This window comes from Myodes glareolus, chromosome 22 (assembly GCF_982192425.1).
Source record: "Myodes glareolus chromosome 22, mMyoGla1.1, whole genome shotgun sequence".
Taxonomy (NCBI): Eukaryota; Metazoa; Chordata; class Mammalia; order Rodentia; family Cricetidae; genus Myodes; species Myodes glareolus.
In genome coordinates this window covers 53,669,376-53,740,140 of record NC_142047.1, presented here as the reverse complement: position 1 = coordinate 53,740,140, position 70,765 = coordinate 53,669,376, and the positions used below count along the sequence as shown (strand labels likewise).

Here is a 70,765-nt window from a genome sequence, read left to right as displayed (position 1 = left end):
GCCATGAGTCACCCGTCCTTTTCTGGGCTTTGAAACAGGAGCCTAAGCCTGAGCAAGCTCTGGCCACGCCGGGAGGGGGAGCACGGGAGGGGGGGGGACACACAGGGAGAAAGTAGCCACCTGGCCACATCTGAAGCCCACAATGGCTTAGTAACTAGGCTCTGGAGCACTGCTCCCCATACCTCTGAGATTCTGGCTGAGGAGCTTGAAAGGAGAAGCAGAACTAGCCCCCTGTGCAGTGTGGACCAGAGACCTCTGAGATGTGCTGTCGCCTGCGGTGATGCAGCGGAGTACACGCTCAAGCACACACCCAAGGCCAGGTTATCACGTCTTTGCCGGGCCTGAAGTGGGAACTCCGCACAGAGTGTTCAGGACAGGACAGACACAGACAGCCAGGACTGTGGATTCCTTCTAGTTGTGCCTTGTTTCCCCCTCGTTTTAGTGTGAAGATTTTTTCCAAGTAGACCATGCGTCAGAATGAGAAGAATTTCTGGCTCCTGGTGGAGAAGGCAACGGAACATCTCTCCTTCATCAACACTATGTGCTCCTAGGCCAGCTACATTCCTCACAGCCCCCTACTCATCTCTGTTCTATGTGCACAGGAGCCCATGAGCCAAGGTTACACGCCTACTATGGTCCCTGACAGGGAAACACAAAGGGAGCAGAAGGGAATTCTGGGTATGTTTGTGACAAGTGGAGCCATGCTGGAGTTCTGGTTCATTTAAAAACCAGGGCTACCCATGTTCATGCCCAGTGACCTGGGTAACCTGTGTATCCATTTCCTTTCCTGACCACCGGAAGAACGTGCTCCTTTGACATGGAGGTGTCATGTCAAATCCCTCAACATGTGGGCTGCAGATCAGGTGTGGGGAGGGAGGGTAGAACACCTCTGATGACTCTGCTGCCGTCAAAACAAGCACTTGTCTGTCCTGCCGGCATCGGGGAAAACAGTCTTTGAAGCTGGCTTGCTACAAACCATTATAAGAACCCTGCTGGTTACTTAGTGGCCTGTTCAGTTATTCTTCAAGCTGGGAAGCACGACCCTCTCCCTGAAAGCCAGCAGAGCCTAGGAGACTAATTTCCAAACAAGAGCACAATGCTAATTCCTTTTCTCCTGATTATCAATTCCTTGGTGAAAATATTTCTAAGATGACTCTTATGCTTCCTTGACATTTTACAAGTTACTTTTTCATATATGCATACTGTCTTTACTTCATTCCTCCTCCCTCCAGACCCACCGCATCCCCCAACTCCACCCACTGTCTCTCTCAAATTCATGGCCTTTTTCTTTATTATATATACATATATACAAATAAATATGTAAATGCAACCTGAGTTCATTTGATATATTTTCTTTTAAACAGGATTTCATTGTATAGTGAGGCCCAGGCCAGCCTTGAACTCACAGTTCAAGGGCTACACAGATCTAAAACTCGTGATTCTCTTGCCTCTGTGTCCCAGATACTGGGAGTACAGGACTGAACCAATACTCTCAGTTTACTCCCTGATGTTTAGGATATGATATGAAGGATACATTTAATTCCTTCTTAGAAATACTGAGTTGATTTTCCAACATATCCATCTTCTCTCAAAATCCCACAGGCCAAGGTTTCGCCCTGCACTGTGCTGTTTTCCTTGAGAGCTCCTGAGAACTGGTCTACGACTACAGGTCTACAGCAGGCACGCCCAGCTCTGTGGGCACTTTTGTCTTGCTCTTTCTGGTTCATGCACTAAACCACATGGAGCCCTAAAGTGTTCCAGATGCCAACTCAGGACTCATCTTCCAAGGAAATCCCACCTCCTTCAGAAGCTAAGAGGGCAGGTAGAGACATCTGAGGGGTAGCACAGTGATTCCTGAGCCAATATCCTGGCAGCTCCTCACTAGCAGCTCTTCAATGGGGTCCATGATGTCTGTACCTTGGGGTTCAGGTCTACTGCCTCCTGTCTGGTCCTCAGGGTGCCTACAGCCACTACACACTTCTACCCATGGTCTACAGATGGAAAAACCCAACCTTCTCACTTTGTGTAAAACAACTCAGGGGGCATCATGCAAAAAATATGAAAGACCCAAGAAGATCGTCTCTTTGGTACTTTTTCCTTGGTTTGCATGTTTTCGAAAGGCGGCGTCTCACACAGGCTAGACTGGCCCTAAATGCCCTACGTAGCCAATGACTTTGAACTTCTAAATCTCCTGTCTTCACCTCCCAAGTGGTGAGATTTCAGGTGTGTGACCACCAGGCCTGGCATTTTTGTTTTTGAGATAGTGTCTTATGCCCAGACTGGCCTTGAACTCACTACATAGTCCAGGTTAGCTTTGAACTTGCGGCTCTCCTTCTGCTGCAGCTTCTTGAGGGCCGAGCATCACAAGCATGCACAACTCTGCCTGGATTTTGATGCTTCTTTCCCACACAGTGAACACACTGATGGGATTTGGCTTCTCCCACTCCTGAACAGCTTTCCTGGCTGGACTTCCACTCCACTGCCGCAGTTGTCACTTTGATGATGATCCGTTAAGACAGCCTAGTCTTCTGTCTCCTTGAGGTCTAAGGACTAAGCCAGAGCCAAGTCTCAAGTCGGCTAGCTTAGAGCAGTGAGTAACCTGAAGGCCCTGGCTTGGGAGGAAAACTGGGGGACACAGGCAGGCGATCTTCAGAAGCAGGGATAGTCAGAAAAGGGGTACGTCTACCCCCTGCACTTTGTCAGTTCTAGCATCATGGGGAGACAAGCTCACTGTCACTTGGGCATCCGAGCACTCACAAGCACCACGTGACCTTGGTGACTAGAATAGCTTCTACCAGATTAGAACCAACCAGATTCAATAGATTCAACCAGGCCCCAAAACTCTTCTGGAGGGCAGTGAGAGGACCCTATACCCATGACCCCTGCATCACTGCCTGGCTTTCTCTTCTGGTGCTCTGCCCTCAAAACAAGAAAGTAAAGAGAGAGTAAGTAGCCTTTCCTCCTCTGCTCCAACTTAGTATGTCTCTGACCACCATCCCTCTGAGGTAGAATCGGGGAAGACAGATGCTAATATTCACTAACATAAGCTACAATTTCTCCCTGAACAAACTTTTAAGTATCTGGCTTATTAGCCTTGAATCAAGAAATTATAAAAGAGGAGGGGTTTACTCTGAGAAGTGATTACAAACCATTACTGTGGGGTTTTTTTCTCTTTAGCAAAGGCCAGAAAAGTGAGAGGCATCAGAAAACCCTGTTCTGAGAAGGGCGGTTTCTGCCACTGCCTTCTCGTCTCTTGCCCAGAACAGGCAGGCCCTGTTTCACTGGCCCAGAGGGGTCCTTCTTCGCCTGCTCAGCTTCTCCCACTGCCTGCAGAGGGGCTGAAGCAGGGGTGGGCCCGCTTCCCCAGGTTTCACAATGACCCAGTTACTAGTAGGTTGTTTGCAAACCTTTAAAAGGCTGTTTCCTTTCCCAGTGCTGAGCTGTGTAACTTGATACTGACCTGTCCTGCCGTGTCACAGAGCTGGAGTCTCACAGGCCGCCCATCCACTGACACCACAGCTGGAGGGGGAAAGAAAGAGCAAGATGATTATCTGGACATCTTTCAGCCCCTCTGAAGATTGGCAGCTCCTCTTCTGGTCCCTCTTAGTGAACTAGGAGCTTGGCTAAACCCAGAAGCCAGGGGAGGTGTTTTTATGTACAAATGTTTCAAGGTGGGGGCTCCCTCCACCACAGAACATGAGGCAGTAAAGCCCTGACCCCTAGAAGGTGCCCCGGGAGGTTAGTGTTTTCCTCTCAAGTCGGGAAGATTAATTTTCCTGTCACCCGTGTTTCAAAGGACCTGGAAATAACACAAGGTGGGGAGGGGGAGGTTAGGTGGGAACAAACTCTGTAGTTTTAAATCCGTGGAAGCTCTCATAGATAATTCTGTTTTCCCTTGGGAAAAAGTCTCCGGGCTTCAGGGTTTTATCATAAAACTCCAGCAGTTTTGAGAACTTGTACAAACACAGAAGGCCTATCACCCTATGTGTGGAAAAGGGCACTCCTCTCTGTCAGTTCAAAGAGGATTAAAAAGAAAAGCTGGCAGAGGGAAGCCACCCAGGTTCTCACCAGGCTCGAGATGGGGTGAGAGCGAGAACTCCCATCCAGGAAACTCACGGAGGTTTCAGTTTAAATTAGACAATTTGTATCTTTCTGATAGCCTTTCTGGTTGTTTATAAATGTTTATGCTAGTGGGGAGTGGAGTGTGTGTGTGGTGATGGGGTGGAAGGGAGGTTACTCCTGCACTTCTGTGCTACCCATGAGGTTTCTGAAAGAGAGACAGTCAGGGTCTGGCTATGGAGATTAGAGGTCAGAGGTAAAATTTCTAGGGGCAAGATTTTCACACCAGTTCCTGTGAATTTTTTTTTTTGAACTTTTTCTTAAATTCCAAAAAGACTTCTAAAAAAAATCAAGATAAAGGATTGCTTTACTTTTGTATCTTTGTATGATACATGAGCCCACTCGTGAGAACTTGCTCAGCTAGGGACTGGCTGGAAGGACTGGGCCAACCGTCAGAAACCTAGACGGCGCAGGCGGGGCTCGGGCCAGGCAGGCGCCGGGCTCAGAAGAAAGGAACGTTCTCGCAAGCCCAAGCCCTCCCCGGTGCGCCTGGCCGGCTCACCCTCGGGGCAATCTCGGTTGCTCCAGGCGGAGACCCCCTGGAACTGAGTAGCCACGGATGAGGGCGCAGGTGAAAAGAGCACCTGTGCAACAGCTCGCTCCTGAGTCCCCGAGCCGGGTCGATCGGACACCCCGCCGCCGCCCCACTGTGCCGGTGCCCGGGGACCCGCGCCACCCCGAGCTCCCGGGCCGGGCTCCCGCGCCTCCCAGTCCGAGGCCGCGCCCCGCTCCGCGCTCACCCGAGAAGTTGTCGAAGGCCGTGGGTATGTACTCGGTGGGGTAACCGTTGGTGGTATAGCTGACCACCAGGCTGGTCTTGCCCACCGCGCCGTCGCCCACCAGTACGCACTTGACGCCGCGCCCCTCGGCGCCGCCCGCGCGCCCCCGGCCCCCGGGCACCCCGGGCCCGCGCGCCCCGCGCCCCCCGCGCTCTCGGCGAGGCGGTACGGGCGGTGCCGCTGGCGGCTCGCAACGGGCGGGCAACGCGGGCCGGCCTTGCTGCGGGGCCATCGCGGGCGGCGGTCGTGAGACCAGCTGCCACCGGCGGACAAAGGCGGCGCGAGGTCCGCACTCTGCTGGGCGACTGTGCCCGCGCGGCCGCGATGTGGCCGAGCCTGCTCCGCCGGGCTTCCCTGCGACACGGGCGGGCGGGGAAAGAGGCGGGTCCGGTGACACCTTCTGCAATCCGAGACCACAGCGCCCCCGTCTGCGCGCCGCGCCTGTGTACTACGCCGGCGTCTCGAAACAGTACCGCTGGTCGATCTGCCTCCTCCCACCAAACCACGCGGACCCTAAGCTATCCCTGCCCCTGCTTCGGGTCCTCACCTTTCCCACCTCTCCTGCCTCCTTCCCAAGCTCTCTCAGCCTCTCTTCTTCCCCTTGTTCCTCCAGTTCCCCCAGCCCTGCCCACCCATCCTTACTGTGTTCCCCCATCTCTCCCGGTCTTTTCTCTTCCCTCGGCTCCTTCTCTCCAGTCGCTCCCTATTCTTTTTCTTCTCCACACCTTCTCCACACCTCCTTCTTGCCCAGATCCCTGTTCTTCCTCTCCCTGTTCCCGCAGCTGCCCTTGCTCCCCCACGTAAATGTCTTGGTTTGGAAGGGTACAGTGCTGTAGGCCCCCGCTGGTTCAGCAGTCCCCCAGGAGGAGAGATAAATGTCCTGGCAGCTTGTCCTCTTGATGAGCAGGAGTTAAGCCTGATTACGGACAACTGTATGATTTTTCTTTTAAAATCGTTCGTTCTCATTTGGGTGCAGGACCCCCCCCCCCCTTTGTTAGTGTTCCCTGTCTTTGGCATGCTGTGACCTTGTATGTACTTATGGTTCAGCAAATTTCCTTACAGTCTTTAGTTAAGTGCAATTTTGGCTGCATTGGTGTCATCTAAAAACAAATAGTCTGTTTATCTTCCACTCTCTTTTCTCTGTCCTTTCTGTGCCTATCCAGGGCTCCAGACTTAACATGAATATTATTTTGCCAATAGTAAAGAGAACTAGTAAAGACAAGAGCTAATAAGTAGGGCTGGAGAGATGGCTCAGAGGTTAAGAACATTGCCTGTTCTTCCAAAGGTCCTGAGTTCAATTCCCAGCAACCACATGGTGGCTCACAACCATCTGTAATGGGGTCTGGTGCCCTCTTCTGGCCTGCAGGCATACACACAGACAGAATATTGTATATATAATAAATAAATAAATATTTTTTTAAAAAAAGAGCTAATAAGTATTGAGCTTTGTTATGTACCCGATATTGTGCAACCACTCTGCCAAAACTAATTCCTTCCATTTTACAGTCAGGACAACCTGAGGTACAGAGGCACTGGACGACTTGTTTGAGTTCCATATAGGAAATGGTGGTGGCAGGATCTTAACTAGCATCCCATATACAAATTGTGCAGCGCAGCAAGTGAGACTACCAAAGATGGTGTGGCCACAGGAATACAGAAGTGGGTTAGATGAGAGGTGAGGTTGTTTTGGTTTTGTTTTTTTGTTTTTCGAGACAGGGTTTCTCTGTAGCTTTGGAGCCTGTCCTGGAGCTCACTCTGTAGACCGGGCTAGCCTTGAACTCACAGACATCTGCCTCTCTCTGCCCCCCCCACCACGGAGTGCTGGGATTAAAGCCATGTACCACCACCCCCTTCTTTAATACGGGATCCGGCTAGCAGAGAGCAGGACTTCAGTATTGTCAGGTCCTATAACTGCAATGCAAGCTACTTTCAGGTCTAAGGTATGGAAACCTAGGACCTGACCTAAAACGACCTTAGGAGCCTGGGGAATCAAAATTCCGCGCCCCCCCCCCCCACACACACACAAGCTGAAGAACAAGAAGAGGGTGTCTTGAAACTTGATTAGAAGCTTAGGACGCTGTCTCCTGCAGCAGGACGGACCAAGGCAGCAAAGAGACTGGAAACTCCGTGTTTCAGACTATCAGCCCTCTTCGGCCCTGTACCCTTGGGCCACCTGAATTCCTCTGCTCTGGGATTCAAGTAGACAGATTTGAGTGTGCTTTCTGGCTCCTTGATAGTTGACACTACATTAATGCTTTCTTAAAACAAAAACAAAAACAAAAACAAAAAAAGTATTGCTGTAGTACTGGCTTCTAGGCATGTCTAGCTGTAAGCTCTTGCTTGGTGTTACTGTGAGATCTGACAGTGTGGGTCCATGATACTATGTTTCTGTAAATGTTGCAAAAAATGTTTCTACTTTAACCATTGTGGGTTAAGCCCATTATTCATTTTAAGTCTAAGTCTCAGTCTTATGGAGTGGCCTTGAAGTAGCTGTGAACATTTGGGGAAGCAAGCCAAGTAAAATTAGGCTGGAGAGACATTTTGTTTGTGTTTCATGAGACATAGAACCAGGAGGAGAGAGATAAAGGAGGTGGCATGGGACCACTTACTACTAGGGTCATTGGAAGTCAAGAGCTCATGCTGCTGGCATGAACCTGAGCCGTTCCTGCTGGAAGGTAGTATACTTCACGTCTCATTTGTGACTGCAGACACTAGCCACACAGGTGTGGGAAGAGTGGCCAAGGCTGAACTGCCACCCTCTGTGCGAGTCTTGCCAACTTTATCTTTCCTCCACACTAGCGGATCCAGGAGCAAAGAGCGGCGGAACTCGCGATGGATGGAACTAGGAGTCCCACCCGAGCAGTGCTTTACAACAAAACAAAACAACAAACAATAAAACCCACAGGCGGGTGGGTTCGGCAAGCTCAGCCCTGTCTGGTCAAGGTGTCAGGAACGTATCTGCAGGCAGGGGATACAATTGCTAAGTGTTGGTCTGAATCCCAGTGTTGGTAAGGTAGCAAGTCTGTAGTTGTCTCACGAAGCACAAAGTCATGTGTGTCCGTACTCTTCCTACAGGAAATGGATCTGGAACTTGAAGGAGTCAGAGAGTCGGTAGCTAAAAAATTCGAGGAAAGGAGTATGTACGATAAAGTCGTGTCTGGTCAGTAAGTCCCATAGGAATATGACATTTTCTGACAATTTTGTTGATGCTTTCATTACTCATTAGCTTTTAAAACATGTAACTTATTTTTTGTGCGTTTCTTACTTTAAATACTTAATATTATCTGATTTATTGTTCTTAATAGCCCTGGCTGGCCTTGAACTCAGAGATCCACCTGCCTCTGCCTCCTGAGTGCTGGTACGAAAGGCCTGCACCACCATGCTCAGCCCAGAATTTTAGTTATAAGTTCTGAACTCCACAGGGTCCTCTGCCAATTCTGAACATCCCTCCTGGCCCCGAAAGCCCATTATGACATTTTTTTAATGAAACTGAACTGCTCATGTGCAACCGTGCCCTCATGTCTAATTAGGTTTCTCCAAGCTGCTAGGACCCAGGTTGGTGATTGTTACCCGTGAGGAGACACTGGTACTGTCTCCTCATGTCCTAGGACACAATCAATACAGGTCCTTAGTCTCCTTGTCCATTTTGATGCCGAGGAGAAAAATGAGAAGAAACAGTCAACATCTTTTTTCTTTTCTTTTCTCTCTATTTTTTTAAAAGAAGATGGAGAAACCATTTAAATGACCCCAAGCTGCCATCAGGGCTTCCAGTGGGTCTTGTGCAAAGTCACAACTGCCAGTATCATGGAAAAGGATTCCAACACAGGGCCCAGTTTGTGAGCACTGGCTCCTTACCCTCCACCCCCTTATTTATAAGTAGGATTAATAAATCAAGAACTCTCATTAGAACCATACAATTCTAAGTGCAAACTCAATCATCAGCGTTGACTGGCAGGAAGCATTTCTGAAAGGAAAATATCTGTATCATTTTTACTAGTTGGGTAAGATGTGCTGTATTGCAGTAATAAAGCTCACTGCCTAGTTAATTTTTTGATAGTATAAAATGCACAGCAGCTCTCTAACATAGCATCTCCCCATATGATGACTTGGGGGTTCAGCCCACTCATATCTGTGAGTCTTCCTTGGTGACCAATGCATTTCTGTGCCTTTATAAATACATGTAGCAATGAAACAAACCAGCTATCCCAAGCGGTAAAATGCGTGTAGTAGCTATAAAACGTGTTACACCATTCAATCAAGAAAACAACTGATAGGGCGGGGGAGACAGCTCAGTGAATTAATGTGCCTACCATTCAAATATGAGAATCTGAGTTCAAACCCCAGGAAAGCCAGATATGCCAGTGGTCACCTGTAACCTCCATGTTATATGGGTAGAGACAGGCAGATCCCTGAAACTCATTGGCTAGTCAGTCAAGCCAAATCAATGAGCTTCAGACTCAGCAATAAACCTTGTCTCAAGAAATAAATGTGGAAAGCAATCCAGGAAAAACATGCAACATGCATTTCTAGCTTTCAAACACAGGAGCACACATGTATATATACCCACTAACAAATTCACACACACACACACACCCCACAACGAAAATGAGCAAGCAAGAACGAATCTTCCCACCCTGTTCAGAAGTGAAAGAAGCCAGGCAGAGAAAAGTATGAACTGTCTGATGAGGGTTTGTGAAGCTCAGAAATGAGAGAAACCAAGCGACGCTGGATGTTTGCGTGGTTGAGGGAAGTTGTCACATCCAGAATGGAGGTGGTCAGGAGGTTCTAATCTGAATGATGACTTCACCCCTGGTCTTCATAGTAACGCATGTGCTCTGTTTACTTCTGGAAACCACATTATATTTCAAAATTGTAGTGGTTAGAAATACTCAAACATGTAAATCATACTAAATAGGACTTTGTGGAGAGCTGTTTGCTTTAGGTCGGCACAGGGTGACTCACATACTGTCCGTTCCACGGATTAGACAACCCTCTTATCGTAAACGTTTAATGTGATTTGAGTAACCAAAGCCCTGCTGGTGCAACGCTCTTCCAGGAACACCTCTCGGAAAGTTCTGCTACACATTGTTCACATATCTAATATTTATTTTCATATGGGCATCATCTTCCACAAGTGCTATTTTAGGTGTTTGGTATTTTAAACCAACCTAACTGGTTCGGCAAGATTATTACAAAAAAAGTAAATGGCAGTTCATACACATAACTTCCGGCAGAAAAAAATGAAGGCGCTGGGGAGGGTTTGGAAGGACATCAGGTACATGGCCAGGGGAAACATGCTGGGCCTGCAAGCTGCAAAGCACGCTGAGCAAGCAAGGCTTCCAGCCACTCAGGCGGCACCTTTCCTTCCTCAGTTTTGGTTTGTTTTGCTCTTTAGAATCCCTGCTCTGGGTCCTTCCAGCTGTTGCAGCTCATCTATTCACCCCACACAAGGCTAGTTCCATAGCCTGTGTCCGTCTGCAGTGTCCCTGGGTGGTGTGGGGGGACACTCAGCTGTCTGACCCTCCCTGCCCCACAAAAGAACCCCTCTCCCGGACCTTTATAGCAATTGATAGGCTTCCAACTCCTAAGCACTCCTTGCAGAAACTCCCAGGCAAACGCCTTCCAACTGCCAAGCCCTCAAGGATGATAAGAACCCTTTAGAAACTCCTCCTAGTTATTGCAAAACCTTGACCTCCCTTCTCTTTGCAGCCACCGTGAAGATAAGAGCAGACCAGTCAGCGATTCCCAGCAACCAGGATTGTGGGCCAGAAGTTCTGAGACTCAGACTGCTCCACCTCTCCCAGGACTCTCTGTCCCCAACAAATCCTTCCTCCAGATGATGGAAATGGGGGGACACTGAAGGGTTTCTTTAGGATACCACAGCAGTTGCCAACCCTCCCTGCTGGGTCCTCAGCAACAGAGAGAATGTATAGACACCCAGATGCTGTCCGGGTCTGCCCACACCCACCTCTGAGAAGGAAGAGGAGTCTACTGTGCCCAGGGCCAGTACTCTGTTGTTCTTATCCTCAAAGAATGTCCTCCAAGGCAAATCTGCTTCACACGGACTTTACAGTAGGAGAGAATTTAGCTGGCCGGGGACACTACTGTTAGCTGCATTACTGAGTGGAGGAACCTAACTCATGAACTGGGATCACTACACGTAAACAAGACTCTTGAGCATAACCTCACTTAGAAGTGAGGCCTTGGCTTCAAGGAGTTGGTAATTACGGAAGCCCAAAGATCCTCATGAACTGAGATCAGACAAGCCATAGAGGGCTGTGGATATGTGAAAGGTGGAAGAAGTCTAGATGGGAACGCAGCTGACCTTTCAGGAGGGCAACTGTTGGGCTCAATCCTGGGTCCAAACAGACTGCCCCTTCCCAGATAATCCCAAGTGTACGCGTTACAGCCTCCGCATCTTCCAAAGCTCGCACGCACAGATTCTAAGCCGCTATTAGTCCTCCAGTTTCACACATTGAAGACAGCATCCCAGGAAGACTGTTCTCTTCTTTTTTTTATCATTTGAACCAATAACATCTTAATTATGCTGTTATAAGTTTTGTATATTAGAATATCACCACATTTCCCTTCAAAACCATAGTCTGTGTTAATTAGAAAGTTGAATGATCTTGTTTGATCGTTATTCTTTCAACCAAAGAATGAAATCCACATGCCAGGGCTGGAGAGATGGCTCAGTGATTAACAGCATTGCCTGCTCTTCTAAAGGTCCTGAGTTCAATTCCCAGCAACCACATGGTGGCTCACAACCATCTCTAATGAGGTCTGGTGTCTTCTTCTGGCCTGCAGGCATACATGCAGACAGAATATTGTATGCATAATAAATAAAAAAAAAGAAATCCACATGCCAATACCTTGAACTTAAACAATTATTGAGAAATTGACCGAACCTAAACATTCAGTTCCATCCTCTCTAGCCTTATGTAGGACACAATCCCTTCAATGTGGGGAATCACAAATTATCAATGGAGAAGACTGTTTCCCAGAAAGTGTAGCTCAGGATTGTTTAGGGTGCCCTGTCACCCCACAATCAGGCATCAGACATAAACTGGAGGGCAAGCAATGTCATTCTTTTAGTAACAATACTTTTGAAAGCCTTTAACAATTATAGCTGCAGCCTGAGTGTGCAGTACACAGATTCATGAGTGCAGCCTGAAATATACGGTACAGCCAATGGACCTGGGTGAGATTGTTTTTCTCGCCCCAACCCATAGCAGTGAATGCCTCTGTGAGCCTCTGTGAGGCTGTGCTTAATGCTGCAGAAAATGGAAGTATGACTGCACATCCAAAGTAAATAAAAACTTTGCCTCACTGTAGGAGAGCTTCAGAAGTAACTCATTGGTCATAGAGTTTCTTCTGAATTTTTTAAATAAAAAAATATGGATTTTATTTTTTAAATTATGCATACATAATTTCACGTGGATGCTGGTGCTGCTGAAGGCCAGAAGTGTAGGTTCCAGAGTCGCGGTTGTGGGACACCTGACATGGAGGCTGGAAATAAAGCTCTGGTCTTCCAGCCGGGTGCGGTGACGCACACCTTTAACCCCAGCACACGGGAGGCACAGGGAGGCGGATCTTTGAGAGTCTGAGGCCAGCCTGGTCTACAGAGCGAGTTCCAGCACAGCCAAGGCTACTCAGAGAAACTGGCTCAGAAAACCAAAGACAAATAAACTCGGGTGCTCTGCAGGAGTATCCCCTCCTAATGTGAGCCATCTTTTCAGCCCAGCTTTTAAACCCTTTAAAACTTGTATTTGTTATTGTGTGTGTGGTATGTGCATAGGTGGGGGAATATGTATGCCAGAGCATGTGTATAGAGGTCAGAGGACAACTTTGTGGAGTCATTTCTCTACCTATGCTTTTATATAGGTTCCTGGGCTCACACTGAGATTCCCAGGCGTATGTGGCAGGTCCCCTCTGTATCAAGCTTTTTTATTGACTGTCAGTTCACAAATTAATTATGAAAGCTTGGAGTAGCTTAGGCTTGTTCCTAACTGCCTCTGATAACAAATTAATCCATTCATATTAATTTACATTTTCCACGTGACTCGTGGCTGTTACCTCTCCTCCTGCCCATCTTGCTGGTCTGTATCTCCTGGTGTCTCCACTTTTCTTCTTCCCAGAGTCCTCTTCATCTCCGGAAGTTCTGCCTAACCTCTTCCTGCCTAGCTATTGGCCATTCAGCTCCAATAAAGCACCCCCTGGACTACCAGACTTTGATGGTTATGATGGGGTCAATTCAACACAGACCTGGAAGGCTTTGGAACAGATCTGAGAAGTAGCGTGGTGTGACTTGGGATGCTGATAGGGAGACTGTAGGGGACAAGGGCAAGAAGAAGCCAGGCTTGGGACCTGCCTTGAAGGTAGAGCCAGCAAGATCCCCCTGGTTCCGTGGGTCTTGGATTTGCGCACACACAGGAGTGGGAAGGAGAGCTCCAAAGACAGTGGCCTGATAAACTGAAGCAATTGGCATCTGAGACAGGAAGACATCAACAAACAACAGTTTGCTGGGGCAATTCAGAACTTGCCTTGCACATTCAAAGTCTGGTAGTCCAGGGGGTGCTTTATTGGATATGTTGACCAGACAGTCATACACAGGAGTCCGGAGATCAAAGAAAACTTGGTGACCCATGTAAATTAAGAGTTTCATCAGCTGATCAACAAACATGGAGAAGAGGAATGTATACCCAGAGAAGAGAGACTGAGACCTGGACTCCATGTTAAATAAGAGGATCAACCTTTTAAAAGCTAAGATTCACTGAGCATGGCCAGATATCAGACACTGACTAGACAGACATGAAGAAAATCCCAGCCCAGGCCTCCACTGTACAGAACTACCGGCACTAGGACCCACACCCCTTCGCAGACAGCTGAAGCAACCCCTGTCTCCTGTGCTCACACTATGGTCAGCAATAAACCTGCCACAGCACTGGCTCGGCCCGACTATAAGAGGGCAGCACCGCCCATCCTGCCGCCGACTGCTTCATAATCTGGGCGTGGCGAGGAACAGAACAATGCCCATGGGAACCCGAGGTGTGGGTGCCTGTGGGTGAGCCCTCAGCATCCAGCCCAAGCTGAGCACCTGGGTTCTTCCTGTGTCCGCGTGCCTGCTGACTGTGGACATTGCCCTCGGCTGAGCCAGTCAGCAGACCTGCTGGAGCTGGCTCCGCCCGACACAGCCCCTGCCCTCCAGGCTCAGTAGACTGGAAGCACAGCCAGTGAGGTGCATAGAAGTATCTGTCAGTTCTCAGCTTTGACTGGGAGTGAAACTCCATCCAGATAGCTTGTTTCTGCCTGAAGAAGGAAAATGCCTACCTGGATTCGGAAATTACAGATGAAGCTCTTAGACTTAGTTTTTACTCTTAGGCTGGGAAAAAAACAAAAAACAAAACAAAACAAAACAAAAACTAGTGGTGGTGGCTCACATCTTTGATCCCAACTCGGATGGGTGGATCTTGAAGTTCAAGGCTAGCCTGGTCTACAGAGCAAGTACCAGAACAGCCAGGTACACAGAGAAACCTTAGAAACCTTGTCTTGAAAAAACAAATGTGTATAAAAAAAAGGGGGGGGGCTGGAGAGATGGCTCAGAGGTTAAGAGCACTGCCTGCTCTTCCAAAGGTCCTGAGTTCAATTCCTGGCAACCACATGGTGGCTCACAGCCATCTGTAATGGAGTCTGGTGCCCTCTTCTGGCCACCAGGCATACACACAGACAGAATATTGTATACATAATAAATAAAATAAATATTAAAAAAAAGAAAAAACAAATGTGTGTGTGTGTGTGTGTGTGTGTGTGTGTGTGTGTGTGTGAGAGAGAGAGAGAGAGAGAGGTGATGACAGAGCCCTGTGCCCACCGGGTACCCTGTACTCAGCTCCTCAGATGCTTGTGCAGTCTGACTTAGTCTGAGAAAGGATCCCTGGGAAATGGTTGTGTGGGTTTTTAATCTCAATATTCAGCTTTTATGAATATGTAGCTTAAGAACAGACATGATGTTCACAAAGGAAGATAACCCTGTGTGTTTGTCCTGAGCTTGACTTTAGAACCTGGCATGCCCTGCTGGTCAAGTGCGCTGGTGAGTGGCACAGAACCAGGCTGGCCTTTCTCTTGTGTCCAGTGCCTTTCCGACCCTGAATAAAGCTTCCAGATGGCTGCCTAGATTCATGGCTGCTGGTTGATTCAAGCACAAGAGCCTGATTAAACTGAGAAGAGTCCAGACTATCACTCCTGTTGACAGAGGCGGTCATCTCAGTAAGGCACCTGCCTCTGATAAGATTCCTTTAATGAGAGATGGCACAGTGGTTAAGAACAGAGGACCTGGGTTCAAGTCTTAGCATCCACATGATGTGTAACTCCACTGTGTGTAGCTCCAGTTCCAGAAGACAGCACTCTCTTCTGTCTTTACCTACACCAGGCACACGTGTAACAAAACTTTCATACATACAAAGGAAATAAATTAATTAAATTTTTAAAAAGACCCTTTCAGAAAACTTAATGCTCAACTTTTCCCTGTGCTGATGCCAGCAAAAATGGCTCCAGTCGAAGTCTCAGAGAATGGCTCTGACACAGTGCCCCCTTGTGGGGACTTTCATAAAAATGAGAATTGCTGTAAGCAGTTGAGATTTCTCTCTGACTCGCTAGCCTCAGAGGTTGAGGTACGTCTGCGGATCTGCACGCACTAAAGTGACACCAAGAGGCCACACAGCCTCAGAGAACAGGAGAAGTCATTTTGGCTCCAAGGACAGTTACACAGAGCCTTCACCTTGTGCACAGGGTAAACACAGAGAGTCACCCTGTGCCACGACTTTCTGACTCTGTCCTCACAAAGAGTTTTGTACTACTCTGCGGTAGGAGACAGGCAGGCTGGAGGGTTGTCGCAGCAGCCAAACCACAGCACCCTTTCAAACCGGGCACATCAAGCATGTATTTCTGACAGTGTAGAGATCTGAAACCTTTGTTCTGGAATTCTCTGGGGGAAGCCATGCTCTGCGGCAGGCGCCTGCAGAGGCTGGCTCTTGGCCCCTGCCCCTCCAGCTCTGAGTGTAGTCTGATCGCAGGTCCTGGCCCAGCCCTGGAGATGGCCAGCCTGGGCCTCCTCATCCTCGGAGACGAGTGTGAAAATGAGGTCATTCTGTCAAAGGAGAGCTGGAATGTTCACAGGAGCAGAAGGTGAAGACATTGCTTTCTTCTTAACATCTTTTCCTGATAGATTTCAGACTGTGCTTGAAAGAAGAAGAAACAAAAAACTCCAGGAGGGGAAAAATGAACTTCTCAAAACTATTATAAATCTCAAAAAAGTTACTTCTATCCTGAATCACACCAACTCATTGGAAAGAGCACTCTTCCAGAGCGGTGAGGAGGTGATCTGCAAAGAGACATGGGTAAGAGTTCAGGAAATTCTGGAGGCTTCAACAAACCACACAGAACAGGACAGAGCCAGCGAGCGGGGAAAAAAAACAGCAGCATCTGGAGACCCCGCCGGGCTGAAAATACTTCTCAAGAAAATAAAAGGTAAGATGACAAAAAATGACAACGATTGTTCAGGAAATCACAAATTAAGTTATGGAGAAAATCTCAAAAGAAATATTACAGCCCAGTCTTTGCTCACCGTGTAATAAACCTGGAAATTGCTCACAACTAAAACCAAGAATCCGAGGCTGGAGAGATGGATTGCTGGCTAACAGTCCATACTGTTCTTCTGAAGAACCTGAGTTCAATTCCCAGCACCCACTTCAGGGAGCTCATAACAGTTTGTAACTGGCTCCAGAATATCCGGCGTCCCCTTCCGGTCTCCTCAGACACTACACTCCCATACATAAACACATACATACACACATACACATAATTTAAAAAATAAAATATTCAAAAAACCAGGCACACATAAATGTTGTTACAGGTAGAAATGTGAAGGCTGGTGCCAAGGACTCATGGACAAAAGAGAAAAAATAGGCTATAAAGTTAGAAAACCTCTGTAACACAGTGGTGGGGAGACCATAGCATCAGGTAGACCGGGCACAACCGATGACAGGGATCATCTTGAATACTCTTCAAAGTGGGATACAGGAATGTCACTGGGAGTGGACTTTGAGGTTTCAAAAGCCCATGCCAGGCCTGGAGTGTCTCTCTTCAAGATAGGGTTTCTCTGTATAACAGCCCTGGCTGCTCTGGAACTCACACTGTAGACCAGTCTGGTCTCAAACTCATAGAGATCCACCCACCTCTGCCTCCCAAATACTGTGATTGAAGGCATGCACCACCACCACCTGGCTCGAGAGTATTTCTTCTAAGATTAGAAGCTGTCACCTGAAAGCTCTTCTGGAAGCGTCAGCCATGCATTTAAACAAGAAGGGGAAGCACCAGACGGTGCAGTAAGAAATGCGAAGACTCCAAACTGTTGGACAAGATCACAGGTCTGTAAAATTCTAGATGACGAATAATCAGACTGACTCAAGCAGTAAAATAATCCAGCAAATCACCAGACTACATAGGCTACCACAAGCACACAAACGGCTTCCACACACACAAACAATAGCCAGCTAGCTAGCAAAACCATCACGAAAATCTATTTACAGCGGCAGCAGAGAAGAGAAACTATCCCAGAGTAAATGAAATCCAGAGATGCACAAAACCACGATGAGGAAAACATTTTTAAAACTCCTCAAAAGAACTAAAGAGGAATGTGTGAAGGGTGATGTCATTTGTCCTTACATAAGAGGACTGGCAACAGAAAGGTGCAGCGCTTCCTAAGTTATTTTATTAACGAGGTTTTTGTTTTGTTTTGTTTTGTTTTAGTTTTTGGCTTTCTTGGGAGGGGTTGTTTTTTTTTTTTTTTTTTTTTTTGATTTTGGTAAGATAATCCCAATGGAAATGCCAACAAAGCTTATTGGTTTTGGAGCTAGATGAGTTTATGCTAAGCCATGCAGAAATAATAAATATGCAAGAACAGACGGGACGCTGAAAAAACTACATGGGAAACTAACTGTGCCAAATATTAAAACATTGTTCACAGTCCCTTGAATTAGAACAATATATCTCTGACACACTCACAGTCAGACTGATCGTAGGAAAGAACACAGTTAGGGAGCAGGCCCTATGCAGGTAGGGAGCAGGCCCTATGCAGTTAGGGAGCAGGCTCTATGCAGTTAGGGAGTAGTAGGCCCTATGCTGTTAGGGAGCAGGCTCTGTGCTTTTAGGGAGCAGGCCCTACAGACTTTTACTGTTATTCCTGTCAGTGGAGGAAAAAAAAAAACCAGCTTTCAATAAACAGCGCTGTGACAACCAACATTTGGAAAAAGTTCCAAACATAGTCATTTGGAAAAAGATAGATCCTGATGTTATACTATACACAAGAATAACTTCCCAATGAACCAGGAGACTCAGAAACAAGCAAAGAAAATGGCTGAAGCTCTCTTTAAGTTGTGTATAGGTGAAAACGCTAATTAACTTTGGAACACAATATTTTAAGGATTTGTCCTAGATTATAGTAAGAATGGCTCTCTAGGGGCAGGAGAGTTGGCTCAGTAATTAGGAGCACTGGCTGTCCTTCCCCTGTAGGCAGATTGATGACTGCCTTAATTGTCATCACAGAACCTTCAATCAGCAACTGATGGAAGCAGATAGAGAGATCTATGGTCAAGCATCGGGGTGAACTACCTAAGACCAGCCCAAGAGAGGGAGGAGAAATAATACAAAGGGGTCAAGACCATGATAGTGATACCCACAGAAACTGCTGACCTGAGTTAGTGAGAGCTCACTGGCTCTAGACTGATAGCGGGGGAACCTGCATAGGACTAAACTAGGCCCACTGAATGTGGGGACAGTTGTGAGGCTTGGGCAGTCTGTGTGGCCACTGACAGTGGGACCAGGATTTATCCCTAGTGCTTGAACTGGCGTCTAGGAGCACATTCTTTTTGAGAGATGCCTTGCCTTGAAGTGAAATGTCAGACTATGTTGACGCCCCATGGGAAGCCTTACCCTTTCTGAGGAGTGGATGGAGGGGTGGTGTGGAGGGAAGGTGGGGGAAGTGGGAGGAGGGGAGAGAGTGGGAACAGGGATAGCTATATAAAATGATAAAAGATTGTATTAAAAAATCTTTATTGAAAAAGGAAAAAAGAAAAAATAGTCTATATGTTCAAGAAGTAAAGAAGTATGAACATATTAAAGACATGGGAAAAAAAGAAGTCAACTTGTGTAGTTGGACTTTCCTATATGGGACCCCCAGCCTGTAAATAATGATACAGAGACTTATTATTAATTAACAAAAGCTTTGCTTTAGTGTAGGCTTTTCTCCAACTAGTTCCTATAACTTAAATTAACCTGCTTTTATTAATCTGTGTTCTGCCACATGGCTCAGTTACCTTTCCTCCGTGTGGCACACCCAACTTGCTCCAAGTCTGCCGCTGAAATCCTCCTTCCTTCTTTCCAGAGTTCCCTTGCCACCTGGAAGTCTCACCTAACCTCTTCTGCCTAGCTATTGGCTGTTCAACTTTTTACTACACCAATCACAACAACACGTCTTCACACACTGTACAAATATCCCACAGCACTTCCCCCTTTTGCCTAAATAATCACGCTCACAATGTTCAGTCCGTTTGTATTTGGCAAAACCGGAGAAAGTACTCTGTTATCTACCATATCTTGATGAGTCCAAAGTTTATAACTAAACCATTTTCTATCATAATTTGTAATAACAGCCCCAAAATATCTTTTTAGACCTTAAAATATTCTTATATAAACAACTTAAACTTTTATGTCTCTCAACCTTATATATTTTATACCTCTTTTGTGAGTTTTTTTTTCTGAATTCAGTGATAAGGAAAACCGTAACTATACCTATCTAGGCTTCAACCTTATCTTATTTATGTTTTCTATTGCCACAATAAAGCACCATGACCAAAGAGCAAGCTGGGGAGGAAAGGGTTTACTAGATTTACACTTCAGTATTACGGTTCATCACTGAAGGAAATCAAGACAGGAACTCAAGACAGGGCGAGATCCCAGAAGCAGGAGCTGATGCAGAGGCCATGAAGGGGAACTGATTAATGACTTGATTCCCCTGGCTTGCTTTTTATAGAACCCAGGACCAGCAACCCAGGGATGCCACCACCCATCATAGACTGAGCCCCCCTTTATTGATCACTAATTGAGAAAATGTCTTACAGAGGGATCTCAGAGAGGCATTGCCTCAGCTGATGCTCTTTTCCCTGATGACTCTACCTTGTGTCAAGTTGACACACAAAACCACCTAGTACAAACCCCATCAGACACCCGAGAAGGATATATTACTACCTGAGTAAAGCGGAAGTACAGAGCAAGCAACTTCTGAAACTGTAGAAGTGATAGAGACCTCTGACTAGCTAGACAGTCACCCAAGTTTCCTCTGAAACACTGGGGCATCCATCCTTGGCCTACCGGCCTAGATTGTCAGCCATACTTTTTTCTGAAGCAGGAATTTTCAAAGGACTGTCCTATCTCATCTTGGAAAAGTTTGGTAGCTGCATTCTTTATCAACCAGCTAAAAAATTAATTGCTAATATGAAATTAGGACAGAACTTTTGTTCATTTGGGTTTTTTTGTTTTTTGTTTTTTGAGACGGGGTTTCTCTGTGTAGCCCCAATTGTCCTGGAACTCCCTCTGTTTACCAGACTGCCCTCGAACTCACAGAGATCCACCTGCCTCTGCCTCCCAAGTGCTGGGATTAAAGGCGTGCGCCACCACCACCCGGCAGGACACAATTTAGCATTTGAGCCGAGTACCAATTTTTGCATGGAAATCTGTCAGCGTCTTCCTCCAGCTGTGCTTTAAGTTGAATCCTACCTGAGAACCAGGCAGAATGCTAAGGTGTGTTGACATTCTGAAAACACAGTGTGGCAGACAGACCAGAGAGGAGTGCCACCCACTGTGTGATGGGGAGACCACAGGAGCTCGCTGTCCCATGTGAGCAGCAGACCCTAGGCCTCCCTGCAGAGGAGCGAGTGAGGCGCACACGGTTGGGGAGCTCCTCCTGAACATGTGCGGCCAATGTGTCTGTAAATCTGCCCTCTGTGGATTAGTACGTGGAAGATCTGAGAGCCTGGCATGTCACCAGAGTTCTTCGTGGAAAGCCTTTTACCACAACCCCTTTATAGAAAGACCTAGTTGCTAATTGCTTTGTTTCTGAGGTTTCCTTGAGTCAAAGCATATCCACAAATACTGTAAAGGCCGATTCTGGAGTCACCAGAAAATGCAAAGCTAACCAAGGCCTGCAAAGCCATGTCTACCACACATGACCCTGGAGACCGACTTCCGAACAGGTCCCTCTTTCCTTCAGCACAGAAACTTTCGTTGCTGTGAATTTCCAGAAACAAACCTTCGTACTAGTGTGAGAGGGGAGGGAGGGAGGGAGAAGGAGCGTGGGAAGCATTGTCTTCTCTTGGTGGCAGAGGCCTGGGGTCTTCACATTATGGAATCTGTGGTTTTCCAGAATATGTGATCCTCAAGAGCGGCGTACCACAAATGTGGCATGGTGGCAGGGGCCTTTAATTTCAGCACCTAGGAGGGGAAGACGAGAGGGTCAAGAGTTTGAGGTATTCCTTGACTACATAGGGAGTTCAAGAGCAGCGTGGTCTGCATGAGAGTCTGTCTCCAGAGAGCAAACAAACACGATGTACCACTGCTGGAGAGCATTCATTTTACGACAGGTGCCAGAGTCCGGGCTAGCATGGGCTAGCCTGGGTGACGATCACTTGTGTCACTGGGATTGCATTCAGGCCCAACTTTCTTCCCCCAGCTTCAGCCATTCTAGCTGGAGTTTGAATCACTTCAAACATGACACTGTCAACATCAGCTTGTGGGGGTGGGGGTCGAACCTAGGCCTCAGGTAGGTTCTTTACGGGCACTGAGGAGAGGGGTAGAGTAAAAAGCAGGAAGGTCTATGATATTTCACTAGATGGGGAGGAGTAAGGCAGGGCATAACAGGAGCAGAGAACCACAGGTGGATCCAGTATATCACGGATTACAGCTCTCGGGAGGCGGAGGTAGGAGGACCCTGAGACTGAGGACAGCTTGGACTACAAAGAGACCTTGAGGAGGAAAAAGGCCTTAATTCTTAATAGTTGTTTTATTTTTAGTATTTTTAATTAGAGCTATGTCTATCTGGGTGTTGCTAGGTGCACATGACCGCAGGCGCTCACAGAGGCAACGTATGTTAGAATCCCCTGGAGCTGAGTTCCAGGTGATTATGGCTGCCTCAGATTGGTGCTGGGAACCGAACTCAGGTTGTCTGGAAGAACAGTCCATGGTCTTAGCTGTTGGACCATTGCTCCAGCTCTTAGAAATTGAGACACACATGGGGCTCCTCAGGGTGTCAGGAATTTCATTTTTTATTCTGTGTGTGTGTGTGTGTGTGTGTGAGAGAGAGGGGGGGGCGGGGAGGGAGTTTGCCAGGCAGAAAGGGGCACGGGACTCCCTGGAACTGGAGTTACAGACAGTTGTGAGCCACCATGTGGTTGCTGGGAATTGAACCCTGGTCCTGTGGAGGAGCAGCCTCTTAACACCTAAGCCATCTCTCCAGCCCCAAGGGGGCTGTATTCTTATTGTCTGCCAGACTCAGTGCTTGCTTGCTTCTGGAATCTGAATTTAAAGTATCCTGAGCATCATGTGATTCAATCGTCACACCCCCCAGAATCGTGCTGTGCAAGCCATTGATTCACATCCTAGTCCATAATTACACCTAAACTATTTATGTTTTAAAGCAACTCCAGAATGCTTTAAGGTCTCATGTAATCCAAAGGATTTTGTGACCACGTCGAACTTGTACCTACTGGGTGCTCACTCTAATCTTGCCAAGTACCATAAACTCTGGATAAAGTGATTAGAGACTTCCGGTCCTTTAACCCTTGTGTTGACTTTGCTAGTATTTGGACAGTTGTCTCAGAGGGCAGCACAGCTGAAACCAGATTTACAGTTCTGCCGTTTGGGATGAATTATACCAGCTACTGCTCTTGCTGACTGGGGGTTAATTTTTAAAAAAATGTAACTTGCAAAATGCACACCACGAGATCTGAGCATGAGGGTTAACAGCAGCTCCATTCATAGTAGTCAAAACTCGAAGTAACCAAAATGGCCTTCAGTAGGTAAATGGAAATTACACTGTGGTCTCTCCAGATGGTGGAACAGAACTCAGTGCTAAAATAAAATGAGCTACTGAGCCATGAGGAAACTCAAGTGGATGTTACTAAATGAAAGAAATCAACCTGAAATGGACAGACACCACAGTTCCCACTGTGTGACATTCTAGAACGCAGTTGCCAAGAGTAGAGTTGGGAGGGTGGGGAAAGTTGAGCAGGAACAAGTGAATCACAGTGGACTCTTGGGGCAGTAAACCTACTCCATGCTGAGATACATCATGGTGATAATAACAAACCATACCACTACAAAGCTATAAAACCCCGGATGATGTTCAGCCCTAAGAGTGGTTCCCGCCTCTCTGCAAACTGTGAGCTCTGAGAAAAGACAAGGAGGCAATGAAGGCTGGTAGCTTTCAAACATGACTGACTTTGGGCAGGTGTGAAGCAGGGAGCAGAAAGATCCGGGCATATGTGAAATCTCTCACCTTCTGTTAAGAAGCCTAAAAAGGCTCTCAGAAGCTTAGCTTGGAGGCAGAGGCAGGCGGATGTCTGTGAGTTTGAGGTCAGCCTGGTCTATAGAGTGGATTCCAGGACAGCCAGGGTTACACAGATAAAACCTGTCTCAAAAAGGCAAAAAATGGGAAACGCTTAGTTTTTCATGTTTAGATCCTTAAGTTTCTTTTCATAATCTAGCTTTTCATATGACTAATTTAAGTCCTTTATAATTTTGAGAACATTATTAAATTATAGGATAAAACTATAAAATATTTTTCATTTAAATACTACATAATATGTTCTTTTAAAAAATAATCTTTAAAAAGCTGGACAGGATAGCACATGCTTTGTACTTGGGCAGTTGAAGCAGGAGGACCAAGAATTCTTGATCAGCCTATGCTGCAGAGCAACAGCTTGTCTCTAAAACAAAACAACTGTAATTTTTCTTTGTAAATGCTCCAAGACATCCTATACTATATAATGAGACCTTGTTTTTTTGTTTTGTTTTGTTTTGTTTTGTTTTTCAAGACAGGTTTTCTCTGTGTAGCTCTGGCTGTCCTGGAACTCACTTATAGACCAGGCTGGACTCGAACTCACAGAGATCCACCTGCCTCTCAAGGGACGTGACTAAAGGTGTGAGGCACCACCTCTGGTGAGACTGTCTTAAAAAAAATAACTTAGTATCCTGGAAACCCACCGAATAGAGAGAAAACGCCAGCAAAGAGTACAGAAACAAGAAGGGTAACTTTCAGATACTTGCCAACTATTTAAGTGTGTTGTTTGTGGAAAAAAGACACCTTCCTCTCCCAGCTTCCCCAAAGTACTGTCTTCGCTGCTGCCAGCCCCCTTCTTACACCAGCAGAGAAAATCAGCCTATGCAAGTGACTGGGGTAGCAGAACCCCTGCGCGATTTGGACAGTTGTAAGGGAAATGCCAATCTCAGTTCCTCTGAGTGTTTTGTAAACAGCATTGGATATCAGTACACAAAGCCAGGCTCAGGGAAGCTAGTTCATGAAATAGCTCAGAGCATTGCTGGTCAGCAGGAAGACTTGGAAGGAAGGCAGAGCTCAGGATGCTGCAATTCTCCGTGTCTTCCCCTGCCTCTGCCGCAGCGGGCAGCCAGGGCAAAGGAAGAAGGAAAGTAAAAAATAAAATAGAACCTAAAGCTAAAAAAGCTCCAGGTGGAGCTTAGCAGCCCCAAAGCCCTAGCAAGCTGCTCTGCCTCTAGAAACTGAATTTCTTGGCCCACAGACAGCCAGGTCACAATGTTCCTGTAGGAAGAAGTTATAGAAGGAGTCAAGGATCTGTCACACTAGAGAGAAAGACTGTTTTTCTAGAGAGTGCTTTAGCAACGGTGCCTTCCATAGAAGCCATGAGAGGTGGCGGAGAGCGGAACATGACAGACCGCTGTGTTACAGTCCCAGTGTCCAGATGCTCTCCTCTGAACCCTTGGCATCTGCTGGACAGTGAACGGAATCCCTGCTCTTGTGTATCACCTGTCCTGTGAGGGGGAGAGAGGAAGATAACACTTAATTATCAGGAGGGAAGAGTCCTGGGAAAAGGGAGGGGAGGGAGGAAGAGAGGCCAGGAGTGGAGAAGGGGCATGTTGGAAATGAAATACACTTTTACAGAAATCAAAGCCAGAGGAGGAAGAGTCAGGAGGGGGCAAGTGCAGCCCCCAGGGGAGCTGGCAGTTCTATCGCCCTCATCTCTGTTTTTTTTTTCTTTAATAGTAAACAGTGGTCCATTCGAACAGAAAACAACTGAGTGCCCCCTCAGTCGGTCAGCTCTTTTGCATTTCCTATCATTAAAATGCCCTTTGCTTGTTGATTGTGATTGTTATTATATTAGGAACTCGCAGTTTCGAGAGATGCAGCGGCAATGGCAACATTCGGACACTAGAGGGCGCAATGCTCCCAGGCCAAAGGCTGCTACCTTTTCCACAAAGTACCTGCTGCAAAGTCCCGGGCTCTGGGCACCAGCACAATTTAACACTGGCTATTATTATGCCCACCAGGCTGCCTCCATGTCAGAGCCTGTTGCAGTGCCTGCTGTCCTTAGTCCTTCCGGAACAACTGAAAATAAATTGAGATACAAACAGCTAGATCAAGACGCCTACAAGATGAGGTCCGTGGCGGATGGGGGATGAGGTAAGACTAATGCTCCTGCGGAGGTGGGACACTCTCTGTCTTATTAGTATTCTCATCAGCATGAAGGCTCTCTAAATTAACAGGTCAGAGATTTCTGGGGCTCCACTGCACAGGTATGAGTGATTACACCACCGACTATTAGCTAGTGCCCCTCTTATCACAAGGTTGACTTCTCTGGCAGTCAGGTCCCATCTGAAGCTCCTTCAGGGTCCCCATAAGTCACTGAATCACAGGCGGTGCTGTTACAGTCGAAAGAGGCTTATTACAACCTACCAAAGTCAGTTCAGGAACTGACAAAGGCTATAGGAAGTTCTGGGCCAGGAATTGACGGGGAGGGGTAGGGGAGAGAGCACAAATATTTACTTTTTATTATCTGACAATAACATAGTAACAGTTTACTTGCCACTATTTTGAATGGTCCAATAAAGTGAAGGTCAGTAAAGTAAAACTTATTGCTAACTTTATTGCTTTATTAAAAATAGTATAAGCTGGCAGCCCTCGGAGATCCTGTGGATCTGTGTCTTGTTTCAACAGTGCTTGAACGGAACAGACCCAGGGTCTCTCTTAGCTTCCACCGCTCCTCATCCACTCTAGTTGCAGCCTCTGGGACCATCTCCTTGCCGCCTTCAGCTCCCAGGACCAGCCAGCACCGTCTCTTTGCCGGTAGCTCCAGATTGCGTCTCAGCCATGACCTCCCAGGTTCGTCAGAATTATTCCACTGAAGTGGAGGCTGCCGTGAACCGCCTGGGCAACCTGCACCTGCGGGCCTCCTACACCTACCTCTCTCTGGGCTATTATTTCGATCTGGATGACATGGCTCTGGAGGGTGTAGGCCACTTCGGCGAACTGGCGCGAGGGCGCCGACTCCTCAAGTTGCAGAACAATCGTGGAGACCGTGCATCCTTTCAGGATGTACAGAAGCCATCTCAAGATGAGTGGGGTAAAACCCAGGAGGCCATGGAAGCTGCCTTGGCCTTGGAGAAGAACTTGAACCAGGCCCTCTTGGATCTTCCTTCGCTGGGTTCTGCTCGCCCAGATCCTCATCTCTGTGACTTCCTCGAAAACTACTTCCTGGATGAGGAGGTGAAGGTCATCAAGAAGATGGGCAACCACCTGACCAACCTCCGCAAGTTGGCTGGGCCCCAGGCGTCTCTGGACGAGTCCCTCTTTGAGCAGCTCCCGTCTCTGCTCTGCACCAGCGGGCCTCGGAACCTTCACCCGAACCTCTCGAGAAGTCACTAGGCAGCTTTGCAATGCCCTGGAGCCCCTCTCAAGTCTTGGACCAAGTAAAAATAAAGCCTTTTGAAACAGCAGTAATAACAACAACAATAATAAAATAGTATACGCCTTATGTGGTGGTGGTGCACACCTTTAATCCCAGCACTCAGGAGGCAGGGCAGATCTCTGTGTGTTTGAAGCCAGCCTGATCTACAAAACGAGTTCCAGGATAGCTATGGTTCTGTTACACAGAGAAATCTTCTCTCCCTCTTAAACGAGAAAAGAAAAGAAAAGAAAGAAAGAGAAAAAGAGTATAAAATGAATAGCGTCTATAACATCTATGGTTCTGGATACAGCAGCCCCTTCCTCCCATCCCCTCACCTGCAACTGAGAAATTCAGAAATTTGGGACAGGAGGGCCTTTCTGGAAGTTCACACGGCTTTCTCTCTGGTGTGACCAGACTCAGACCCAAGCAGATGGAGGAGCCCCACCTGCTCCCACAGAGCAGCCAAGGTCTTTCTTAAGCTGGGTTCTGTTCAGATTGGTTTGGAAAATCCCAGCTCATGAAAGTCCCAGGGTCCCCCAGAGGGATACAGGGCTTTGGCAATTTGGAAACCATTATTGTGTTTGATGATGCAGCACCATGAAGGAAAAATTCCTTTACTAGAAGTGAAGTGCCACAGAGACACCGGACCACAGGGAGAAATGTCATCGTATAACACTTTACTCATGGGGGCTGTGCTCGTTACTTTCCTCATGGCTGTGACAGAAATACCTGACAAGAACGGTTAATAGCAGAAGGATTTATTTGGGCTCATGGCTTGGTGATGTAGGCCGTTGTAACAGGAAAGGCATGGTGCTGGGCTCTCTGCTGGGTCCACCAGGAGACACGGAGAGGCAGTAAGTGAGACTCCCACTTCACTCTGCACCTTTTAATTTTTATTTAGAAACTTTTATTTATTTATTTATTTATTTTTGAGGCAAGGTTTTTCTGTGTAACAGCGCTGGCTGTCCTGGAATTAGCTCTGTAGATCAGGCTGACCTCAAAAATCACAGAGATCTGCCTGCCTCTGCCTCCCAAGTGCTGGGGTTAAAGGTGTACGCCACTGCCTGACTTTTATTACGTGTGTGTGTGTGTGTGTGTGTGTGTGTGTACGCGCACGCGCATTCATGCATGTGCCATGGTGCATTTTTTAGGTTTAAATGATTTGTAGAATTATTTCTCTTCTACCACATGGGCCCCAAGGACTGAAGTCAGGTTGTTAGGTTAACCAAGGCTTTATGCACTGACTTTGCTGCCCACTGCCCTTTATTTAATCTGAGACTCCAGCCTGTGGGATGGTGCTACTCCCATTCAGGGTGAGTGAAAACCGCCTCACAGACAGATGCAGCGCAAACGTCATTCCTGACGGTCTTAGTCATCTTTCTAAGGCTGTGATACGATACCACAGCCAAGATAACTTCCAGAAGAAAGTGTTTGTTGAGGGTTTGCTTACAGTTTCAGAGGGTTAGAGTCCATGACCAACATGCTGGGGGCCAGGGAGTAGCTGGCAGGCATGGCATTTGCCCAGCGGGTTTGCATATCATTAGACCTAGTTTGGAGAAAGGAGTTCGGGAGTTCCCCAGAGGTTAAACAAGCTCCTACAGAGCCTGTCATCTTCAAAAGCTCTTGCTTAGGTTGCTGGATAATTAAATGACCCATGGGGTAATGCTGCCCCCTCCTGGACTGTCTGGCGCATAGCTGACAAATTTTTGTGTACCAGACAATAGGCTTGTTTTCTCTGAGCTCGCTGCTCAACCAATACCTGTGGAACTACTTGGAAACGAATTTTTGCAAAGAAATTGACTCTGTGTGGGAAGGTCTTTGATTACTGCTGTGACCACTTGGCAAGTTATGACTCTATATAGTTTCTAGTTCATTGTGCTTGGCAGAGGTTGGGTGTGCATTCCCTCAGGTTCTTCAGGCACTCACAGTCACCCCAACCCCCCTTTCCTGTGGAGTCATTAGTAATAGCTCACCTTTATGTCTGGTGGTGGCAGTCTGAGGCTTCTCTCTTGTGCTAATGAATCTAGCTAAAGGTTAAGCTATTTCTTTTCATCAATAAGTCTCCTGTTCCTTGGAGGGTCTCTGTTGTTCTCTGCCTTAGTGACCCCTGCCCTAACATTTCTCATTCCCTCCCTCTTGCTAGCTTTCAGTTCAGTTTATGCTTTTTTTCTGATTTCGTAGGTTGTAAAGTTAACTTGTGAATTTTAAATCTTTCCTGGTTTCTTATTAGAAACACGTTGGGACATAAATTTCTGCTTTTACTGTATCACATAAGTTTTGGTACATTGTAGTACGTTTGGCACATCTCTAAGCATTATTGTGTTCGTGCAATTCTCCGATACTTAAATTCTTTGCAGGAGGTGGGAAAGTATGTGATTAGTTGTTTTTTTCTTGTTTTCTGAGGCAGGATCTTCCTAGGTATCCCAAATTGGCATTGAACTCATGGTCCTCCATCATCTGCCTCATGACTGACATTACAAATCTGTCTGTTACTTAAGAGTGTCTTGCCAGGGATAGTGGCACATACCTACAGTCCGAGCACTCAAGAGGCTGAGTCAGAAAGATTTCAGGTTTAAGATCCATCTTGCCTACATAGCAAAACCATGTCTCCAAAAATAAATAAAAGTAAATAAGTAAATAACCAGCAAAACAACAAGAACAACAAAACCGGAAACAGTCACCAAGAGTGTCTTGGTTCATTTAGCCAGCTGCAACAAAACGTGAGACTAATCAAAATACACACAACCCAACTTTATTTATCATGGTTCTAGGGGCTGGGATTTTGGTATCTGGTGAAGGTCTGTAAGTTTCTTTGTAGTTTCTAAGATGGCCTTGCTACCTCTTCCAGCTGGAAGGAGCACTGTGTCCTTAGGTGGTGGGAGAAGATAATTATGTCTTCCAGGGTCTTAACCTCCTAAAGTCCCCACCTATTAATACTATCAGATTGTGGTAGGGAAGATGTAATGGTCTACATAGCTAGTTCTAGAGCAACCAGGACTACATAGTGAGACCCTGTCTCAAAAGCAAAATGAACAAGTAAATAAATAAATAAAATCCATACTTACAAGTGGGAATGTAGCCCAGTTGAAAAGCATGTGCCTAGAGCAGACTAATAGAAAGAAATTAAGCAGGGGCGAGGAGAGAAAAAGAAAAGCCTGTCTCTAACATCACAAGACCCCGGATTCAGTCCCTAGAATCAAAAGCAAATCAATAAGAATGAAAAATTTAAGTTGTGACTTAACATACAGTCTCTCCCAGGAAACGTCCCACATACACTTGAGGGAAACATATTTGTTCAGAAAAGGCTCCCGAGGACAGAACAGACAGCTCAGTGGTTAAGCACAACTTTTTTGCTCTTCAGGAGGATTTGAGTTTGATTCCCAGCCCCGCTGTGGTGGTTATAAACATATAACTCCAGTTCCGGGGGAGCTGATGGCCTCTTCTGACCTCCATGAGCACCAGGCATGCAAGCGGTGCACATACATATATGCAGACAAAATACCACACACACATAAAATGAATAAATCTAACAACAATATAGTTCCATTTTAAGATTTAGGAATTTTGTTTGTTTCGTTTAAAAATAATATATACTTACATTCTAGGATTTGAAATAGCAGTAGGCTTTTGTTAAGATATATACTTATTCGTATCAAAACCACTTCATAGCCATGAGCTCCTAGAGGTGTGTGCCCACTCACAGGTAATTGTGTGGAGGCTGTAAAAGGCATCTTGTGTGTCGGGTAGCACTGCACGTTTAGCTGTGATATAGAAGAGTAGGACAGGAGAAAGGAAGCAATACTCTGGGAGTGTGGAAGAATGTCTGCTAAAATGAGACTTTCCAGACTAGGGCCCTGTCTGCTGGACTGGAAAGGCAGAGGTGGGAAACCTTGTGCTGTCTGAGACACCTGGTCTCTGTTCACCTAGTAGGGAAGCTGCTAATATTCCGAAACCCAGTTCAGTGACCCTTGCTCGCTAATGAGAGACTCTGGCAAGGTTTTAGCATTAGGAGTACCAGCTTGCAGGTTCTTTCCAGAATTCTTTTCGGCTTCTGCTTAGGGATTTGTAAGAAAAACCAGAAGCCAGGCCATGGTGAGTGTGGGGTGCGCGGAGCAGGGCTGCTGTGCTGTTTCTGCTGAGACTGGAAATGACCGTAAGGCAGATTGCGGTTCTGTTGGTCCATGTGATGACCTGGGCAGTGACCCTTGACCTCTGAGCCTCCCTGTGTGGGATTTCCTGGAAAGGGGAGGCTCTGCAGCTTTGGCACGGGAGGATATGATGCTTGTGGTCTTTTGCTGTCACACCAGTGTGCACACACAGTCGTTGCTTGTGTTGCACAGGGGGAAAGCAAATTGGAAAAAGTGAAAGGAATGCGAATTGGAAAAAGTGAAGGTCTGGTTTCCAGAAGTTTTGAAAATTGCATGCCACTTTTTAGATTTGTCTTATAAATGTTCCAAATAGTTAAAGAACTGGTAGAAAGTGATGATGTGGATCATCCTTCAGCTGTACATGATTAGAACGCTTTTAACTTTCTGCTACCACCAGCCACCATGATGTGATTCAGTGAGTGAATTCAGTTCCAGGGGACCAAAGCGGGTGTCTGACCTTCAGCGATTTCTCAAGTGTTGAGCAGGTAGATAGGGCAGGTTCCACATCTTGTGCTATAATCTGTGGAAGGAAGCAGATTTTCAGTTTTTCTTTGATGTTGTTCTGGCACTGGGCGTCAGTGGGGCTGGGTTTCCCTGAAACCACAAGGAGCAATAATGGGCTGCAGAGCCACAGCCAGATATCACCTCTATTTACAGAAAGAACTTTAGAACATGGGGCTCACAGGGAGCTGGGCAACTTTGGTCAAGATCACACTTTTCGTTTGGTCTTTTCATTAAAAATTGACTTTGTTTTCCTGCTTTTTTTCTTGGCCTTTTCTCTCCATGTCCTTTATTATTTCACAGATATTGTACACATTCTTTTTTTTAAATTATTTTTCAGACAGGCTTTCTCTGTAGCTTTGAAGCTTGTCCTTGAACTAACTATTGTAGACTAGGTTGGCCCCTAACTCACTGAGATCTGCCTGCCTCTGCCTCCCGAGTGCCGGAATGAAAGGCGTGTGCCACCACTGCTAAGTCATTGTATACGTTCTCGACTGTTGTAGCTTTTTGGTGAGTATAGAAGTTGTATTGTGTCAATCTGTGTTCTTTATGTTTGCAATCCCACTGAGCATTCTGAGTGTTTCCTCTGTGCTTTGTAACTTTGTAATCAACTTTCCTGTTTTAAATTGGGCACTGCTGTTGGATCATGTTAACTTTGTGGTGCAAATTTAACATACACAGAATCTTATATTGATGTATCATTCTCCTAAGGATCATTTACTTCTTTATTTATTTATGTTTTGGAATGATCTGAGTGCAAATACACAGTGTTCAAGTTGGGAGTGCTCTTAACTGCTGAACCATCTCTCCAGCCCCTTGTTATTGTTTTTATTGAATGATTGGATGAATGATCACAATGCATAGGCATGTAAACAGTGTAAAATATCCCATTGCCTTCATGTTCTCTTCCAATACAAGTAAATATGAAGAAAACTGCTTGAAAACCTTATCTTGTATAGAAAAGTGTCATGCTGTGAATAATGAACCGATGGTAAAGGATGAAATATTTGTGAAATTTGTTTTATAAGATTCATGGTGTTGGAGGTCCTTCTGTATTTGTGTAGCTTTCATTGATCAATGAATAAAGAAGCTGCCTTGGTTGAGTTGCTAGGGCGGAACTTAGCTAGGTGGAGAAGACAGAACTGAATGCTGGGAGAAAGAAAACAGAGTGAGAGAACCGCCATGGAGCTGCCAGGTCAGACATGCTGAATCTTTCCCGATAAGCCGCAACCTAGTGGCACTATGTAGATTAATAGAGATAGGTTAAATCAAGATGTGAGAGTTAGCCAATAAGAGGCTAGAGATAATGGGCCAAGCAGTAATTTAATTAATACAATTTCTGTGTGGTTATTTTGGGTGTAAGCTAGCTGGGCGGCTGGGACAAAAAGCAGGCCCTCCCTCCTTGCAACAGATTCATTTTATATACCGTTCAAAGTTATACATGAGTGCCAGGCCAGCTGGAGCTTTCTAGTGAGATCCTTTCACAAATAACAAGGCAAAATTTTATTCACATGTATACGTATGTGTATGTGTGTGTTATTGTGTGTTATTTAGAGATGTGTTACTATCATACTCACTATGTAAGATAAAAAGGCTTGAATTCGTGGAGACTGTTCTGGCTCTGTTACTATGCTTGGATATATTCATTACTGAGCATGATTTAACCCAGGACCAATGGCTGACACCTGAAATGACTCTAAGAGACATTGCCCTGAAATTCCTGTAATCTTTGTGTTATTAACGATGTGTGTATGGTGTATGTCTGTGTTGGCCTTGTCTATGTGGCATAGTCTTCAAAATGTACATTTATCTTTTTGTCTCTGTGTCTGGAGTTCAGTATTAAAAGAATTCACCACACACAATTTGAAAGAGAAGTCTTATGTTGCAAGTCTTCTCTTCTCATGGAATTTGTTGTTATTGCCTTTTTATTTTTCTTTTTTACAAATCTAATATCGGTCATTCTTTTACATGTGTGCGTGTTTCTCCTGTACACGTCTTTGTCCACCACTCACACCCGGTGACCTGGGAGACAGGAGGTGGGGACAGGACTCCTGGCACTGGAGTCACAGACAGTAGTGGGCTTCTGTATGTGCTGGGAGTGGAAGCTGGGTGCTCTGGAAGACACTTCAGGATTCTTAAATGCCAAAGTATTTTCCAATCCAAATGTTCTGTTCTTGATTATATTTCCTGTACAAGGCAGCCAAATGAGGTGATGCTAATTAAAAAGTGGAATTCTCCTTCATATGAGAGAATTATCCTTGGGGCGGGATGAGTTTCCTCAGTACAATATGGTCAGCCATCGAACCTTATACATACAAACAACAAAGACAAACTCAGCAGGGTGTATTTCTGTATCTCAGTACACTTATGCATGCATCCTTAAATTGAAGAAGTCAGAAGAGAAGTATGTGGACAGGAGAAGGGGGAGGACCAAAAGGGAAAATTTATGTAAAAATTTACTGTAGTCCTCAGGGCCAGCCTTGTACAGAATTAAAAACAACTACTCCAGGACCAAGCCTTTCCCAAGGCTTGTCAGTCAATGGAAAAATCATGCCAAGTGCTCCGGTGAATATGAGCGCATGTATAGTCGACAGAATTCGAACAAGCAGATACATGCATGTCTTTCAGGGAAAAACCAAAAGAAGTAAAGATCTGTGGAGTAGAAAAAATATTAGAATGCTTTCACTAACAAAAAAACCTTGTAGTACAAAGGAGGCCCGCAAATCCAGCTCCAAGACTAATCAATCATGTGGCACCAAATTCCATGGTTAGGGAGAAGAACCCAAACTGTCAGCTTTCACCAGTGAAAGTCTCTGCTGCTAATAAAAATAAAGATTGGACTTCTTAGCAGCTGCAGAACTCCACCAAAACTACTTCCAGCCATGCACCAAAAAAGGGAAAGGGATAAAGAAAATCCAGAAATGTCCTCATCCAAATCATCAAGAATGGAACTGTCTTGTTCTCTTAGAACAAACGGAACCTGCTGCACCCTCACTGTGGGAAAGCAAGGAGAACCCTTCTCAGAGTGAGCCAGTGGACGAAGAAGCGAAAGAAAAGTTGATTTGACCATAGAAGATTAGCAGAGCTAGGGTTGGAAGTTTTTTTTTTTAACGTATTTATTTATTATGTATACAATGTTCTGTCTGTGTGTATGCCTGCAGGCCAGAAGAGGGCACGAGACCCCATGTTGGTTGTGAGCCGCCATGTGGTTGTGAGCCAACATGGTTGGATGTTGGTTGTGAGCCACCATGTGGTTGCTGGGAATTAAACTCAGGACCTTTGGAAGAGCAGGCAGTGCACTTAACCTCTGAGCCATCTCTCCAGCCCCCTAGGGTTGGAAGTTTAAGTGAAAGTTGAAAACCAGGAGGCAGCTGTCGGTGTCAGAAAAAAGCCAAGGTTGGATGTAGAAAGGAGTGGTGACCCAGTGCCATAAAGCAGCAGAGTAACAAGAAGATGAACTGAAAAAAGTTGAACTCGAGAAACAATTACTATGGACGACAAAAGATGAAACAGCTAACAGTGATGAACTTCCAGACAGCAGCAAGCTTCTGCTGAGAAAAGGGCTGCTGACGGGATTTAGGTCGTTGTGGTTAACAACTCCACTTCCAGAAATCTGTCCGTGATAAATGCTTGTGGGCAACTAAAGAATTTTAGGAAGTTCAAGAAGGCCCTGTTTCCCTGAGCAGGAAAGCTGAAAGGCCCCCCCATGCTTGAAAGACCCCTATGTCCACATACTATGTTAAACTCTGCTGAAACTTAACTGAGCCATAGAAAGAAAGCCCCCAGGCTCAGCTAATGACTCTGTGAAATTTAGCTGGGCCATAGATGGAAAGTCGTGTTCCCCGCCCCTCCCCCGGCCCAGCCGATGCTAAAACAGAACATCTATGGGTTGCAGACTCGCTGACTAGGCTGAGGAGAGGGAGTACCCCACCCCCAAGGCATTCTATGGAAACTGTCAACTTGCTGCAGGGTTCTCTATCTAGCTTTGTGGTTTTTCAGGGAAATTTGAGAATAGACATGGGGCCATTCCCGGGGTGAGCTAAGCCTGCCAATTTGAGAACCAATGAAATGCTTATTGCTATGCCTCAGCCTATGTAACCCCAAATTCCCTATAAAAGTCAGCCGTATGCTCAGCCCGGCATGCTCAGTCAGCTACGCTGTTGAAGCATCTGCAGGCGCCTGTGTATTCAATAACCTGCCTCTTGCTCTTGCATTCAGTGGACTGGTTCTTGGACAGAGGGTTCCAGGTGAGACCCCCTGACATTTGGGGTCTTTCAACGCTTCCACACATCATTGGAGGATCAGATCTATGGCTCATCGTGTTCGAAAGAATACAGAGTTAGAGGAGTGGCTGGCACGTGAGGTGGAGGTACAGAGGCAGGAAGCGAGAGAAGAGTCTCCTGCTGATGATCTGTTTAGAGATCATCCTGATGTAAAAAGAGGTAATTAATCTTTGTAAGGAAGCTATAAAAACGCATTTCTTGCCGAGCTTTGGTGACACACGCCTTTAATCCCAGTACTCAGGAGGTAGCCGCAGGCGGATCTCTGTGAGTTTGAGACCAGCCTGGTCTGCAGAGCGAGTTCCAGGACAGGCCCCAAAGCTACAGAGAAAACTTGTCTCAAAAAAACCAAACCAAACCAAAACAAAAAAACCCACATTTCTTAGCAAACATTTATTTCAGGCCAGCTGGGATACATGAATGTAATACATAAAAATTAAAAATGCTTTAAGGTTTCAACTTATTAAATAAAGCTAATAAACTCAAAAAAAAAATAAGACAAGCATCCATAATCTATTTTTTTGGGAATGTGGGCATAGTTTTCTAGGCTTCTTTTTGCTGACTCAGGGCACTGATGAGATCAATGATGGGGACCAAAAGAAAATTTAGGATTCTGGTCAAGTCCTGACTGGAGTATTGTGTGAGGCTGGCTCATCCCAGTCAGCAGTCTTGAAGATTTTCTGGATGTCAACCTCAGAGGACACTGCAACGGAGGGTCTCTAAAACGCTGGATCATCTGGGCCATCTACTACCATTATAGACTCTGTTTTGTTTTGTTTTTCACGCAGGGTTTCTCTGTAACTTTGGAGCTTTTCCTGAGATTAGCTCTTGTAGACCAGGATGGCCTTGAACTCACAGAGATCCGCCTGCCTCTGCCTCCTGAGTGCTAGGATTAAAGGCGTGTGCCACCGCTGCCCGGCTCATTATGTTTCCTTATCCGGTCCCTGCATTTTTCTCCTGATCTCAGTGAGAAGCCACAAAACAAAGATCTCCTTTTGCGTTCTTAAATCGCTCTTTAAAATTGTTATTATTCTGTGTACCCTTTCACTTGTGGGACAGGAAACCACTCCACTCCACACTGACAGAAGGGCTGTGTAAGTTTGTCACATTGTGTCCACGAGGAGGAAGGGGAAGTCCTGTGGACTGCGAGAAGGTAGCAGGATCAGCAATAGCAGCCAAAGGCGTGTGCTATTGAAATGCATATCTTTGTAGCTCAGCAAAAGGTCTGGGTCTGGGGCAGAAGGCGGGGTCAGGGACCATTGTGCTTTGCGCGTTAAGCACAATGTAACTATAAGACACTTACTCTTGTCAGTCAGGCCTCACTAGCCAATCGGATCCTTCAGGCCTAACTGCGAGTCAGAACCAATGCAAGCCTCTTCTAGAAGCCATGTTGTGGCTTGGTGTGCGAAGAAGGTGCTGTGAAGCAGGAGCTGATGCCGAGAGTTTTGCTGGGACCATGGGCGAGCAGGGAAGCCACAATACGGTGAGCAAGGGATTGCTGTTCCCAGATGGGGAGGTTCAGGAGCAAGTTAGTCTGGTCCTTCCCAGGGCTGTATGGAAATCTGCAGCCCGATTTCTGGCCCTGTGAGTTCCTACATGGTCTTCGCAAATCCCAGGACCCAGACACAGGCCTCTTAATAACTTTGCTTTGTGGACTACATCTCTTCAGAACATTTAGAGCAGGGAACTGCGTGTAGAAACATATTTCTAGTCAACAACACCGTGATTTTGATGCATCTGTGAAAGCCGATCGCCAAACTGGGAGAGGCCTAATTTCTCCAGTATCTTCCAGAAGGACGGCACTTTTCATTTAACCTTTACGTGTACGGTCCATTTGCGGTTAATTTGGTGGAGGTTGTAAAAGGCATCTCGTGTGTTGGGTAGCACTCCACGTCTTAGCTGTGCTGTAGAAGAGTTGAATTGGTTATACAAAGGATTTACCAATAGTTAGGAGCTGGTAAGTCACAGAAAGTAGTACTTAGCTGAACGAGGGCTGCCTCTAAAGCACCCCAAAGAAAAGTGTATGCTAACCAGACCCGGGAGAGATAAGAAATCTAAGGCATTCATTTTTTCCACCAAGATTGTTCAGACATTTGGCTCCAAACTATTACAAAGGTGACACGCCTGCCTGAAAATCTGCCTCTAGGCCCGTCCCTATATCAAAGAACAGTTCTCTATAAACCTCCTGAAGGAGGCATTAGAGGGTCACAACCTACCTTATGGCCTGGTGTGCCTCAAAGTTCCAGTTTTCTTCTTGAGGTAAACATGAGCGATGGGCAATATGACACCAGGCGACAACTCTTTGAAAAGAAAAACACCTCAGTGTTAGGTTGAGCAGCATTTTCATTTAGGCCCCGAGGCAAGGAGGAGGAGCATTCCTGGGGAAGAAGTAACAGCCTGGGTTTTAGATCCTGGGAGCTTTGCCTAAGGCTTGAGTTTTGAGACTAAAATACAGATCTTTTCTGAAGCTGGAACACAGAGCTGGTAATGGCCTGGGGCCTTCATGCAGGCGTCCTTCTGGCAGGGTGGACCACTCTTTGGATGTATGCCCAAGAATAATATAGTAGCATCTTGTGATAGGTGTATTCCAATATTTCTGAGGAACTGCCATTTTGATTCCCATAGTGGCCATACAAGTTTGTCAAAGTGATTTCCACACAGGACCAGAGTGATGTGGTTGAAGTGTTGCTCAGCTCATGCCATTCTGAGGTGGAAGAGTTTTTCTGTGACTTGAAATTCTGAGTCCTGCTCTTACCATCCTGAATGGAATTTTGTTGTTGTTGTTGTTTTGTTATCTAGCCCAGGCTGGCCACCAGTTTATGGCAGTTTTCCTCCCAGCTTCTGAGTGCTGAGGAGATAGGCCATGCAGTGCTCTGAGTAGCTAAAGTTCAGGTCAGATCTGAAGAGCTAGGGTCACAGCTTCTTGTAGAATGAGAAGGGAAAGTGTTCACCGGTAAGAAATACATAACCTAGAATGCAGACACAGAGGGCTTCTGTTCACCTCCATCGTGCGAGTCACACATTTTCTACGTTAGATATGGAGAATTTAAAAACAAAATTCTCAACAAGTGTGAAGTAATGGTAACCGTATTTACCTGCTTGTCAGGATCGCCAAAGAGCCTACTACAGCTTACTCAACACCTTCTGAGTTACTCTGAAGCATAGAAGTTAGGAGATGCGGTGTAGAGAATGGAATTTTAAGTAAAACTGGTTTAATGTAGGTATTTGTAATCCGCAGAAGGAGGAAATCTCAACTTGGCATCATGTGGAGTCTTCACAGTATAGGGATTATTTACTAGTATAGGTGTTCTTTACTTTTTAAAGTTTAAGAACTTCCCTGTCTCCTGCCTATACCAATGGGTGGTTTCATAATTTGTATACAGCTCAACTGCCAACTGTGTCTCCAGACAGAGGCATCTAGCTAATGTTTAGCAGTCAAGAAATTTTAAACAGGTGTTAGTAGCTGCATAGACCAGTGGATATAATGTATCTGTGTAATTGTAGACACTGTTGCTTCAGATAAAATTATTTTAAGCACTAAAATCATTCAGCTCGCGATGTTGATCTAGGATAGTTCTGTAGTAAACTTGCCTTTGTTCTTGTGTGTTTAAAAAACAATCACACAAGGCAATGTGTTTACACAGGTTTCAGGTGCCAGCAATTATTTTATAAAGCTTATTTATATATATTTGTGAGATGTTGAGATGATTCATCAGCTCCGATCATGTTGCCGTACAAGCACGATAAGTTTGTTCCTGGGAACACATGTTAAAAAGAAACAAGTTGTAAAAGTTTTGCATTGGACAGTGTACATGAGGTTTAGCATGTACCGGCGTTCGCACATCAAACATGACACACATCACACACCTTTCTTCTGAAAGACAACATGCCCAGCTACTCCCTAGCAACAGAATCACTTTGGGTGTCCTGTTTCTGTTTGAGTTTGCTTCTCCGTTGCTGTGATTAAGTCCAGTAACCAAAGGGATTCTAGGGAAAAAGACATCTGCCTGGAGAGTCACCCGAAATTTCTCTGCTTATTTGGGGCATCCATCTTCAGCCTAGAGTATCTACAGGTGTAGACATCTTCCCTGAAGAGTTAAAGGCATTAAAGGAGTAAAAGTAATCAATGAGAGAGAAGTTGCAAGCATAGGGCCATCCAAGCCCTTTGAAACTAAAGCTCCATATATCTTAGAGCTAGAGGATTCGATGTTTTTCCTGCTGTGCTTTGGGCTTGCCTTGGGCCTGTCTGTCCTCATTGTATCTCCATTTCTCTCATTCAGAATATGAATAGTGTGCTGTGCTATTATATGTAGGAAAGATGCAAACTGTTTCCTGAATTTGCAAGGTGTTACTGTCAAGAGATTGTCTTGTGTGTCTGGAGAGACTTTGGACATATGAATGGTGTAGGGGTTGTTGCAGATTATGAGGATCATTGAAGTGACTAAATGCGTTGTCCTCGTGGTGACCATTTGTCTATAGTGACCTGGGTCAGTATGTAGTTGATTGAATGTAAAACCTCCAAGAAGATGGTGTATTTGAACACATGTCTCTTTGGTGACTTTCTTTCAATTGCTTGTGAAAGTTTTACTCGGAAGAGACTCTCTGGATAGTTTTTTTCATTGGGGAAGTGATCTGGGTGTCAATAATTTCAGTTGATTTCCTGTTCTTTGTGTCTACTGTGTTGTAGTTGATACTAATCAGCCAGCTTCCTTCTTATGCTGTCATGCCTTCACCACTATTAAAGACTCTATCTCTGTCCACCCAACGGGCCCCAGAACGGCCTCAAACTCACTGATCCCCTTGACTCAGTATCCCAAGTGCTGGGATTAAAACAAAATTCCTGACTATTTTTGTTTTCATTTTTGTGTGTGTGTAATGTGCCTGGAATGTAGGTTTTTGACCATGTCAAGCATACGCTGTTTTCCTGAGCTTCACTTATACCGTTAATTTTTAAAACTTGTAAAAGGTTATCATTTGGTTTCCCAGGATGGCATGTATTCATGGCAAAAATACTGCCTGAGTCTTCTGATTCACTGGATAGCACATACATCACCTTCTTCCTGCCTGTTGCTTTTGTTTTGAAAGTTTTATTTTTAATGAAAATGTCTATTTTGCCTGTAAGCATGGAAATATACCACATGGGTACCTGATCCTCACAATGATCAAAAGCTGGTTTCAGAAACCCTGAACTTGGAATAATAGATAGTCGTGTTCCCCGAAGTAAATAACTACTATTTGAGGCCACCTATATGCAAAACCAGGAAGAGCTCTATCACTGAGATATCTCTTTTACTCTGTGTTGATCATTTATGATCAACATTTAATTATTGAATATTTCCATCTCTCCTTTTGTAACTGTTTAAACATAAAGTGACTTTTAGTAAAAATCTTATTGATGTTACGGTTTAATGTGGGCAGGTTTAGGTTTTTGGAAGTTGAATACAGATTCCTTTGTAGTAACGTCAGTAAGACCATCTGAGTTATTTCTGTGGTTTTTTGTTTTGTTTTGTTTTGTTTTTTGACTGATTTTTGGCATGGGAGACAAGGTCTTAGTATGTGCTTCTGGCTGTCCTGTATGCTGGCATTCAACTCCAAGACTAATATTCCTGCCTCTGACTTCTGATTGCACATTAAAAGGTGTGAGCCAATATACTTAGTCTGTCCATTTTATTTTTCTGTTGCGTAGGTAACAGTTGTTCATACAATTTCACTCCTATGTATTCTGTACCATTGAATTTTTTACTTGTCTCTGTATGTTTTTAATAGGCATTTCTCTTGCGAGATGATATCCCATTCACAGCATATAGAAATGAAATAGGTGAAGCTCCTATTCAGTTTCCTTCCAAAGTGACTTGGTGATTACATTCTAATGTCTATATATTTGAATAAGTGTAGGGAGTACCAAAATTATGTGACTGTACTGTCAAGGAACTGTACATTTTCAATGTTGTTGCTATCATGCTTTCTGTTGTACACATGTATGTGTCATTTCAGAATGCAGTGACCTATGATGATGTGCGTGTTGACTTCACTTGGGAAGAGTGGACCTTGCTGGATTCTTCACAGAGGAATCTCTACAAAGATGTGATGCTGGACACCTATCGTAACCTCACTATCATAGGTAAAACTGAATGTTCCATCATGTTTTTAAATAAGGGGACAACTGTTCCTTGGTTTTTGCTATTCTTCTGTAATTTGATTGATAAAGAAGAATGAGGTGAATAAATCAGGCATGGCTCTAAGGTAAAATGAATATGGGAATTTAAATTTTGCACAATTTTGCATAATATACCATACATTTTTACTCTATTATAGGATACAGTTGGGAAGACTGTAATATTGAGGAATATTGTCAAAGTTCTAGAAGAAAAGAAAGGTAATTATCATGTGCAGAATGATACATATGTGCCTCTGAAGGAATTGTTATATGTCCTGGAGTTTTTACACTAAGCAACAGTGTAACTAAGCACAGATTCATGTGCATTGATGATTATTTAATTCTCACCAAACCGTATACCTCAATTTCAATTAGGTGAATTGCATTTGCAAGGCATTCTTTTAAGAAAGAAGACAAGAAACAATGCCTTAACAGATATCACCATTTGAATCATGGCTCAATGAGAGCTATTCGGTAGAACTTTCAATGCATTAATTTCTCACCACTCATAATATAAAGTGTATACATAATGAACATGTGATAAGTACATCCCTCAAACCTTCTAGTAAGCACACAACCCATAGAAAAACTAGTGTTACTCATAATCTTGCTGTGACTGTGGTGAGTTTAGTGAGATGGGCTGTTAGAATCAAGAGCCAAGGTGCAGTTTTTATGGAGAAATCCTACTCTCCAGTCACATGTGTCTATTTGAATTTTTCCATTTTTTTTTACAAATATGCAAAAAATTCATATAGAAAATATTCTGTAAATATAACTCTTTAATAAGCATCTGTTATCACAGGCATTTTCAAAGATGCAAAAGAACCCATTATGAATGGGAGCAACATGAAAGTAAACCCAGTGATAAAACCTTAAGATCTGATTCCTCTTTAAAATTGGTCTAAATTGTAAAATTTATTCATAGAGATACAAAGATTCAATGGTGTATTAAATGTAAAGCTTTTCTATGTCTCAATTACTTTTGCAGGCCAGAAAGAAATCATCCTGGAGAGAAACCTTCTGTATATAGTCAATGCACTAAAGCCATTGCATACAACAGACATCTTCAAAGTCATCAAAGCACACATACTGGAGAGAAACGCTATGAATGTAATCAATGTGGTAAAGCCTTCGCATGGTCCAGTTATCTTCGAATACATAAAAGAACACATACTGGACAGAAACCCTATGAATGTAGTCATTGTGGTAAAGCCTTCGCATGGTCCAGTTATCTTCGAATACATAAAAGAACACATACTGGAGAGAAACCCTATCAATGTAATCAATGTGGTAAAGCCTTTGCTTATCACAATGCTCTTCAAAATCATAGAAGAATGCATACTGGAGAGAAAACTTATCAATGTCATGAATGTGGTAAAGTCTTTACATGTCACAGTAGTCTTCAAACACATAAAAGAATACATACTGGGGAGAAACCCTATGAATGTAATCAATGTGGTAAAGCCTTCGCATGGTCCAGTTATCTTCGAATACATAAAAGAACACATACTGGAGAGAAACCCTATCAATGTAATCAATGTGGTAAAGCGTTTGCTTATCACAAATCTCTTCAAAATCATAGAAGAATACATACTGGAGAGAAAACTTATCAATGTCATGAATGTGGTAAAGTCTTTACATGTCACAGTAGTCTTCAAACACATAAAAGAATACATACTGGGGAGAAACCCTATGAATGTAATCAATGTGGTAAAACCTTTAGTTATCCCCATGTTCTTCAAACACATAAAAGAATACATACTGGGGAGAAACCCTATAAATGTAATCAATGTGGTAAAGCCTTCGCATGGTCCAGTTATCTTCGAATACATAAAAGAACACATACTGGAGAGAAACCCTATCAATGTTATGAATGTGGTAAAGCCTTTATATGTCACCAAAGTCTTCAAAGTCATAAAAGAACACATACCGGAGAGAAGCCCTGTGAATGGAATCAATCTGGTAAAGCCTTTACACAACAAGGTGCTCTTCAAAACCATGAAACGACACACACTGGAGAGAAACCAAATGTAATCAATGTGGTAGAGCCTTTGCATTCATGAGCAGTCTTTGAATTCATCAGAAAAACATGTGAAACTTTCCAGATTCTAACAGACTAAATATTGTAACTGTAATTCTTCCTTGTTACCTATTTTGTGTTATGCAATTTTACTATGTTTAAGTTAAAACCTTCCTTTTTATTAGACAGAAAGGGGAGATGATGTGGGATTCCCTGATAAGGAAACTAAATTTTAATCTTGGGCTCATACAACTTCGTCCCCCAATCCTGAACTTTAACAGAGCTCCAGTCGTTGGCTGCAGCCAACAGGGAACACTCAGGAAGTTCTTGGTGACACTCACAGAATAAAAGGGGAACCAACACAAATCTGTTTAATTTAGCAGGTAAGCTATTGAAAATATTAACAGTAAAAGTCTTAGACAAGGCAGAATAAAAATTCACTGTAATCCTCTGATTCTTTAGTCTTCTTTACAGATACATCATGTTTAACTTTCAAAAGCTAATAAATTATAAGCATATTTTTTAAAAAGTTCCAAATTCCAAATAAATGCATACATGTTCTCAAAACCAGATTTGATATGGATATTCTAGGTTTTATGATAAAAGACATTAAAGGGTGGAAAAAATATGTAGCCTCTTCACCGCATCACAGGACTCATCCCTGACACCTTTTTTTGTGTTTTAATCGTTTTCATTGAGCTATGTATTTTTCTCTACTCTCCTCCCTTCTTTTCCCATACCTAAGACCGGTCCAAGAGAGGGAGAAGTGATAATATGAGCATAGGGGTCAAGACAGTGATGGTGATACCCACAGAAACAGCTGACCTCGGCTGGTCAGAGCTCACTGACTCAGGACTGATGGCACGGGAACATGCATAGGACCAAACTAGGCCCACTGAATGTGGGTCTTCTGTGGGTCACTGGCATTGAGACCAAGATTTATCCCTATTGCTTGAACTGGCATCTATGAGCACATCCTCTTTGGAGGGATACCTTGCTCAGCCTAGAGACAGGAGTGAGGGGAGGGCCTTGATCTTTCCTTGATGTGAAGTGTTAGAGTTTGTTGACTGCCCAGGGGAAGTTTTACCCTTTCTGAGGAGTGGATTGGTGGTTGGATGGGCTGGAGGGAAGGGAGGAGGGGATGAAGTGGACCGGGGATAACTATGTAAAATGAGAGAAGATTGTATTTTTAAGAATTCTTAATAAAGATAGATTTATAACAGATTCTCATTGTCAGTGTTGTGTAGATCTGAAAGAGCCTATAACTACGGCGTAGGCTGTGACCATCTATGTCTGTCTCCCATCTGGCGTTCTGATTTTGGAGTATACAGAGATAGTCTGACCTGTGTTTATTATTCTGTTTTCTTTGAATTTTTTACCTGCAGAGAGACATTTGATTCTGGGGGCTGCTGAGCTAAACCAACACTTTAAATGTATTTTGCCTTAAAAATTTAGGTCTAAGGATATGTGACTTTGGAAAAGAGGCTCAGCTTTTGTTTCCACAGAAGATGAGAACCCGTGGGTTCCTACCAGGCTAATGTGGTTTGATAGAGCAAGACTCACCAAAAGGTCTCCATGAATACTAAAAGTACTTCACCCAACCAACCACAGCAAGCAATTTGAAGAAAACAATGCCCAAATTCCCAAAAGAATTTTTTATAAATGTTTGTTTTTCTTTGCAGGAGGATATGATATAGGGATGAATATTCTGCATTGGTATGGATCCTGGTCTATAGACAGTTTTATTTATTTTTTAAAAATATTCTCTCGGTTTTTTAAAGATTTGTTTATTATGTACGTAGTGTTCAGCCTCCATGTATGCTATATACAGTTTTACAGTTGATCTTGTTACACTGTATGTTTTTCTGCTTTTGTTTAAGGTACTATGTTTGTATAGCTCATTTAAAGATGTAATGTATAGTTAAGAAATAGAGATTTATAGATCATCATTTATAATAAGCAAACTTATAGTCATGTTAGTAAGCGTTTGTAGGTATATAGAGATATATTTCAAGATTTATTTATTTATTATGTATACTGTATTCTGCCTGCATGTGTGCCTGCACACCAGAAGAGGGCACCAGATTTCATCATAGATGGTTGTGAGCCACCATGTGGTTGCTGGGAATTGAACTCAGTACCTCTGGAAGAGCAGCCAGTGCGCTTAACCTCTGAGCCATCTCTCCAGCGAGATATATTTCAATTGGATAATATTCAGCACTCCAAAATCTTCAGAATAAGGCCTTTAAAGGTTTTTAGATAGGCTTTTCTGGACAGTGAGATATGTCTGCTTCTGGCAGCACCACTTACTTTAGAGAGGTTGATGGACATTGAAGTTGTTCCATGTAGTTGCCTACATTAACTGAATTAGCTATCAAAATTCCAGAGATTTGCTGGTGGTGGTAGGGCACTCCTTTAATCCCAGCACTCAGGGGGCAGAGGCAGGCAGATCTCTGTGAGTTCAAGGCCAGCCTGGTCTATCAGAGCTAGTTCCAGTACAGGCTCCAAAGGTATAAAAAAAAAAAACCCTGTCTCGAAAAGCAAAAAAGCAAAAATATATTCCAGGGATCCCTTCAACTCTCTGGATTTTGCACCCAGTGTGTGTTGAGCCTTGTCAGTCAGTGTCTATGAGGCAGGTTTCCCCTTGTATATGAGAAACATATGTACCTTGGTTTGCTAAACATCCATTTTGTACTTTTTTCCTAATTAATATTTATTGAAATAATCTAATTGCATCATTACTCTCCTTTCACATACTCACCTGTTCTCATGTCCTTTCCATTAATTTTTGTTTTTCTCTCCTACATGTATGAATGCAACCAGCTCAGTTTAATTTTACGTGTGTCTGCATGATCTCAGGACTGATCGGTGGTATTAGATAATCATTGAGTGCGGTGCTGCCCTGGGAAAAGACCATTTCTTCTCCATTGTTCTCTATAGATCTGAGGCCCCAGGAGCTTTGTACCTTTCCTGGTTTTGTGCCTGTTGGTGTCATCTGTGTTCAGGTCATCCTTAACAGTCATGTCAGTAGAATCAGTAGGTGTAAGTGCTCTGGCCTTCCTAGGAGGTGCCGTCTCACAAGGAAATGTCATCTCCTTTCCCTCTATAAGTATCTGATTAACACTCTAGTATTTCCAAGGTGGTTTATGTGAATTTAGATTAAGAAAATTTATATTAACAAATTTTGAGTCATTTGTTAATGCTTGAATATAGGATTTCATACCAGGGAGAGAGCGATGGGGGTGGGCAGGGAGAGAAAGGGGCTAGAGATGGGAGAGAAAGGATAGACCGGGGAAGAGAGGGAGGTAGTAGTTAGTTACCACTAAGAAGGGGAAGAGAAAGAGTGTGGATTGAGCATGTCCAGGTTTTAAAGGCTGCCTAGGGCTTTCATAGGTTTAGCTGCCTCGTGCATAGATCACGTGGCTATGCTACAGGTTTGTGGCTTGGGGCTCGAGGACCCCAGGTGGCTATGTAAATTGCCACTTGATAGCATATGCTCAGCCAGCATTTGGTGGCTAGATATTTTGCCAAATTGCTGGATGATAGAAACCATAACATACTCGACAGATGTTTATCTCATTAAATCGCTAGCTTTTTACCAAGTGCAGCCTTCTCCTCTGTTACGGTAAAAAGGAAATGGTGCAGTTCCCTGAGTGGCTGCAGCAGGCCACGAGGCGCCATGGTGGTAAAATGCTGCATTCCTCGAGTTGCCCGTGGGCCACAAGGGCCAGCAGGTCCCAGGCAGGGAGCCTCGTGATGGATGAGAGGCAGAGACATGCTATGCAGAGAAAGTGGGTATCTAGTTAGTGGGTTATAGAAGGGAAAAGGGAGAGGGAGGGAGAAGTGGGACAGGGATCAAGAGAAGAGAGGCAGGAAGAAAGAGAACCAGGAAGAGAGGAGAAGGGATAGAGGCAGAAGCTGCCTAGGGAAACAGACACAAAGGAAGGAGCTCAAGCTGAAAGCTGAAGGAAGATCTGCTTGCCTCAGTGGAAGGGGGGGGAGTGGGTGGACTTTCCTCTTAAAGGGACAGGACAGACCATTGTATCCCCCTCCTAATAAATTTATAGAGATCTGTGTATTTTTTTCTTTATTTATATTCAAAGGAGAGCACAAATGCTGTCCCACAGGACCACAAATTACGCAATTGAGATTCCTGCATTTGGGGAAATCCTACAGATTAGAACACCCTGGGTACAATGGATAATAAGCCTTGCCTTTGGAAAATCACCTGTGTGATCATAGTATCTCGGCTGCCAGGTAAGCATTGAGTGCTGAGTGCTGTGTATTAATCCCGCTGGGTATCTTAATTTAACTGTCTGAAATTATTGTGTTCTGTCATTTGTTGTTTTCTTCAATCCAGTCAATAGCAAGGACACACTCTTGGCCGAGTCATGTGGCCCCGGCTACAGGCCGGATCCACAGTCAGTGCCCTGCCACTTCCGCAACACTGTTGAAAGGAACCTAAATTTCTTAGTATCAAAAGGGATTGCTTACCCCACCTAAGAGTGTTTTCTCAATTATGCCTTTCCCTAGACAAGCATAGTCAGCATTGCCATCCTTGTTCAGTGGGACTGGGATAACAGGAATGATGCAAGAATTAGAGTCAGTGAGCACACAGGAGAGGGACCCGGCGGTATGCAGTGCACTCTAGTAAATCAGGACTGCTCACAGCCTTGAGTGCTTTACTAGAACTCACTCAGGGAGTCCTGCAACAAATGACTTTCATAGGTCTCCCTGGGGCTAACAAGTTTCGGGAAAACCCAGGTACTTATTCTCTCAGTGAGAAGACTAAAACATTTTCCTAAATGAGAGAGCGCTTCCTCATCCAATGTGGTCCTGAAAAACATTTATTGACGTTTTGCTCCCAAGGGAACCCTGGACTTCTTCATTTTAACTTCCTCTGCCCCTCTCCAGCTATGCCCCTCCCCTCTCACCACCTCTATCGTGTTCCGTCTTCCCAGTGGACAGCATCCTCTCAACACAGGCCTTGGGACTAATTTGACCATCCAGGAAGAGCCAGGTGGGCTTCTATACCCCTGGGTTGTTCACAGTCTTTAGCCAAGATTAGGTATTTTTCACTTAATGTTATTTCTTTAACAAGAATTAGGGAATAAGTAAAATGATTTTTACCCCCTCCAACAAAAGATTGTGGTGTATGTAGCTTGGAAGTTGTTGAACACACACAGTTTTACTCCCAGCCCTCAGGGGGTAGAGCCAGGCAGATCTCTGAGTTTGAAGCCAGCCTGGTCTACAAAGTGAGTCCAAGACAGCCAGAGCTACACAGAGAAACCCTGCCTTGAGAAAAACTGAATAAACAGAAACAAATTAAGAACAGAAACAAAAACAATGTGACATATCTCTAGTTCTTTTAATTTCAAGTCTTGGGAAAACAAATAAACCACTAGGGGATTACAGAGAACGGCAACAAATCAAACAGGAGAAATATGGATCGTGGCTCCTTAGTTGTGGAGAATTGACAATGAAATGAAATATGTACTGAGCTACTATACAACATTTCTACCTCCTTTAATATTTTCTCTTCTGTGTTATTGGTAGCCATAAAAATGACCACATATTTTATTTTTACTATATCTGATTTTGACTTCTTCAACTTCCTAAAAATCAAACACTGGTCAACACAGGACTCCTGCCCTCTGCACATGGCACACTGTCCAGCTAATCAATCATAGGCATCATGAGCACAAGAACCCGGGTCCAGTAGCTAAAATGTCTCCGGCAAATTGGTTTTTTGTGAACTCATGTCCCAAAAAGTTTGGTGCCAATTGAAGCACAATTAATCAAAACTCAGAGACAGAAACTGGGGTGAAGACCCAAAAAGCAAAGAAACCAGCAACTGGCTCTTACCTCAACCTCAGTCCAAAATGGTGATCCTGCCTCCAGAAATCTGAAAATGAGACTTTTTGTTGAGAGTTGTTTCCTCCTGTTTTATATTTCTCTCTAGGGCTGGGATTAAAAGCATGTACCACCATGATTAAAGTCATAGATCACCTGGTTTCTATGGCAACTACTGTGGGGACATGCCGTTGTGGATACTGGGATTAAAGGTGTGTGTTACCATTATCTGTTCCTAAGGGTGATCAGTGTTTTGTTCTCAGATCATCAGTCAAACACTATTTATTACAATTGAAACGCCACTACAGTACTCATAAAGACAGGCTTTCTAGCTTCATTTTCTCTAAATAGTCAACTTACACTAAGACTGCACTTTTTAGAAAAGAGTTTGTCCTGAATTATAGAAGAAAACTTCAAAAGCAATGGAGCCATCATCCAGCTTTCTGGTGGGAGACAGATCTATCATTATATTTTCTTATCTGGTCCCTGAATTTCTCTCCTGTTCTCTGAAGTGCTTGTGGCAAACAGGTAGAAATTCCTTCAGTTCACCTGACCTCAGTGAGAAGCCACAGAACAAACATCTTTTTTTTTTTGTGTCCTTAAATCTCTCTTTAAAGTTGTTAATATTCCGGGTATCCTTCCACTCACGGGACAGGGGATCACTCCACTCCACATTGAGGGAAGGGCCGGGTTCTCAAGCTCGCTCTTCCCCATGCGACCATCTCTCCAGCCCTTGTTCTCAGTTTGGAAGTCGGGTCTCACTGTGCAGCACATGTTGGCCTGGAATTTATGTCAGTCCTCCTGCCTCAACCTCCCAAATACTGGAACTACAGGAATGCACCATCACACCAGGCTTGAAAATGTTTTGATTATAGCTTACTCCATTTCGGTCTCACAATGCCCCCGACCTTTGGGAGAGGCAGTTACTAGCGTCAGAGCCAATGCCCACAAAGAAGGCCGTAGAGATGTCACATTCCAGCTTCCTCACTGCCCAGAAGAAGTGGGTGTTTGACTAAAGACAGAGGATTCAGACTCAGATGTCCCTCCTCTCCCAGGGCTCCATCTGAATCACGCCAGCATGAGAGAGGCCCTGGGCAGATGGGTCCCAGGGAGGGAACCAGGGGCCAGTTTTCTTCTTAGAGGATCTGTTTCCCAGGTGGTGATGCTAGAGTGAGTTAGCAATCTGATAAGATTCTGGGGTGGCTCTATTTCGGGGAATAATGGAGGGCAGGGGATTCTGCTCCTACTGCTTGCGGTGGGGGTGGGGAGGATCTGGATAACTGGATCCTTAGGAACTGAGTTCATGGCACCCAAATCATCAAAACCGGGAGCCGAGTGTCCTTGAATTTTTTTTTTTGTTCAGAACTGTGTAAGCTAGTCACCATTATGTCCATGAGGAAGAAAGGGAAGTGCCCATGGATGCGGGAAGATAGCGGGGCCAGCAATTGTAGCCAGGGACGCGTGTCATTGAAATACTTATCTCTTTGAATCTGGAAAAGGGCTGGGTCTGGGGTGGAAGGCGGGGTCAAAGACCATTGCGCTGTGTTTGTAAGCACAAAGTAACGCCCAGAGAGTTGTTCTTGTCACTCAGCTCTCACTAGCCAATCAGAACCTCTAGGCCTAACTGCCAGTCAGAACTGTACTCTCAGGACTCACTAGCCAATCAGGGCTTCCAGATCTAACTGCCGGTCAGAACTGGTGCAAGGTTTTCCGGAAGCCGCGTTGCTGCTTGTATTGCCAAAGAGCTGGCGCAAGGGTTTTAGCGTGCTGTGGTACACGCGCTGATGCCGGGAGCTGTGAGGGGACCATGGGCGAGCAGGGAACCCACGACATGGTGAGCAAGGGATTGCTGTTCCCAGATGGGGAAAAACGGATGGGGAGGTGCAGGAGCAAGTTAGTCTGGTTCTTCCCGGGGCTGTGTGGAAATCGGCATCCCGATTGCCGGCCCTGTGAGTTCCAACATGGTCCATGCAACTCCCAGGAATCAGACACAGGCCTCTTAATAACTTTGCTCTGTGAGCTACATCTGTTCAGAGCATTTGGGAGCAGGTAATTGCATCTAGGAACTTACTTGTCGTCCACAACACCGTGATTTTGATGCATCTGTGGAAGGCAGATTGCCAAACCGGGAGAGGTTTCCCCAGTATCTTCTAGAAGGAGAGCACTTTTCATTGAACCTTTACATGTAACGTCCATTTGTGATTAATTTTGTGGAGGTTGTAAAAGGCATGTTTTGTGTTGGGTAGCACTCCACTTCTTAGCTCTGTGTGATGTAGAAGAGTTGACTTGGTTATATAAAGGAGTTACCAATGCTTAGGAGCCAGTAAATAACAAAAAGTAGAATTTAGCTGAGGGAGGGCTGCCTCTAAAACACCCCAAAGTTAAGTGTATGCTAACCAGACTTGGGGGGAATCAGAAATCTAGGGTATTTATTTTTTCCACCTAGATTGTTCAGGCATTTGGCTCCAAACTCTTACAAAGGAGACACCTGTGACCGAAAATCTGCCTCTAGGCCCGTCCCTGTATCACATCACAGGCATCTAACACGCCGCTCGGGGAGGTGTTTCAGGGTCACAACCTGACTGATGGCCTGGTGGGCCTCAAAGGTCCAGTTTTCTTCTTGAGAAGAGCATAGTTCTGAGAGATGAGCAATATGACACCACGTGACAACTATTTGAAAAGCAAAATATTGCTGTGTTAAGGACTGGTCTGGTTGAACAAGACTTTCACTTATGACCTCAGGCAGGGAGGAGACACATTCTTCCTACAAGGAATAACAGCCCGGGTTCTAGGCCTTGGAAACTTTGCCTAAGTCTTGATGTGTTGAGAAAAAAAAAAAAAAAGAAAAGAAAAACAGAGTTTTTGTTTTCTAAAACCAGGAATTTAGATCTGGTACTGGTCTGGGGCCTGGGTCTTTGTGGAGGGTTCCTTTAATCCTGAGAGCCAAGGTCTTCCCAGTGCGTGGAACTGTGGTTGTCAGCCCCAAGGCCACTGTAGGCTCAGTCAGGAATGTTCTTGAGATACTGTGTGCTTCCCTCTCTCACCAATGTTTGATTAGCCTCGTCCTGAGTTTGCCCCATTTTCTGCTTTCTGCTGACTTCATAGCAGTTCCCCATTGCTTTCCATTTCCGCCCTAGCCGTCGTATACTAGATGCTGTTCTTCTTAAGGAGCTTACTTGGCCTGAGACGTAGCTTGTGCCAAACCTTCCTTCCCATCCCTGCTTTGATCTTTTCCACCTTCAATTTCCTGTCTTTCTCATTCCCTGGCACTTTTACCCCAGGATCCTGTCACTGAAGAATGACCTGCTGTATCGGGTCACTGGTGTCCTTCAGAAATATTCCTGATAATGACTTTGCTGTGTAAATCTCCCATCTGCCTAGGTGACTGGACCTGCAGTCTCCTGTCCCTGTCTAAATTGTTCAGAGTGTAGCCTGGCACATGACCCTTAGAGAAATTACGGATGACAGCAAATGTGGAATGCAGAATCTGTCTGTGCTGCTCCTCTTTGAGCTTTAGACAGAGATAGGTGCAGGCTCATTACAGAGATTTTTCTCTATTAATCTCCTAATTGTGTGGAGTGATTTCTCCCTGGGAAGACATAGTAATTCTAGAGCAGCCGCATTTCCAGCCTTTTACACATGTGTGTCTGTGACGAGCACTATTCCACCCTCTCAGGTCGCCTTGAGTGCAGACTGCTGCACTCCAGGGCCATGACCTTATTGTCCTCAATATTACACATCTAAAATTCTTAACTTAAATGCATGTACCACCTCAGAGATTTAATATTATCCATTGAGTCAAGTAGTCAACTGTCCTTTACAGGAAAAGGGCTTGCATGTGGAGCATGGCTTCTGCCTTCACACCACAGCAGAAGGAACAGTGTATTGTATACACTGTGAAGGGAAACAGGGCAGGCAGTCAGCTGCTGGAGTCTTCAGTATAAAAAAGGCCCTGAGTGTGACAAGAGGAATTAATCTGTAATTTCCCAGCATGTATCAAGTCATGTCATGTGAGTAAAGACCGGCCACATTGCAGGGTGTACAATTTGGGAAAATTACCTTGAGTCAATGAATATTGAATTTGCAACTGGGGAGCTCTCCTCTGCGGATCTGTTCCGTCCTGCTTCACACATTTATGTCAGCCCAGGGGTTTGAGAAACAGGCCGTTGAGTGTTTGTAACTCTGTGTGTCAGGTTACAGATCTCAGCAGCCACCATGTGCATATATATATAGTCAAAAACAATCAGCCCCTTAGTAATGGCCTTCCCTCTACTAGGATAGGACCTACCCCTTTTCAAAGTCAGTATACCTCAGTTTTTAATGTTAAAATACACTATTTTATCCTTTAAATAAGTGAATTGACCATTTATTGTTAAGTGCATTATTGCTTTTATCTCTATTTGCTTCCATTCTCCAACATTTCCTTTTTTTCCCTTGGCTTTTGGTTTTTTGAGTCAGGGTTTCCATGTGTAACAGCTCTGGCTGACCTAGATCTAGTTCTAGACCAGGCTAGCCTACAACGCACAGGGATCTGTTTGCCTCTGCCTCCTGAATGCTGGGATTCAAGGCAAACACCACCCCTGCCAAGCACCAAATTTTCTTGATCATTAAAAATTTCATTCCCGTTTTCTGAAGTGCTATTGGTTTATTTCTTTGTGTTGAGAACAATATCTCCTGTAGCCCAGGCTTTCCTGGAGCTATGAAGTTGAGAATTACTTTGAACACTCAATCCTGCCTCTCCTGCCCAGGGCTGGGTATACATTTCTGCAACTCCTTCCAGGCTGGGCCTTGACTGGTCAGTGAGAAGGATCAGAGACCAGGGAATGAATGTCCACCAACCTCTCTGGCTTTTCCTGGGGAGTTACAGATGAAGAAGGACGTGTGCAGGAACTGAGTTCACTGATCAGTTTTGAAGCTGATGCAGGCACAGCACAGAAAGGGAATGGCAGGAAGGAGATGGAGAGCTTCCCTGCTTTGGCAGTAGTTGATATTATCAAGGTGGATGCTCTATAATATCCTGAGTGCCCATTTTTTGGGATACACAGACAAGGGCAATCAAGAATCTGGGTAAAGGACTTCCTTATCATGTAACCAAATTATTGCAGTTATACGAATTCAACTAAAATAGAGGATCACTGTTTGAATGGGACTTATGTTTGACTGCAGGACTTCCCAACTAAAAAGCAAAGGGTTGGCTGCACTGGACACTGAGTGTGTAATATAATGTGCACACAAAGGACCCTGTGCCCTGGACAAGGAAAGGGAAATACTCTGGGAGTGTAGAAGAATATCTACTTGTTGAACCCAGCCATGACAAGCTCGAGTCTCAGTAGTTGACCGGAAGGCAATACCTGGTTCCAAGAAAGACCACAAACTGAGACAGCCCAGGCACCACCCAGGAACAGATCATCCTAAGGAAATTCCTAACATTCCAACCATTGTCCATAGAATCATCTGCCAGCACACACCCAACTCTTTTCACCAGGACGCCCTAGACAAATGTCAGCCAATCAGGGGTCCTGAACCTTAGAAATCCCTTGACCCCCACCTTTGCTATTATAAAAACCCAACACCAATTGAGCTCAGAGCTCTCTGATCACTCCAGTGCTGAGTTTGCAAACTTGTGTAGAATAAAGGCTCTTTTTTTTTTTGCTTTGTATTTTATTTTTCCATTCAAAAATTTACACTTCCTCCCCTCCTCTCATTCCCCTCCTTTTCCCGCACTCACTCTCCCCCTCCCTCCTTAAGAGAGGGCAGGGAATCCTGCCCAGTGGGAAGTCCAAGGCCCTCCTCCCCACATCCAGGCCTAGGAAGCTACGCATCCAAATAGACTAGGGTCCCAAAAGCAGTAGAAACAAGTCCCAGTGCCTTTATCAATTGGCTTCTCAGTCAGCCCCCATTGTCAGCCACATTCAGAGGGTCCGGTTTGATCGTTCAGTCCCGGTCCAGCTGGATTTGGTGAACTCCCATTAGAACAGGCACACTGCTTCAGTGGGTGGACCAACCCCTTGCGGTCCTGACTTCCTTGCTCGGCTTCTCCCTTCTTTGCTTTTACATGCAAAACTTGGGTCTCCTAGTTGGTTTTGGGAGGTCTCCGTGATCTGGCCATAACATACTAAAATACAAACTTTCTAGACTAGGGCCCTGCCTGCTGGGTTGGGAGGGCAGAGCTGGGAACTCCTGTGCTGTCTGAGCCATTTGATCTCTCCTCATCCAGTAGGGAGAGATTATTATTATGAGACCCAGTTGTGTGGCCCAGCTAATGAGGTACTCTGTCAAGGCTTAGTATTAGGAACATTAGCTTGCAGGTTTTTTTCCCAGGATTCTCCTGTGCTTTGGCTGTAGGGAGTTGTAAAGAGACCACAAGTCATGCCACAGTGAGTGTGTGGTGCTCAGCACAAGTCTGCGCTTGTCATTTCTGCTGGGGCTTGGATGGAACCTGAGTCAGTTTGTGGGTCTGTCGGTCCTTGTAGAGACCTTGGCAGTGAACTTGCCCTCTGAGCCTCCTTGTGTGGGAAATCCTGGGGAGGGGGAGGCTCTGCAGTCTAGGCATGGGAGGATCTGATGCTTGTGATAGCAGGCTTTTATGGTATTGTGCAGGTCAATAGAACAGATTGCTCATCTTGTGCAATCATGTGGCAGATTTTAAATTTTTCTTCTTTGTTGCTTTGAGATTAGGCTTTAGTGGTACAGGATTTACCTGAAACCACAACAGGCCATAGGAGGCTGCAGAGCCATAGCAGGGGATCGCCTCCATTTGCATAGAGAGCTTTAGAGCATGGGGCATCTGTCTTTGGAACAAATATTAATGGCTGGAGGTCAGAAACATAACAGTGTAAGCGTCACCTTGAGTTAATTTGTAGAAGTTGTGAACTCTGTATTTATTAAATTTCTATACACATGGACTCATAGAGAGCTAGGTAAGATTGGTCAAGACCACACTTTTCCTGACTGAGTTTCCTTTGGTCTCTGGATTAAAAATTGACTATATTTCCCTTCCTTTGTTCTTGGCTATTTCTCTCCACCTGCTTTAGTCTTTCATAAATATCAAAAACATCTTTTTTTAAAAAATATTCTTGTTTGGTGTAGCTTTGTTGTAAGTATAGACGTCATACTGTGTCAGTCTGTGTACTGGTGTTTGATAATCCATTGAGCATTCTGAGTGTTTCAGCTGTGGAGGGAGCTGTGTAATCAGCTTTCCTCTTAGAAATTGTTGGGCATTGCCTTTGGGTTGTCTTCCCATGAACGTGCAGATTTACCCTACACAGCATCTTATATTGATGGATTGTGTTCTCAATTTTCATTTGCTTCTCTTCTTTTATTATTATTTTTGATGTTCTTGTTGTTTTTAATCAGTGAAAGGCTTTTGGTTAATTGAATAAAAACTGTTATGTGTCTTTGAAGGTGACTCGGCACATATTCTCCTTGGGGATAACCTGACTTCAGATACCAGCAGTCACACTGGGAAGCTCATGCTGTCTGCCATTCAAGATCCCATTGATCTGACACCACCTCCTTTTGCAGGTCACCAGTGTAGATGTAGAAGATGGTCTGTCTCCTACACAAACACACACAGAAAGTAGTAGGAACTTGTTTTCAAAAGTGCTTGTGACTTCTAAAGCAATGAGAGGAAAGCAAGGTGCTTTAAGTGCATACTAATTTTTTTAAAAAAAGCCTTTTATCTTAAATTTTGTTTTCAAAAGTTTTCATTTCCTTACTCTGATGCACGCTACAGGCAGTTGTCTATCACAGAACACAACATGGTGTCTAAGTGATCCTAACAGACATGCTTTTCTTTATCACAAGAGCATGAGATCCTATTAGTAGTCAAAACTATTTTCTACAGAGTTACTGCATGAGAAGGCTTCGAGCAAATCTTCAGTTTTGGTGGAACAACCTCCTTGCCCAAGCAGTTTTCTATGATTGGTAAAGGAGAGAAGCGAGTGCCCAGGATGAGTGGTGGCAGTGATTAGCTAGGGTTTGACTTTGATTGGGCTCTTACAGTTCTTGTTTAAGGAACCATAATAGATATTTGTAGGTCTCTCTGTGTTGTTTTGTTTGTGGTGCCATATATGTTGTTGATTTTAAATAGTAATATAATTATATATTGTTTGTTTTCTGTAAAATAATATACCTTTACCAATTTTGTATTCATAATATTTCTTGTTATGAGTTTTTTGAGTTTTTTTTGATTTGAGATCTTTCTGTGGATAGCATCTCTTCTTGAACTTAAAGGCTTGCATATTCCCATTTCCCGGCATCTCAAGTTTTTCCAGTTGTTGCTATCTTCATGTTTGAGTTTTTGCTGCATAAGTGATTGCTATTATTAATTATTAAGACATGGATTTTGAATCTTTAAAACCTCATATACTATTGTCTCTTTGTCCTAATTAACCTCACTGTCAAGAGAACATCAATTGAGGTTGTACCCAATCAGAATATCTGGTTACTGTGTCTGAGATAGGTTGTGTTGATTCTGATTGATGCTAGAAGGCTCTTCCACTGAGTTGTCAATATCCCTAAACATGTGGTCCTGGGCTGGATTAGAGGAAAAGCTGACCCTGAGACAGTGACTAAGCAAGAGAGAAAGCCAGGAAACCATGTTTCCCATGTGTTGCCTTGAGTTATTAGCTTGAGTTTCTATCCTAATCTCCCACAAGGAGGGACTGTGAACTAGGGGTATCAACCACATAAACCTGTTCATTATCTGAGTTGCTTTTGGTTAGAGACTTTAATGACGGCCACGGAGAAGAAAGTTGGAACAAAATGCTACTTCAAATGTGATTTTGCTGCTGCAAAGGACCTGGGAATGTTGACTGTTGTGGGAATGTTGCCTGTTGTAGGAATGTTGAAGACAGTAGGACTTTAGATGGCAAAAGTCCTGGAAAGCTGCTCAGAGAGCCCAATAAGCTATTCTGATAGGACCTGCAGCTTTAGAATGTTGAGAGTAATGGAAGGGGGTGGAGTTCAAGGTCATAGGATTTTAGTGGGCAATAGGCTCTGCAGGGAACCATGGCGCTGGCCTGGCCTACCATCCTTGAGCAATATGTGTCATAGGTTTTTCAAGTTAAAGTTCATGGCTTCTGGAGCACAATGTGCCTTCCAGTTCCTGAGAGACTGATGCACCCCCAAGCAGTGCAGCATTTGGGTTACTTTGTGTTTCCTGTATGATCCCTTAGTAGTCAAGGAAGGACAATTGGTTTTAGACATTAATCTTGTGTATCATGTACAGCTTATAAACTTCCTTCTGTCAAGGCAACTACAAATGCATCCTGGAAATTTCCAATATCTAATTTTTTGATAAAGGGATAAAAGTCTGATTGCTGTCAATAAAACAATCACAGCATCATCTTTTTGTGGCCTCTCTAACCTAAACCTGGCTTCATTCCTTGTGGCCTTATCAGGTGACTTGACCTGGTAAGTTAGCACTGTTGCTTATAAGACTCGATAAGAAATGTAGCTAGAGGTCAATTGTGTGATACATTGGCCCAAATCTTTCTCATTCTCTCTACATTCTGAGAAAGTGAGTAAAGCAGTATTCAAGTCTGCAGAGACTGAGGGCTTTTGTTCACCTCCATTGTGCTATTCACATATTTTCCGTGCTAGATATGGAGGATTTAAAAACAAAATTTCCACAAGTGTGGAGTAATGGTAACCGTATTTGCTTGCTTGTCAGGATCACCAAAGAGCTTATTCAACACCTTCTGAGTTACTCTGAAGCTTAGAAGTTAGGAGATGGGGTGTAGAGAATGGAATTTTAAGTAAAACTGGTTTAATGTAGGTGTTTGTAATCCGCAGCTCTAAGGAGTTTCGCAGAAGGAGGAAATCTCACCTTGGCATCATGTGGAGTCTTCCCAGTAGAGGGATTATTTACTAGTATAGGTGTGCTTTACTTTTTATACTTTAAGAAATTTTCTATTCTCTGCATGAACCAGTGGATGGTTTTCTAGTTTGTAGGCATTTTCATTGCCAACTTTGTCCGGTGGCAGAGGCATCTAGCTAATGTTTAGCACTTAAGAAGTTTCAAACAGATGTTAGTAGCTGCGTAGACCAGTGTACACATGGGTAATTGCAGTCACTGTTGCTTTAGATAAAATTATTTGAAGCACTAAAATCTCTCAACTCCTGATGCTGAACTAGGATAGTTCAGAAGTAATTTTGAATTTGTCTTTGTAAGTTTGAAAAACAACAACACAAGACAATATATTTACGCTGGCTTTAGGTGCCGGTAATTACTTAACAAAGGTCATTTGTGTGTATGTGTGAGCTCTTGAGATGATTCGTCAGCTTGTTTCGCATTGCCATACATGCACAGTAAGTTTGTTCTTGGGAACACATGTTAATAAACAAACAAGTCCAGAGCAGAATTGCTAGTTACCATGTTTGTGAGAAACTATTGATTGACCTTGGAAGGCTCTTCCACTGAGGCTATAATGCCCTGTGCAAGTGGGCCTGAAATGGATAAGAAAGCAAGCTGAGCATGAGACAGTAACCAAGCAAGAGAGAAAGCCAGAAACGTGTGACTTTTACCTACAGTTCTTAGCTTGAATGTCTACTGTGAGCTCCCACAATTGTGAGTTGTGATCTGGCAATGTCAACAAATAAAACTGTTTATTATTTGAGATGCTTTTGGTTCGAGAATTTGAGCACAGCAAGAAGCAAGGAAGTTAGAATAAAATGTAGTACACCAAAAGTTAATTTTGTTGCTAGGTAGAATACGAAGTGTTTTATTTTGGAGTAACATTGAAGATATTAAGACTTCAGATGGCAAAACCATAGAAAGCTGCACACAGACCCTTAATCAGCTAGGAATTAGGTAGGGCTAGGAATATGGGAGTGTTGAAAGTAATGCATATAGTGGAGCTTGAGGCCATAAGATTTCAGTGGGAAATAGGCTCTGTGAAAAATTTAGCTAGATGTAATTTGTATGATATTTTGTTCCCAAATCATTCTTATTCTTCCATTCCCTGAGAAATTGAGTAAGACTGAATTAAAAGCAATTGGCTGATTTCCTTGACAAAGTGTTGATTTTGTTGAGTGTTTATTACTGATGAATCAGCCAGTTCCACAGTGGAAAAGCATCATGTGGTACAGAAAGAAATAAAAATCCTTTCTGTAGAGAACATCAGGATCGGTAGTTTCTAATGGCCTTCCTGTGGTACAGTAGAGGCAAGACGAAATTTCAAGAACTTTATCACTATTAAATAGAAGGCCCTTTTCAGTCCTAGGAAGGTACCTTAAGTGTAAGATTCCCTCCATTAAATCCTTCAGTTTATGGAAGGAATAGACAACTTGATCCCTAATCCTAAGAGGCAACTTGTTACAAGAGCCTGCTGCAACTCTGGTCCAAGAATGGTAGCTTCCATCACTACTTAGAAGCCAAATATAGGAGGATAACCCATGTTGTACTAGTTCTTGTTGGAGGGAGGTCTGCTTGTTTTTTTCTGGTCACCTGGCTAGCTTAGGCCCAAAATAATCACACAGCATGTGCATCACCTTCATCTTGCCTATTGCTTTTGTTTTAAATTTTTTAATGAAAATGAATATTTTTTTAAAAGAAATACAGGGTTTTGTTTTAAATATTTTACACCTATACTAATTTACCAAGAATAGAGGTATTCTAGTTAGCAATCAGAATGGTTTAAATATAAATGCAATCCATAAGAACAGTAACAACAAAAAAAACCAATTTTTTTCCTCAGTAAAAATAGGTCAGTGACTAGAATGTCTCATTCTGTGGTGACAACATTTTTAAGCCTAGTGAAAGGAGCCTGTGGAATCCACCAATTCTTTGTTCAATTCTTTGTTCAAAAGCCCCCGAGAACCTTTTGAAAAGCAATCCTGAGACAACAGAATGATATTTGCTGAGTGTAATACTGGAGTGACAGACTGAGGTTAATTGCTATAATCACATTCCTGTGTATTAAACTGTTACATGCTATGGGAGCTCCTTCCGCTTCCTTAGCCAATAGCCTTTAAGATACCAGCCCATTTGGGCATGGTCTCTTTTGCTTTAAAAAGCAGCGGTAGCCCTGCTCTACCTCTCTTGCTTCTGGCTCCTGCTTCCAGCTGCTAGACTCTGTTCCTGTTTCCTCAGAGGGCTGTTGTCTAGGACAGTGATCTGTAAGTGTTCCCTTTAAATAAATAACCCTTTTATTAATCATAATTCCAGACTGGTGTGGGATTGTTTTGTGACTTAGGCCTTCAGTTAATTATTTATATAGCTGATTGTTTTAGTAGCATAAAAATGTAGACCAGCATCTTGAAATTTATCTTATTCCATGTTCAGAGATAAAGGGGTTAACTGCTGGGGCTGGAGAGATGCCTCAGAGGTTAAGAGCACTTGCACTTAACCACTTCCAGAGGTCCTGAGTTCAATTCCCAGCAACCACATGGTGGCTCGCAACCATCCGAAATGAGATCTGGTGCCTTCTTCTGGTGTGCAGGCATACATGGAATGTTGTATACATAACAAACAAATAAATCTTTAAAAAAAAGGGGGGGGTTAACTGTTCTACTGTTCTTCCCATTATCCTCTGGAGGCAAGTCCTTGTTTAGAGTCTGATGGCAATCACATGCTGGAAGTTACCAAAGCTATTGAATGAAGAGGATGATGAAGGCCCTAACTGTAAAGCATAGAACAACTTAAGGACTCTTGTGTTCACCAGTTTGGTCACACTTCCAAAATATTCCCAATAGTCCAGTTTTATTGCTGTTCAGGAGGCTGGATGCCTGGGATTGGCTATAAGCACACATACATATAAGCATCAAGATTACAGTCAACCGACTCTGAAAATTGAAAATGGCAGGCATAGTGAGGCTACAGCTGGTCCATCCTCATCACTCTTCTGAGATGGGGCAGAAAAGGATGCCCAATCAATGTGCTGAAAATACGTACTTTACCTGTAAGCATGGGAATTTAGCATGTGGGTTCCTGGTCCTCACAAGGATCAAAAGATGGTTTCAAAAACCCTAAACATGTAATAATTGATAGTGTCTTTCTTGAAGTAAATACAAGTAATTGACCCCACCTATAGGCAAGATCAGTAAGAGCTCTTTGCTAATGAAATATCTCTTCTAATCTGTGTTGATTGTTTATGGTCAACATTTTGTTTCTAAGGTTTTCTTTTTTCCCTTTTTTATTTTATTTTTTATTAATATTTATTGAGCTTTACATTTTCTCTGCTCCCTCCCTGTCCCCTCCCCAGTTCAATTCTCCCCCAAGGTCCCCATGCTCCCAATTTACTCAGGTGGTATAGGAGTTCCTTCTGTTTGTGTGTTGCTTTCATTGGATAATGAATAAAGGAAGTGCCTTGGCCTAGTTCATAGGACGGAACTTAGGTAGGCGGAGAAGACAGAACTGAATTCTGGGAGGAAGAAAACAGAGTGAGAGAACTGCCATGGAGCCGCCAGGTCAGACATATTGAATCTTTCCCGGTAAGCCACTACCTCGTGGTTTAACTACAGATTATTAGAAATGGGTTAAATCAAGATGTGAGAGTTAGCCAGAAAGAGGTTAGAGGTAATGGGCCAGGCAGTGATTTAATTAATACAATTTCTGTGTGGTTATTTTGGGTGTAAGCTAACAAGTGGCTGGGACAAACAAAAGGGCCCCTGCTCTCCATGCAACACTCAGGAGATCTTGTCTTTTTGGTGTTCTGTAAGCTTCTTGTATCTTCATAGGCATATCTTTCTTTGGTAGGGAAAGTTTTCTTCTATGATTTTGTTAAATAAATTTTCTGTGCCTTTGAGTTGAACTTCTCCTTCTATACCTATTATTCTAAGATTTGACCTTTTCATGGTGTTCCATATTTCATGGATATTTTGAGTTAAGCATTTGTTAGATTTAATGTTTTCTTTAACTGATGAGTCTATTTCCTCTATTGTATCTTCAGTGCTTGAGATTCTCTCTTCCATTTCTTGTATTCTGCTATTCATGCTTGCATTTGTGGTTCCTGATCTTTTTCTCATAATTTATGTTTCTATAATTCCTTCGGCTTGTGTTTTCCTTATTGTTTCTATCTCAGTTTTCAAGTCATGAATACTTTTTTTTATATGTTTGGTTTCTTTTTCTTGGTTTTCTTTGAGTGATTTGCTGATATCTTCCAATTTTTTGTTTGTTTTTTCCTCCATTTCTTTAAGGGAAATTCTCATTTCATTTTTAAGAATTTCAAACATTCTCTTGAGGTTATTTTTTAGATAATTTTCTTCTGGTTCATCCATATTTGGTTGTTCAGATCTTGCTTTTGTAGGGTCTTTAGGTTTTACTGGTGTCATGTTTCTCTTTGTGGTAAAGCATGTGATGTTACCTTTTCTACTCATCTTTTCCTCTAATAGATGTGGTTGGGGCTGTCTGAGATTCTGTTGAATCATCTTCTAGGTGCCAGTGAATCCAAAGCTCAGATAGTTGTTCCTCATGGTACAGTCTGGGTCACAGTTCTAGTTACCCCGTTAGTTATTCCTGTTCCTGGAGATAGCTCAGTGCTCCTGTGCTTTGCTCTGCTCCCTTGGAGTTTGCTGTCTCAGGTCTACTTGGCCTAGGCTTCTGGCTTTGATCTGTTTCTGTAAATCTTGGTCTGGATCTCCTCCTGCAGAAGTCCCTGGCTTGGAGTTGGACCTGTTTTGGTAGAGATCACTGACTCCGGTTCTCCGGTTCTGGTCGCTAGCTTAGTCCTGATCTGACAGTGTTCTGAGACTGGGTTGGCTCCCAGGGCTGGATTTGCTCCTGACTTCTGCTCTTGTAGGACTCTCATTCAGTTCCACTCCTATGGAATTTCTTACCTAAGGTGGAGTTCCTTGCCTCAGGACAACTTTGGCCTAGATTACCGGCTTTGACCTGTATCCTGGTCTGGATTCCCTCCTGCAGGTTGGAGTTGGACCTGGAAAGGTTTTTGGTTTCTGTCTACTGCCTGGAAAGTCCCAGACTCGGGTGTGCACAGAATCGCAGAGGACCTGCTTACTTCCTCAGAGCCCCAGACTTGCACTTGGACCTGCAAGGGTTCCAGGTTCCTGTCTATTCCCTTTGATGTCCCAGACAAATGCCCAAATCCACAGAGATCCTGGCTTAGGCCTACTGTCTTTGAGGTCCCAGACTCACTCCTGGTCTGGCCGAGATCTCTGGTTCCTGTCTATCCCCTCAGAGGACCCAGCTTCACTCACACCCAGACTAGCAGAGGTCCTGGCTCAGGCCTAGTTCCTGGGAGGTCCTAGACTCTCGCCCAGACCCACCGGGGTGTTGGCTTAGGTCTACTCCCTTGAAGATCCCAGATTCATGACCCGACCCTCAGCAGTCTCTGGCTCTGGTTCACTCGCTCAGCGTTTACTCCCCTGTACCTGTTCTGATGGAAATTGTTGACTCTGGATCTGGTCGTTGGCTCCTTCCTGATCCACCCATGTCCCTGGACTGGGTTTGCTCCTGGCTTCTGCTCCTGGTGGAGCTTGTTCTCTCTGTGTCCCAGGTAGCTGGTTCAGTCCCACTCTTGTTCCGGTGAAGATCGCAGACTCTGAGTCAGATCATAGGCTCAATCCTGGTCTGTCAGTGTTCCAGAACTGGGTTGGCTCCCAGGGCTGGATTTGCTCCTGGCTTCTGCTCCTGGTGGAGCTTGTTTCCTCTGGCCCTCTCTGTCCTAGGAGTCTCTGTTTCCTAAGGTTTATATCTGCCCATTTGTAAGTGTTTAAACATGCAGTGACTTTTAGTAAAATCTTAATGATGTTGCAGTTAAAAGTAGGGTAGTGCAGGTTTTTGGAAGATAAATATAGAACTCATTGTAGTTACATCACTAAGACCTTCTGAGTCTTTCTACTTTTTGTTTGCTTTTTGACTGATTTTTGCATGGGAGACATGGTCTTAATATGTACTTCTGGCTTTCTTGGTACTGACTGCATAGACTATACTGGCATTCAACTCTAAGGCAGATTTACTTGCCTCTGACTTCTGATTGTAGCATTTAAAGGCATGAGCCAATATACACAGCCTGTCTATTTTATTTTTCTTTTTTGTAGTTAATAATTGTTTATACAATTTTTCCCCTATATACTCTGTACAGTTGATCTGCTTACTTATCTGCTTACAATTACTTGTTTAATAGGCATTTCTCTTGCAAGATGATACCCATTCACAAGGTACAGAAATGATAGAACTGAACCTTTTATCCAGGTTTCTTCCAAAGTGACTATTTAATATTTATAATGTCTATTTAATTGAATAAGTTTAAGGAGTACCAGAATTATATGACTATACTGTCAAAGAAGTGTATATTTTCAATGTTGCCATTAACATACTTTCTTTTGTACACATGTGTGGGTCATTTTAGAATGCAATAACCTTTGATGATGTGCATGTTGACTTTACTTGGGAAGAGTGGACATTGCTGGATCCTTCACAGAGGAAGCTCTATGAAGATGTGATGCTGGACATCTACCACAGCCTTACTATCATAGGTAAAATTGAATTTTCCATCATGTTTCTAAATAAGGGGACAACTGTTCCTTGGTTTTTGATGTTCTTCTGTAATTTGATTGAGAAAGAAGAATGAGGTGCATAAATTAGACATGATTCTGAGGTACAGTAAAGATAGTAATTTTAATTTTGCACAAATTTCTATAATATATCATACATTTTCTACTATATTGTAGGATACAGTTGGGAAGATCATAATATTGAAGAACATTTTCAAAGTTCTAGAGGACATAAAAGGTAATTATCATGTGCAATCTGATAAAATTATGCCTCTGAAGAAATTGTAATGTGTCCTGGAGTTTTTACACTAACCCATAGTGTAAATAAACTCAGCTTTATGTTGATTGATGATTATTAAAATCTCACATAACCATAAACCTCAATTTCAAGTAGGTGAATTGCATTTCCAAGACATTCTTTTAAGAAAGAAGACAAGAAACAATGCCTTACCAGATATCACCATAACAATGCCTTAACAGATATCACAATTTGAATCATACATAGCTCAATGAGAGATATTCTATAGAACTGTCATACCATTAATTTTACACCAATCATATTACAAAAGGTATACATGTTGAAGAGGTGATAAGTCCATCCCTCAAACCTTCTAATAAGCACAGTCCATAGTAAAGATAGTGTTACTCATAATCTTAGCTGTGGCTGTGCTAATTTTACTGAGATGGGCATTTACAAATACAAATAAGAGTCAAGGAGCAGTTGTTAGGAGAAGCTCTATCTTCTATAACACATGTCTGTATCTGAATTTTGCCATTTTCCTACAAATATGTGAAAAAAATCTCATATAGAAAAGATTCTGTAAATGTGAACTCTTTAATAAAGTATCTTTCCATCATAGACATTTTGAAAGATGCAAAACAACCCAAAATTAAGGGTAACAACATGAGTGTAAACCCAGTGATAAAACCTTAAGATCTGATTCCACTTTACAATTGAACTAAATTGTAAAATTTATTTATAGAGATACAAAGATCAATGGTTTATTGAAATGGTAAAGCTCTTACGTGTCTCACATATTCTTGCAGGTCTGAAATAAATCATACTGGAGAGAAACATTCTGTGTATAATCAGGATTTTAAAGCTTTTACATATGACAGGCATCTGCAAAGGACTGAAAGCACACTTATTGGAGAGAAACCCTATGAATATAATCAATGTATTAAAGCCTTTGCTTTTAACAAACATCTTCAAAGGCATGAAAGCACACATACTGGAGAGAACACCTGTGAATTTAATCAATGTGGGAAATCCTTTGCTCGTGATAATGCTCTTCAAATACATAAAAGACCACATCTTGGGGAGAAACCCTATCAATGTAATCAATGTGGTAAATGCTTTGCTTATCACAGTGCTCTTCAAAGACATAGAAGAACACATACTGGAGAGAAACCCTATAAATGCAATCACTGTGGCAAAGCTTTTACACAAAAATGTCATCTTCAGAAACATGAAAAAACACATACTGGAGAGAAAACCTGTGAAATTAATCAATGTGGGAAATCCTTTGCTCATGATAATGCTCTTCAAATACATAAAAGAACACATACTGGAGAGAAACCCTATAAATGCAATCACTGTGGCAAAGCTTTTACACGAAAATGTCATCTTCAGAAACATGAAAAAACACATACTGGAGAGAAACCTTATGAATGTAATCAATGTGGTAAATCCTATGCTCATGATAATGCTCTTCAAATACATAAAAGAACACATACTGGAGAGAAACCACATAAATGCAATTACTGTGGCAAAGCTTTTGCACGAAAATGTCATCTTCAGAAACATGAAAAAACACATACTGGAGAGAAACCCTATCAATGTAATCAATGTGGAAAATCCTTTGCTTATCACAGTGCTCTTCAAATACATAAAAGAACACATACCGGAGAGAAGCCCTATAAATGCAATCACTGTGGCAAAGCTTTTACACAAAAATGTCATCTTCAGAAACATGAAAAAACACATACTGGAGAGAAACCTTATGAATGTAATCAATGTGGTAAATCCTATGCTAATCACAATGCTCTTCAAATGCATAAAAGAACACATACTGGAGAGAAACCATATGACTGTAATCAATGTGGTAAAGCTTTTACACGAAGTTGGCGTCTTCAAAATCATAAAAGAACACATACTGGAGAGAAACCCTATGAATGTAATCAATGTGGTAAAGCCTTTACAACCCAAGAGAATCTTAAAATTCATAAAAGAACACATACTGGAGAGAAACCTTATGAATGTAAACAATGTGGTAAAGCCTTTGCTTATTACATTGCTCTTCAAATGCATAAAATAACACACACTGAAGGGAAACTCTATGAATGTTATCAATGTGGTAAAAACTTTGCTCATCAAAATGCTCTTCAAATGCATAAAAGTACATATACTGGAGAAAAACCCTATGAATGTAATCAATGTGGTAAAGCCTTTACATGTCACAGTTATCTTCAAATACATAAAAGAATACATACTGGAGAGAAACCCTATAAATGTAATCAATGTGGTAAAGCCTTTACATATCGCCAGTATCTTCGAATACATAAAAGGACACATACTGGAGAGAAACCCTATAAATGTAATCAATGTGGTAAAGCCTTTACACAACAAGGTAATCTTCAAGTACATAAAAGAACACATACTGGAGAGAAACCCTATGGATGTAACCAATGTGGTAAATCCTTTGCTTATTACATTGCTCTTCAAATGCATAGAAGAACACATATTGGAGAGAAACCCTATCAATGTAATCAATGTGATGAAACCTTTGTACAACACAGTAACCCTCATACACATAGAAGATGTACTGAGGAGATACCATATTAATATAGTCCAGTGGTAAAGCCTTTGCATGCCACAGTTAAGTTCAAATGCTTACAAGAACATACTGTAATGAAACCCTATGACTATAATCAATGTGGTAAGGCCTTTCCTCCCACAGTGGTCTTCAAGTCCATGAAAGAGCACATACTGGAGAGAAACCCTTTGAATGTAATCAGTGTTATCAAGCCATTGCATTGATAAACAATCTTCAAAATCATCAGAAAAAAAGTTGTGCTGCAGAGGAACCCTAAAAATGAAGTGGGTGCAACAATATTTTTCACTTTATAAAGCATTAAACATTTCTGTGTACAATCAATCCGTTCAAGCCTTTGCTTATTACAATAGTCTGAGTGACTATAAAAAATTGTGAGCGTATTATTGTAAAGTATTTGGTAAGCTCTTTATCCAGCACATTTACACTCCTACACAAAAGTGCATTAATTCTTTGGAAATAGTTGACAGTGTCAGTAATTGTTCAAGTTTCATGATGTCATTTTTTAATATTTTTATATGGGAAAAGTCAGTTTATTCATTTATGAAGCTCTGTGTAGGATAAAAGTTCCAATGAAAGAAACACACCCTGATCCTGAAACTAGAACCAGTGAAGGATACACATATTGGCCTTAAAATCAAAGCCAAGAAACCACGCTCTACCCCCGAGCTTGGAAACATGCAAGCCCTGTGCAGAGAAACCAACCAGGCCCTGAACACAAACCCTATCAGTCACAGTATGAAGTGCAGCCTATCTCTGAGCTGTTTTCTCCCGGGAAAAACTCTGCCCGTAAGAGTCCCTGTATACGCCCAGAGCGTATGCTGTTGGCTACTGACATTTTCTAATCTACCAGAGGCAACCATTCTCCTGCATTCGTACCTCCAAAATAAATCCCTTGAACCAGTTTTGGGTAAAGAACTTTTTCCTGACCAGAACAGAATCTTTGCGTGGTATCTCCCTTAGGGAGCCGAGCAAAGAAACAAGGGACATCTCTGATTTGAACCCCCTTGTGGAGCAGTGCAGAGAAGTAAAGGATACCTCCGCTGGGAAACTCCTTTAGGGGAGCACAGCAGACATTGCGCCTTTACCCTGGATCCAGAGCAAACTACTACATGTCTTAGTTGAGAGAAGCAGAAAGATGACATTTGGGCACAGAACTGAGTGGAAATAAACATCTCTGCTGGGAAACTCTCTAGTGGAGCCGAGCAGAGAAATGATGGACATCTCTGCTGGGATGCATGCTAGGGGAGCAGATTAGAAAAGTGATGGACAAGTTTTCTGGGAAAAGGGGAGTAGAGCAGTGCAGCAATGGAATATCTGCTGGGACGTTCTCTTAGCAGAATGGAGTGGAGCCCAGCTCTAATGGCTCTCTCTCAGAGAGGAGCAACATTCCCACATTATGCAGGGGAAGGTTCCCCAATCAGAACACAACTTCAGGAATACCCTGACTTTCTGATAGTCAGTATTCCTTTCTCCTCACAGCTTTAAGTACCCAGGATACCTTCCCTTTACAGCTGTATGCACAGCCTGACTTCCACCAGCCAGGGTATATTTATTTGCTCTGTGGAGAAAAATGATTAAATACCAA

At 43.7% G+C, this 70,765-nt stretch overlaps 4 protein-coding genes, 1 long non-coding RNA gene, 1 other non-coding gene and 3 pseudogenes across 6 annotated transcripts in view; 6 read left to right on the top strand and 3 right to left on the bottom strand.

Moving 5' to 3' along the window:
- Rhou (ras homolog family member U) overlaps positions 1 to 5,226 on the bottom strand; it is a 10,144-nt gene extending 4,918 nt beyond the window's left edge. Inside the window, exons 1-2 of the mRNA XM_085681888.2 lie at positions 4,860 to 5,226; positions 3,461 to 3,519 (exon numbers count right to left, since the gene is read on the bottom strand). Of these exons, the coding sequence (XP_085538014.1) occupies positions 3,461 to 3,519; positions 4,860 to 5,130 (330 nt within the window). The 5' untranslated portion in view covers positions 5,131 to 5,226. The remainder of the gene's footprint in view (positions 1 to 3,460; positions 3,520 to 4,859) is intronic.
- Positions 5,227 to 7,640: 2,414 nt separating this feature from the next.
- Positions 7,641 to 11,767, top strand: LOC148118613 (uncharacterized). The gene is made up of 2 exons (XR_015736033.1): positions 7,641 to 8,058; positions 10,608 to 11,767. It is a non-coding gene; the product is annotated as an uncharacterized LOC148118613 (long non-coding RNA).
- Positions 11,768 to 26,178: 14,411 nt separating this feature from the next.
- On the top strand, positions 26,179 to 27,177 carry LOC125410612 (ferritin light chain-like). Its single transcript, XM_085681550.2, has one exon. It carries the CDS (start codon positions 26,350 to 26,352, stop codon positions 26,902 to 26,904), a length of 555 nt encoding a protein of 184 aa, XP_085537676.2. The 5' UTR covers positions 26,179 to 26,349; the 3' UTR covers positions 26,905 to 27,177.
- Positions 27,178 to 33,708: 6,531 nt separating this feature from the next.
- Positions 33,709 to 34,641, top strand: LOC146890213 (nibrin pseudogene; annotated as a pseudogene).
- Positions 34,642 to 34,796: 155 nt separating this feature from the next.
- On the top strand, positions 34,797 to 37,050 carry LOC125410613 (nibrin-like; annotated as a pseudogene).
- Positions 37,051 to 37,242: 192 nt separating this feature from the next.
- LOC148118612 (uncharacterized) lies at positions 37,243 to 45,144 on the top strand. Its single transcript, XM_087900321.1, has 3 exons — positions 37,243 to 37,338; positions 42,171 to 42,231; positions 43,001 to 45,144. Exons 1-3 carry the CDS (start codon positions 37,243 to 37,245, stop codon positions 44,044 to 44,046), a joined length of 1,203 nt encoding a protein of 400 aa, XP_087756447.1. The 3' UTR covers positions 44,047 to 45,144.
- A 2,986-nt stretch (positions 45,145 to 48,130) lies between these two features.
- Positions 48,131 to 48,297, bottom strand: LOC125410621 (U1 spliceosomal RNA). Its single transcript, XR_007235126.3, has one exon. It is a non-coding gene; the product is annotated as a U1 spliceosomal RNA (small nuclear RNA).
- A 3,289-nt stretch (positions 48,298 to 51,586) lies between these two features.
- Positions 51,587 to 69,501, top strand: LOC125410593 (uncharacterized). The gene is given in 5 exon segments (XM_087900573.1): positions 51,587 to 51,719; positions 66,199 to 66,325; positions 66,521 to 66,581; positions 67,391 to 69,017; positions 69,019 to 69,501. Coding segments are annotated over 5 exon segments (2,028 nt in total). The 5' UTR covers positions 51,587 to 51,692; the 3' UTR covers positions 69,205 to 69,501.
- LOC125410594 (protein kish-A pseudogene) lies at positions 62,480 to 62,698 on the bottom strand (annotated as a pseudogene).
- Positions 69,502 to 70,765: the final 1,264 nt, after the last annotated feature.

What these genes read in the sequence shown, in the direction of transcription:
- LOC125410612 (XM_085681550.2), top strand. Translation starts at nt 26,350, where the DNA reads ATGACCTCCCAGGTTCGTCAGAATTATTCCACTGAAGTGGAGGCTGCC.
- LOC148118612 (XM_087900321.1), top strand. Translation starts at nt 37,243, where the DNA reads ATGTTGTGGCTTGGTGTGCGAAGAAGGTGCTGTGAAGCAGGAGCTGAT. An exon ending in AGCAGGGAAGCCACAATACG is followed by an intron (nt 37,339 to 42,170) that starts GTGAGCAAGGGA and finishes ACTCTATTATAG; the next exon opens with GATACAGTTGGGAAGACTGT. An exon ending in AGTTCTAGAAGAAAAGAAAG is followed by an intron (nt 42,232 to 43,000) that starts GTAATTATCATG and finishes TTACTTTTGCAG; the next exon opens with GCCAGAAAGAAATCATCCTG.